At 46.8% G+C, this 71,729-nt stretch overlaps 3 protein-coding genes and 1 pseudogene across 3 annotated transcripts; 3 read left to right on the top strand and 1 right to left on the bottom strand.

Moving 5' to 3' along the window:
• Positions 1-13,752: 13,752 nt before the first annotated feature.
• On the top strand, positions 13,753-45,838 carry LOC121837198. Its single transcript, XM_042292752.1, has 2 exons — positions 13,753-14,258; positions 45,825-45,838. The coding sequence occupies exons 1-2, from the start codon at positions 13,778-13,780 to the stop codon at positions 45,836-45,838; spliced, it is 495 nt and encodes a 164-aa protein (XP_042148686.1). The 5' UTR covers positions 13,753-13,777.
• Positions 45,839-45,962: 124 nt separating this feature from the next.
• On the top strand, positions 45,963-46,951 carry LOC121837199 (annotated as a pseudogene).
• Positions 46,952-51,610: 4,659 nt separating this feature from the next.
• LOC120847722 lies at positions 51,611-53,959 on the top strand. The gene is made up of 3 exons (XM_040219588.3): positions 51,611-51,857; positions 52,540-52,727; positions 53,554-53,959. The coding sequence occupies exons 1-3, from the start codon at positions 51,656-51,658 to the stop codon at positions 53,911-53,913; spliced, it is 750 nt and encodes a 249-aa protein (XP_040075522.1). The 5' UTR covers positions 51,611-51,655; the 3' UTR covers positions 53,914-53,959.
• Positions 53,960-54,110: 151 nt separating this feature from the next.
• LOC115317695 (protein ANTAGONIST OF LIKE HETEROCHROMATIN PROTEIN 1) lies at positions 54,111-55,930 on the bottom strand. The gene is made up of 2 exons (XM_040219589.3): positions 55,745-55,930; positions 54,111-55,198 (listed from the first exon to the last, which is right to left on the bottom strand). Exons 1-2 carry the CDS (start codon positions 55,872-55,874, stop codon positions 54,342-54,344), a joined length of 987 nt encoding a protein of 328 aa, XP_040075523.1. The 5' UTR covers positions 55,875-55,930; the 3' UTR covers positions 54,111-54,341.
• Between the last annotated feature and the right edge of the window lie 15,799 nt (positions 55,931-71,729).

Genomic DNA, 71,729 nt, shown 5'->3' on the forward strand with positions numbered 1-71,729 from the left:
TTCGACAAAAATGCCCTGAGGCTTAGGAGTACAATTGACTGGATGTTCATGGGGCCGATTTCGGGCATTCCACCGCCTGAGTTCCCCTCAAAGTACCGAGTAAACAAAGAAGGAGGACGACGTCTGCATGGTTAGCGCGGTGTAGACAGCCGCAGGGCCCGGCGTGGCCTTTCCTCGGCTAACGCCAAACGCCACCCATGCCCTTGATGATAATCGCCGGGCACCCTCCGAAAACAGCAAAGCCTACAATAGTAGAAACTGCGCGGAGCAACGGCGGAGGATTAGTCCGATGAGATGGAAAGCACAAAATAGGTTGTTTATTTTTCCTTTTACTCTTCTCGGAAATTTGGGGTAAACAATTATACCCTTCCTTTGACGAGTGTCCTTATCAGCAGTTGGTTGGGTCGAGGACACATGATCAACACTAAATCTTAACCCATAACTTTTTTTTGAGGGTGGACGTGCGGCGTATCCTTCGCCACTTTTACTTGCTTCTGTATTAGACAGTTTATAGACTGGAAGAGTACACCAATATGAAGGGTAAACTTTTGGACAAATTTGAATGTAACGTAAGCTGAAGGGGCGCCGTTTCCAACGCAGATATGCGAGAAGATTGTATTTCACATGGTCACTTCAACGTCAAGCGAGTGCCTGTTTAGCGCAGCTGTGACTATTGTGAACAAGAAAATGAGCCCATTTCCTGCCGGAGGATATCAACGAACTTCTCTGCGTCCACGAGAGGAAAAATAAGCTCTAAGTCTCCTGGGATTGTTCTTAAGAAAACACATCAAATTTAAAATTTCAAAATATGCTTTGCGTCGTTTATACATTGTAAAAAGAATCAGCAAAGGCAAGAAGTGTAAATTTGTCCTCGCGAATATGTCATGCTTAGAAATCAACGAAACCGATTTATCGATTGCTGAATCGATTAAATGGGGCCGATTAATTGGCACCCTTTAATCGAAAAAGTTTGTTCACCACCCAGCCCAACTTTTGAGACCTCTGTTTTTGCGTGGCGCCTTATTTTAAAAGTACGCAACTTCGGAATATTTTCTTGTCACACAAAACATGCACCAAGTAATTAGTACGGAAGCCGATGCGGTAGCAAAAGTACTGAGCAATACGTATTGCTCATGTCTTTATGGGTGAAAGTTTGCATGCTGATTGTGTACACAATCAGCATGCAAACTTTCACCCATAAAGACATGAGTATTCCCAGAGACCAGCGACTTATTTGGACTATTCTTTGTTTTTTTTTGCGTTTAGCTATACCGCGTACGCTACATTTAAGTAGAGAAATCAAATATCTCCTACATTTGAATTACCTAAATAGCCCTCACTGGCTCGAAACAATCAACGTCAGTAGAACTGCCCATGCACCTTTCTGTCCCCTCCTCTTTAACGACCAAAACCATTTCGATGCACCCGAAAAAAAAAAAAATATTGAAATGGTATAATTAAAACGTTTTGATTCTGCATTGCTATTTTATACTAATTCAAATAATCAGTTCTTTTAACTGTATAGTTCTAGGATTTTAATTTCAGATTACTATACACATTTTATTTGCATTCATATTAGGCTAAATACGCGAATAAATAATGCATATAAAATAAATTAATAATTGATCAAATGTTCTTTATCGATCCACATGCCCAAACAAAATGCGGAACGACGATGAGCCTAATTTTTGTTGGGCATGTTCATGAACTTTTTATTGTTTTGCAGACTAAATGGCTACTATTGCGTCATTTTACCAGATAATGATATCTAGACACCGACGTTGCGTATTTCGTTTTGTTTATTTTCTGTCCATGTATTTAGCATGTCTTTTACAGCGGAGCTGTTAAGGGCTAGTTTCCCCATTTTCGTGTCCGGTACCAAACTAATGTCGACACAAAACTGTACAACACTTTGGACAGCTACAGCCATCTATGAGCGACGGCGAGTTGGTGGGAATTCATCGTAGGAAACGGCTCGCAAAACACATGAGGACGAAAAAAAAATTGGGTTGTGTGTCTGTTTATACAACCTAGAACTTGGTCTGCCTCAACGGGCGACTAGTCTCCCAGCTGTAGATGAGCAATTTAGCCAGCGCAGTGGAACCGCTAGCCTGGGGTCTTTAACGTGCACTACGCAGTAGTGATACGCGACCGCACGCCGTTACGATGCCCATCCAGATCGAAACGGGCCGGAGTGGGGATTGAAGGACTAAGACGAAACACACGGGACAGTCGTACAGCTTCGCTGGTCTTCCTTCTTCACCAAAGTGAAATGCCTGAACGTTTTTTTCTTCTTCCTTTTTTTTTCGAGATACGGTTCCCTTAATAAATTCGTTCTCGACGATGCATCTGCCCAAGACGTTGCCTTTGTCTTTTAGAACCACCCCTTTCGGCCCTAGAACGTAATTCTTGTTATAAAACCTCGTTAGGGTTCCTCAGGTCAAGGAATAACAGACCAAAAAAAAAAACCATACAAATTAAATTCTTGTTCAAAAAAAAAAAAGGACGGAATATTGGTGTTTTAAGGACCATATGGGACCTGAAACGTGACGGGAATGTCAGAAAGATGTCACAATAACGTGATTTGATGAGCAAGACAGAAGGCCTGTTTATCTCCCCATTGCCGTTCTGTTTCATAGCTCTATAAAGACTGCATGTGATCACTATTGTAGGTGGGCTATCACAAGTACGGACAGTAACCACTGCCAGTCTATACCCTCTGAAACACAAAACATGTGTTTAACCAGCTGAATATAAACTAAATACCATATGAAACCATCATGATTACTGTAATCAAGGAAACCAAGCAAAAAAAAAAATTACTAAATAGGTACTCATACTGTAATTCTAGTTTAAATCATATTGAGTAACAAGAAAGCATAAGATAATCACACCTGATTCACGTGTGCTGGCACCCCCAAAGTGTAGCTGGAATGGAGTCGTACGTTACCAAATGCATTATTCACGAGAACAGCGTCGATTTTCGGCAGATCATTTTGGTGCACCCATTCCGTCCTAAGGCCTCTGAGTACTTCGCAACACAAGGTCGCGGCTGAGTGTGCATTGTGCTTATACTTCCAGAATGCCATCATACTCAAAGAGAGGCGTGACACGCATTTCTGAATTTTGATTCATCGACTTCTGTAAGGAGTTCGCCTGGGTTAAAAATAACAATGAACGCCGGCTGGAAAAACAGTATAATATATGGGACTTCTGCTGGAAGGGGTTGGAATACGGCGCGTCAGGAAGATATACAAGCCGGGAAATAGTCGACCAAGAGATCATTCTTGAGTGTTAGTACCCTTCGACGGGAGGAGCCGTTACATATCTATTTCTTAGTGATGGAACACTTTTTGCCATTCACATGATAGATTCTTGAGTTCAGATTTCAGATCATGCTAGGGTCACTGACAACTTAAGAAGCACGGCATCTTACTGTCCCTCCGAAACCAATCAGATTGCTGCATTAGGTCATAAGAACACCAAGAAACGAATCAGGGAGAAAGAATGGTGAGCATAATAAGCCATGCCCCGCGTTTTTTATAAGCTCTCAGTTATATGTAATATCGAATGAAAAGTAACCTTCAGGATATCTGTATACATATATTCTGAACGAATAGAGGAGAAACTGATTATTTCATATGTTGTATAAAAGTTAGGGAAAGGGAAAGCGAAAGATAGCTGGCGAAAACTATCTCCCCTCTTCTCTCACAATATTACTACGGCTGCACTTGTCAATCTTTCCTCATTCCCTGTTTATTTACGGTGCAGCCTGTCCTTATAGAGAGGAGGGGCTCCCTAGACATCTTGGAAGGACGGGCTTTTTTCTAAATTTGCAAGCTGAAATGAAGTGCCACGTCACTACCGCAACTCGGAACTAACATGGGCCTTGAATCAGCCACGGCTGTCGTCTACGCAGTGAATATATATATATATATATATATATATATAGTTTCTTTAATAGGGTTTCTGGCACTCAATAAATGGCCAAAACCAGACGTAGTTGCTGGCTCTTTGAAAGCGCAAGTTATAAAATAAAGCAGCCTCGACTGAGCGAAACCAGAGTGAGGTTCCCAGAAATAAACAGAGATATACATAGGTCCCGGATGCGGACCTGTCGATGATTCCTGCCTCTACGTTATTAAAAGGAACGGGACCACTATTATTTTATGACATAGAGCAGGAGCAATCCTTCTATACTTATTACGCGTGGTTCTCATAAAGACATCAAAATAAAGACAACAAAACAAGATTTGCAGAGCTTTTTTTTTTTATTTCCACAGTCCTGTAATGCATAAAATACAGTATTGAAGGAACGATGACATACGTTTGTTTAGATGACACTATACAATCGTTTCAAAAAGAAAAAAAAACCACCTAGATTTGCATCAATTTTCTTGCTAAATATAGCGGGGAAACTGGCGGCTCATAGTTCGCGTGACACTCATTTATCCCGCAAATCGAACGCGGAAACTGAATTGGACTATAGCTGACGTGACGCGAGGTTTCTCGATAAACTTGTCGTGGAGACTAAATTAGTCTAAACGCCGGGTAATGCGACGTTATGACAGATGATGTCAATTTCCCCGATAAATTTAGCGGGAAATTGAGGTACGAACGATTGGAGAAGATCTTGGGATTGGGGGAAGGGTTTCGTTAAAAAGCAGTTCTTGCGCCAATATAACTTAATGAAAAAACTGTAGATGAGCTCTCGTGCAATTTCACATGTCTGTAGAGTTTAATATTATTAAAGAACTGAAGACTCCAGGAATGCGCCACATAAAGTTCGAATATGAGAACCCTCAGGGAATGTGTCATGAAGATACGGAGCTTCACAATACACCAATAGGGAGCGACACACTGTTTTGAAACACAGGAGGAGGTATCCACACAGAATTGTAGCATAAAATATTGTAGGACTTTAAAATCTTTAAAAGTTGAAGCTGACTTTATAACGATCACAGCCTCTGTCCCAGCACGTCGTGGAAGCCAGAGCTGCCGTTAGCGCAGCCTTCGTTGATGCTATGGACATGCAGCATCTGGCGCATTCTTATGAACGCTTTGAGACTTCAGATATTTTCCAAAATTTTTCGATTCGGTACTGGTTCAGGTATTCCATTTGATTGTTTTATGCTCTTCCGCGGTCAAAGATAAGACTTAAATGTTTTAAAATTATTTTTTTAATTGTCTTCTGCGCTCTGTGATGTATATGCTTCAGCAAGAGACGCTTGGCAGCATTGTACGACCAGCAGCGAACGTCCTGGTTGGAAAGTAGGTCCGCCTCACCTCGGCGCGCAGTTTGAAGTTAAGCCGGGATCCCACTTGTTAAGGTATATTGGCGGCTATATGTTTTGGTGGCGCCCTCGCACTGTTCCCTCTCCTGACATGATTACCTTGCGAACAACTACTGGGTGTCCCAAGGAGCGGCCAGGCTCTTTAAATCGACCGCTAAATTCGGTTTCTCAACCTATCGCGCTACGACTTTGTGCAGCGTTGCCCACAGAGGGTGCATTTCTTTTTGTAAAATTTTCAAGGAGCGAACTTACCCGAGGAAAAAGTAAAGAAAGAAAAAGGCTTAGCTCCTATGGAAACGCAGCGAAGCCACCGGTCTTCGAACAATACGGCGCCGTTTCGCACGGCGCCGTATTGTTCGTATGAACGTTGCCCCATGCTTCTAGAACAGGTGTCGGCAACCAGCAGCCCGAGAAACAATATTATGCCGCCCCCGGCCCGCTACCAAAAAAGCCCCCCCCCCCTCCCCCCCCAAACACAAAAACGCACGCACACAGACGCACGAATACACGCGATTTCTCTCCCTGACTAATGGCGCAAAAAAAATAAGTTCGGTTACAAAACTGGTCTCATAAACTTTGAAACGGCACACATAGACGTCAGTGTCCCATATCGCGTTCATTATATTATCCGCTAACGACTGCTGTGCACCCAGTTGTTGAATTTGGAAATAATAATTGAGGTCGTCATAACTATAATATAAATTTCGTTCGGAATCAGGATTGTACCAAAGCCAATTTTAAAGTGTTTATGAAATTATATTTAATTTCTTGTTCCTTCGCTTCAATCCTCAACTAAAAAGTTAAATGAGAAAGCACGTGTCCTGACGTGCTCGGGCACCGGATGCGAAGAATCCAAGCTTTCGCCGTGCTTTTTAAGCACACCATGAAACTTGTCATTCGCAAGTGACGATAAGTGCCGTCACGGCACTCATTGACCTAGAACGTGAGTTCAGATATTTATCGACGGCTTGATTGTTGACGAGCTCATAAATTCGATTGACGCAGAGCTCGTGTCCAGTGCAGGAGCTGGACCTGCCTGCAGTCTTGTACACGTGACTAAAGAAAAATAATCGATTACAATTACTATTACTCTTGGCTAAAAAGTATTCGGTTACATTACTTGATTACTCGAAAGCAAAAGTAATTGGACATTACTTTAAGAGGTACCCGTTACTTTTCCAATTACTTTATTGTGTGAAGACTTGCATCTTTAGCGCTCATAATAATGAACTACTTCCAACCTATATTTCACACTTTTACAAGTATTGAAGAAGAAAAAAACGGGTTCCCTCTTCGTGGTCATTGCAGCTTCTTGGAATCTGGTTCCAAATAAAATGTGTTTTCTTTTCTTGCTTTATATGTTTCTTGTACTGGCAACCAAGAGGCCCTTACTCTCTTTCGCACACACACGCGCTTCTCGCGATATTATTCACATCTGGATGAACTCGCATGTTATACTAAAGAGCAGCAGCTCCTGGATTTGTAACGGATAATGCTTCGTATCCTTTAGGGGAAGAGATCGCCCCGACCACTTCTCAACTCGAAACCTTGCTTGTCACAAAGACCACGTAGGGGAAATACAGGCTCTTGACATGTATTTGAACTGGCTTTGTTATATTTGGCATCCGCTTTAGATATTCTTGGGATCTGGTTCTTCTACGGGCTGCGAGTAGGTACCGTAAGCAGATTTTTTTTTTCTTCTGTGTGTGTTTGCGTGAAGGTGCTAGTTTGAACGAAGGACTTACAAAGCTACATTCTGCTCCCTCAAACTTCGCCCTGATTGGCCTTTGTCACGCACTGGGGCTTTCCTGGGGGTTCCCACTCCCAGTCCCCCCCCCCCCCCCCCCCCCCCAGCTCGAAAACAAAAAAGCGGACATTCTCCAGAAACTGTACATACAAGAGGGGTTGTTCTCGTTTCCTACAGCTCCGCAAAAACCTTTTTTTTCCCTTCGTTAAAATACACAAATTTTATTTTTGTCATTTCAGAAAAAAAAGGTGTGTGTTTGTGTGTGTGTGTGGGGGGGGGGGGGGGGGGGGGGTCCCGTGGAAAATTAGTAACGGTTAGAAGTAATTTGTATTACTTCAAAAAATAATAAGATTATTCTTGTAATTAATGCCTAATAAAAGTAATCAACTGGTTACAAAATTACTCCAAAAAGTAATCGACTACAAGTAATTTGATTACTTGTAATGCGTATGGTACAAGTCTGCCTGCTTGGACACCGCGGATGCATTACAGTGAAAAGCCGGAGAGCTTTTGAAGGAAAGGAGGTACAAAATAGTCCGCTATATTTCATATTTTGGCAATGAAGAGCAGGGTTTTGACTTTCTACCGTTTTTCTTTTGAACAACTAAACAATTTCGATTAATAAAATGACGGTCTAAAACCATTTATCCAAACCTAAAACTAATTTCATAGTCACGTTAAGCTTTAAGTTATGTCAAACACTGAGGCTTTCTATGGGGATGTCCAATACTACACAAAATTTTGATGGAATAAACGCTAGATTTTTTAGGTATTTCTATTTTAGCTTTGTTGAGTTTGGCGAAGGGTCCGCGGTTGCAGGTCGTTTTTGTGGACGGTAGTCTTTGAAGGGCTTCCTTCCGGATCTTGATTGCGTGTGAAACTTGGCATTACTTGCATCACTTCAAAAAACTGAACGTAAGATTACAGACGAAAGGAAATCTCGTAGCAGGATGCTTTCAGTTGTGAAAGTTTTCGAGATGATACAAGTGTTTTTCTAGCACCGGAAATTTATATCAACAAGAAATATCAATATTTTGTAATTTGGAATATACTGTAAACGACTTATTTTTCGCGTTTTCAATGTTTCCCGATTTAGGTTGTGGGAGCAAGTCTCCCACCACGGCCAGAGGCCGCTGCCGAATGCCCAAACTGGACAACGGCCGAGGCGCGCAATAGCGCATGTATAGAAAAGCACAAAAGCCTATAAAAGAAGGCACACGCCCACAGAGAGGGTGGACGGACCGTGGCCACGGAGGCGTGCAGTTCGAACGCTCCGGCAATGTTTTACGTTGATACTAACAATCCATTCCTGTTACTTTAATAAATGTAGTTTCTCGTTTTGGAAACCCCGGCTTCGTGTTGTTCCTCCCGGATGGGCATGCAGCAAGGCAACCCCACCACATGGCGCCCAACGTGCTTTTGCTGCCCTTCTGTCGGAACGACACGGGGCTGGGTTTCTTCTCTCGGTAAGTTTTTTCAACCGCGGTGTTTCTTTTCCAAGTAGTGCTGGTATTAGCGACAGCGTGAGTATACCGCCTGTTGCCGCCAACGAGGTAGAGGGGCTTAGAGTGATAAACCGGAAGTTCGGAAGTGGCACCCCCCCGGTTGCCGCCATATTTTACGCAAATGTGACCACTCGTCACGTGACCTCCCAAGAGCCGTGACGTCACAGGTAAGATGGCAGCGCCCAGAGCTGGCGGATGCGAGTTTGTTCGGTGCGCGGTAGCCGTGATGTGCAGCTGCTTTCCGACGACTTCGGGCTTCTTCGTGCTCGCTGACGCAGGTATAATGTGAAAATATGAAGGAATGAGACTTTATACCGTTTTTGCTCAAGATCGCTCTGGATCATCTGGATATTAACGCCTGTGAGACAGCATCGCCGTACCGGTGCTCGGATTCCGGGATGTGTCCGAGGACCGATAGAACTTTGAGTGCTTTTAACATGAAATTTTCGCATTCTCTTAGCTTTGTTTGAACGTTGAAATATCTGAGAATCTACGCGAAATGTATACGTCGCGTTAGGGCCTAAGGGAAGTTGGTTCAGCCCTCCGTCACCGAACAACCATAGCAACTTTTAGCGAGGAAGCTCCTGAGATTCTTTTGTGCTAATCCACGATTCTACATTCGATCGCTTTTCTTCCTCTTTTTTTGTGTGTGTGTGAGTGCGAAGTGCACCCTTATTTTCAGCTACGAGGATGGCGTTTTACTGAGTATGGGGAAGAATAAATCGTTGCAGGCACCTGCTTCAAAGCTATTCGACTTGCTATAAGAACAACTGTTTTGGTGCATGCATAGATTAACTGCGCATTTTTTCTGTTTTGTAGGATTTATTGCAGCTATACTCTTTTCCATCAAGAGTGCATTGTATTAGTCGGTCAATTATTTAATTGTTCTAATTACCTGGGTAAGATGATTCATATTTGTGTTCATCCCTTGCCTGGAGAGCAGTCTTGTTGAAAAATGTTGACTACCATTCCTTTCGGTCTCTTCAATAGACTCTTTTTAAAAGTGTGGGCTGTCTATACTTCGCATCACCGTTACTTGGAAAAGGCCAACCGCCACAGCCCCCTCGAGCCAATCAGAGAGACGGAGCGAAGGTGTGTGACAAATCTGTGCAGACAAGCACTCTGGTGATATGCTGTCATGTGCCTCTCTCCAATGTGTGTATTGACTCACCGAGACGGTAGCCTTTGCCGTCTGCCAAATTCTGATGAAACAAATTACAGTAGCTACTATTGTAATTACACCAAGCTTTCAGACTTTGGGCATTTGTTCGACAAGAATGTTATGTCCGCCATCCCTGTGAATTCGGCTCAGCACGTATTGGACTCGAATGCTGCATTAGCGTTCGACGTGAACTGGGGCCCATTCGTGTGCTTTACGCCGAAAAAAATGGTGACAGTTGTGTTGCTTGATAAGGTTCTGCAAAGGGTCTATTGTGTCATACATATAGGAAGTGTCATGCTATATAACAATGCATCAACACATACTATTAAACTATATGCTCAGAGGTGTGTTTGTTTCTCCATTTAACAAGTTACAGCAGTGCGCTTTAATGCTATTATCATGTGTGTAGTTTTAAGTATCCTCTCTGCAATGCCTAAGAAGGCCCCTGGAAGGAATAAATTAATAAATAAAATTTTTACATCTCTGGAGTTGGTTTTCGGATGCACCACATGTTCAGGAAAGGTTGAACGAGTGCAGCCCCTTGCAAGAAGTCTGCCAGTCTGGTATGACCCCTTAATTAATATTGAAGGGTCAGAGATGCGAGTGTCCTCGTAAGGTCCAGAGCGTGCAGTGGACACAATTCTCGGTGTGTAGACTCTCAAGGCATGAAGGCAAGCGGAAATATGTTTATCTGGTTAGTGTATCAAATATGTTTATTTCCACTTGATTACATAATTATTGATTCTTAGGAAATGGTTCCATAACGAGTTCTTTCTGCGACAGTCTCGTGTCAGGCGTTCAGTCGTAGTACCTGTGGACCTTGTTGTCGGATGACGCTCCTGGCACGTCAGTGTTCAGTTTGGTCGAGTGGCAACTTTGACCGACTGATGCTGTCTTGTAATCATACGTCATGTGCGGCCACCGACGTCTGATGCACTGAAGCTGCAGGGCTGGCTTCTAATCCGAAAATTTTCCTGGTAGTTTTCGGCATCAATGCAGCAAGCTCGGGCATGTATTGCTTACGTGGCTGTGCCTTTTGCTGTACCGTTGACTGGCAACAATTTTTGTTTGCTATCCAAGTCTGGTGATGCTTGCAGTTCACTTTTGAGAGCAACCAACCATTCTATTCCTTCAAGTCACTCAGGGGCATTCTCCCTCAAAGTTGGAAATTGTGTGCTTCGTGGAGTGGACACAGAAAATTGATGTCAGCAAATTTTTAGGTATTGTCCTTGGACGACAACCAACACCAAATCCACTGTCACTGCATCGCCGCTCACCTGCTTTGTCGTGCTTACCTCTTGTTGAGGTGATGGACATGAGGAGCTTCGGGGTAATCAGGGATTCAGAATCTTCGATTCAGCACCTTCGGCATCAGGGACAAAGGTCGCCGAAGGTAATCCTTAATCTCCCGTGGTCGCTCCTCGAGACGTAATCGAGGGTCGTTTGGCACGAACCATCGCAGACCAATTCATTGGTACGGGCTGCTTTGGTAGACATGGTCGGCTTCATGCAGTGGAAGCAAAGCGGTTTTCGGTCACACATTCGCATCACCTACGTTTTCCTCGGTGTACTTTGTTGAGCACAAACCTACACACGATGTCGGGAATGCTTCGGCATTAGAGTGTCTCATTGAATTGGCATTGAATACTAAGAGGCAGCCGGTGGCGGTCGTCGTGCCATTGTGGCGTAAGTTGCCCTTGGTTTGTCAGATGCCGCTTCGCTCGCAGAAGTCTCGGTTGAAATACCTGTCAAACTTGTTCCGAAACAATCTCGGCAATCAAAATAAAAGCCAGGCAACTGATGGCAGGAAGTAGCTTCCTGATCTCCTCCCAGACAACGTCGTGGATGATGTCGTGGATGCCTGGGAGGCTGGCGTCGAAGTAGTAGCTGGACAACTCGAGTGTCGAGACGCCGGGAAGTTGTTCATAGTGGCAGGCTCGGGCATGCAGTGCACATTCCATGTTGGAAGCCTCGGTGATATGAACTCTTCGACTGTTGTTGGGGGTTGCGGACAAGGCTGCCGAAAGTGTTGTCCCTCCCGTGAGGGGCATGGGATTCTTAGGTTCTTGTCTTCTGTAGCATCAAGGTCGGCGTGGGCGTGGGCGCTCGATCAAGCGCAAAACATCCTCCACGAGTGCGGTGGCGCTCTCGTTGGGGCAGTGTCCTGGACAGAATCAAGAATGCGGCTCTCTCTCGTTGATGTTGGCTGACAAATGCGCGCTTCAGCTCGATCTTGCAAACTTCCCATGACGTTAAGGAGGATCCATGGTTCTCAGACCAGCGCCGGCAGTTTCTTCCACGAGAAGTATAGGTTCTGCAGGAGCTGGTTGTCTGTCCACCCAATGTGGCGGGCGACACTGTCATATTGTTCAATCCAGTCCTTGACGTCTTCATACAGCTTGCGTGAAAAAGCGTCGGAGTGTGATTTGCGACGGGCATGCAAAAATGGTGGGAGGGGACACGGTTTGCTGCTACAGGTTTGTCATTGTTGGCTTAGTCAGCTTCGGATTTTCTGACAGGAGACCGAATTCCGGTGGTTTTTCCTGGTAGCAGCAACTGGCTCGGATTTCAGGTGCTTCGTGGTGTATTTCCGAGGTTACTTTTTGTGGTATTCGGTCGTCTTGCGGTTGTTCTGCCAGGATCGGGTCAGGACTTTGCTCACGGCTCGACGGGGGTGTAAGACGCAGGATAGTCCGCCAGCCGTGTCCCATTATCGAGTAACTCGGCTGAAGAGCCGCCGGGTTCACACAGAGTGAAGGGCTATGGGTGCCCAGCACCTCCACCAGAACATACGATTACTGCTGAGCATGACCTGAAGTGTCCCAGAATAGTGAATATTGATAGAAGCTAGGACTGGAACAAGGATCCGTGACAGTATAACAAAACTCGCAGAAGAGAATCTATCCTGACCACTGAAGAAGCTGCATTGCTTTAGTGGCATTCTGTCCGAATAAATCCTCCCCTTCGGGGTTTGGCGACTGCTGTGGACGAACTGAACTGAAATGGATGTGGGACCACTTTTCTGGTAATGAGCCACTGCCGACTGTTGCCACAAAGCGGCGTGAGCTGGGTACGTAACACGCTCGATGCAATGTCCGGACAGCTTGCAATTCGCGTAACGAGTGTGGATGAAACGTTTGTGTTGACGAAACGTGCTACAGACCAGCGGGATCAATACCAACTGCAACACCTGTGCTCCGTGAAAGTGCACGTCTACGCCGGAACAATTTCGGAAGCAGCACAGCATCACCTAAAGCATGGCACAGGAACTACCAGCTTGAAGGCAGCTCTTCGGTGCGCCGCACACCTGTGCTCCGTGAAAGTGCACTTCTACGCCGGAACAATTTGTAAGCAGCACAGCATCATTCAGCACGGCACGGGAACTACCAGCTTCAAGGCAGCCTTCCGGTGCGCCGCACAACCGAAGTAAGCCCTCGGTCATTTGATCGAAGCTGCACCACGATTGCACACCGCCAAGCACTACTCACGCAATTTCCGTCGCTAAACTGTGTATCCAAATATATTGCACACGCTTCACTGAAAACCTCGAAGATTCCGATGGTCTACGAGAGCACAGAAACGTCGCCTTAAATTTTATCCTAGCGGTATCCGAATCAATCCGAGGTCCGAGCAACGTAGGTCAGATTGTCTCTTCCGTGGCAGTATCCCGGTCGGTCACCAGCGAAATGCACACCGTTCCTCCGTATTTTCACGTTATACCTACGTCAAACACCACGTTGAACTCTGAACTCGCTTTCGACCGGCCTCATATGACGGCTTCCGCGTCTGAAATCAACTCGCCGAGACGAACGACAACCAACAAAGTATCCGACAAGCTCCGGCCCAGCTGGGGCCAGCCGCTGCATGGGCGCTGCCATCTTTCCTGTGACGTCACGTATTTGGTTTGGTCATGTGACGTGTGGTCAAATTTGCGTACAATGGCAGCCTCCTTATGGGGGTCACTTTCGAGTGCAGACCGGAACCCCGGTTTATCGCTCTAAGCCCCTCTACCTCGTTGGTTGCCGCACACGTTTTCTTGTCTGCTTGGCGTTTCTGTTTTTTTCCCGCCATGTCTCCCACACTACGGTCCGAGACGAAGGATGGCGAAAAGCCTGGAGCAAGCGTGGATCCCGGAGCAGGCACGGCGGATGCGCAGGCCGAATTGCTACTGAAGGTGGCAGCTATGTGTGATGCGGTTACACAGCGTCTCGCCGTGCAGCAGTCAGGTGAGCCGGAGCTGCGTCCCCAGCTGACGGTGCCGGTGTACACTGGCTACAACGACGTCAAGTCAGTCGCCGACTTTCTGGGTGAGCTCGACGTCTACAAAGCCGCCTCAGGCGCCTCGGAATCCCTCGTGATAAGCAGAATACTCCCACTCGCTCTAAAGTCTAGTGCTGCGTGCTGGTTAAGGCTGCAACCTACGTTCACCAGCCTAGCGGAGTTCGAGCGGCAATTCCGAGCAGAGTTCCTGCCACCTGGTTACGAGTTACAAATCTTGAAAGAACTCGAGTCCCGAACGCAACATCCGAACGAAAGCCTGGTTCAGTATGTTCGCGCATTGCAGGAACTCACACGAAGGGCACAACCTAATGCCTTCGAGTCGGAGATTATAGCTCGGGTCCTCAGACAATGTCACCCAAAGTACCACGTGTACCTACACGGCCGCACCTTTGAGACCATTGAAGAGCTAGCCCGGCATGCCCGCAGCACAGAGGAGATCTTCCTCGCTCAGAAGAGCTATCTCCCACCGCCTTTGGCCGCAAACTCTCTCGAACCCGCATGTGCTAGGCAGGGCCCCGAGGCAATCCCGGCGCTAAGACCTCCACGGGACTGGCACAGAGTGCCCAATCAAAGCAGCCGGAGGCGCTCCAGTTTTGGTTCAATGCGGGGCCACTGGAGGACGTCCGAAGAGCGCCCTGGTGCCGGCGACTCAAGCAGGTATTCGGACCAATGCCACAACTGTGGACAGCGCGGCCACTTCCAAAGAGAGTGCCCAAATACAAACCCGAGGCAGAACGAAACAAATGGAGGAAGGGCTGGAAGTGAGCGGAGGGATTGTGGAAATCCGGTCAACCCTCGCGCGCCTATGGGCCGTGAAAATCCGGAAGGTCACGTGGGATCCCAATCGGGAAACTATTACGGCCGGCGGCAATGAGCCCCACTGCAGAGCCGCCGATGGCCGCTATCACAGCCGGGACCACGCACGCAGCGTCACTTGTTCCATCGGTATGTCGAATTCAGCCTAACAGCGAAATGATCGAGCCACGCATGACGATCACTTTGCTCGGTTTTCCTTTTGCCGCGCTTTTGGATACCGGGGCTGCTATCTCGCTTATAGGGGACGCTGCCTATGAACTATGCAAAAATAAAAAAATAACCTTTCGTTTGGCAGACACACGTCTGCAGTTAGCCTCCGGGTCAACAATATCGGCGGACGGAGCCGTAAGGCTTAAAATTTCATTCAATGAGAAGAGACGGCGTCAGCGCTTTCTGTATCTTCCGGGGCTCGCCGTACCCGTGATCTTGGGTCGAGATTTTATCGCAGGCGTAAGCATGACGCTCGACTTCCCTGGTGGCGGCTATCGTCTGGGAAACCAGGCGGACCTGACTCCGTTCACCAGACGAGAGAACTGCATCGCTGGCCCAACCCTCCCAGCCCACTTCACAACGCCTGCAGCTGCCCTACCATCCGAAATCTCGGATACCCTCCAGAAGTGTCCGGGCACTGACCTCCAGAAGGGACAGCTGGAGGACGTCCTGCGGCCGTTCTCTCCGATGTTCACGGAGCGACCAGGAAAGACAGACATCTTGCTGCATCGGATTGAAACCGGTAACGCACCGCCTCGAAGGTGCAATCCACGCCCCATCAGCGTGCACAAAAGAGAGCTCCTGGACGTGGCCCTTCAGGAGATGCTGGACACCGGCGCAGTACGTGAGTCAAAGAGCCCTTGGGCATTTCCTGTCGTCCTCGCTCCGAAAAAAGATGGAACTGCCAGACTCTGCGTAGATTACAGACGGCTGAACGAAGTGTCTGTACGGGACAGCTACCCTTTTCCCAGCATTTCCTCTATAATGTACGCGCTCGGCAACGCGACGGTGTTCACCACATTGGATTGCAGCCGCGGATTCCTTCAGATCGAGGTGCATCCGTTAGACGTGCAGAAAACCGCTTTCATTTGCCACAGAGGGCTGTACGAGTTCACCCGCTTGCCTTTTGGCTTGTCCAACTCGCCAGCGAGCTTTCAACGTCTGATGGACGTTGTGCTCGGAAACGCAAAGTACGAATTCGCGATGGCATACATGGATGACGTTGTTGTTTTCTCGCGTACATTCGAGGAGCATCTTGAACACTTGACTATCGTGCTTGAGCGGATGCGGAACGCGGGCCTAACAATCAATCCGAGGAAAGTTCAACTGGCCGAGCCCAAAATTAACCTCCTCGGATTTGTTGTCGATAGCGGCACGCTCCGTCCCGACGAAGAAAAACTGCGCGCACTAACTGAGTACCCGCGCCCCCATGACGTGAAAAGTTTACAGCGATATCTCGGAATGATTGCATTCTATAGGGATTTCATTCCTTACTGCTCCGAGATTTCTCAGCCGCTTAATCACCTCCTTCGAAAAGGCGTCAAATGGTGTTGGAGCGAACAACAACAAAGCGCATTCGCAGCGCTATCAAAGGCAGTGACAGAGAACGCGTGTCTGCATCTTCCCGACCTAAACCAACCATTCGTTTTGCAGACAGATGCAAGCGATTGTGGCGTCGGAGCTGTTTTACTGCAGGAACATCATGGCATACTTCGCCCGGTTGCTTTCGCAAGTCAGACCCTCAATTCCGCACAGCGTAACTACAGCGTTGCAGAAAGGGAATGCTTAGCCATAGTGTATGCGTTAAAGCGATTTGACATGTATTTGGATGGCGCAACATTCCAAATTCAATGTGATCATTTAGCGTTGTCATGGCTGAAAAGACTTCAGAACCCCGCTGGTCGCCTCGCTCGTTGGGCACTTACGCTGCAACAATACGATTACACTATTGTATACAGGCCGGGTGCTACAAACCAAATCGCTGATGCACTTTCCCGCGCCCCCCTTCCTGAGAACCACGTGCAGGAATCCCCAGGGCTGGTCGCAGTCGTTAATACAACACAGGGACCACCTGACTCACGGTGGGGTACATTGGTCTCAAGAGAGGATCTTCTCAAGGCCCAGCACGACGATGGGTTGTGCCAACAAGTGACTGCCTAACTGGCAGCGTCCGGTCCAGTGGACCGCCCAAGTGACACGGAGTTCGACTCCTACTTGATGAGCGAGGACGGCCTCCTGCTGCGCTACATCCCCCAGGCCGACGACGATCCGGACGGTTCAGCATTCCGGACCGTGATACCCCGCAAGCTACGTAAGCTTTTCATCCGATACATGCACAGCTCTGCCCTAGCCGGACACAGCAGTGGGAGCAAGACTTACGATAAGTTGTCCCAGATTGCGACGTGGCCCGGCATGCGGCAAGATGTACTGAGGTATGCGCGTAGTTGCCCGTCATGCCAGAAAGCGAAGCCACGTGGTGGTCAACCCCCTGGTCTCATGCAACCGATCGCAAGCCAGAGCCCTTGGCAGATCTGTTGCTGTGACGTCATGGGTCCATTTCCACGTAGTCCACGCGGAAACCAGTACTTGTTCGTAGTAGCAGACCATTTCACCAAATGGGTGGAGCTGTTCCCTTTACGAAAGTTGGATTCGCAGAAAATATGGGACTGCCTACTTCAAGTTTTCGCTCGTTTTGGTTTCCCGGCAAGCCTAATTTCGGATAATGCGTCGTATTTTACGAGCAAAGTGTTCGTCGAGGCGTGCGCGGTTCTGGGAATTGAACATAAACGGACTTCGCCGTATCATCCCCAGGCAAATATAACCGAAAGGGTGAATCGAAACCTTAAGATGATGCTTGTTGCTCATACGGAGCGCCACAAAGACTGGGATGCGAAGCTCCCAGAAATGGCCTTCGCCACTCGCACCACGGTTAACCGGTCAACCGGGCTCACCCCTGCCCAGCTCAATTTTGGCAGAGAGCTTGCTTTCCCTCTCACTAACACTCTCCGTTCGACAGAGCCCAGGGCACAGGACCGCAACTACACAAAGTTCGCAGACGACCTGCGAAAGCGTTTCACCATTAACCTCAAGGAAGCCCGGGAGAACCTTGACGTTGCCAGACTGCAACAATCCGACCAGTACAACCAGGGACGCCGAGACCTGCAGTTTGAGGTGGGAGACTTGGTGCTCAGGCGCACTCACCCCCTGAGTGACGCGGCGAAAGGCTTCACAGCCTCACTGGCCAACAGGTGGGATGGTCCATTTCGTGTAGGCAAAAAGCTTTCCCCGCTTACATACACGCTAATTCACCATTTCAGTGGTGAGTCCACTGGACCAACTCATGTCACCGACCTTAAACAATTCCACATCCCGGAAGATGGTTTTTCGCAGGATCAGACCGATGCCGACGACGGCCCGTCCCCGGACCCCCCCTCGCCGCCACACAGGCGGTACAACCTGCGACGTCGGTGACGGCTGAGAGAAGTTGTAAAGCGGTGGACAAGATTATTCTTTTTTTTTTCCTTCTTTTTTTGGGTTTCGAGCGTTGTACCTCGATCGTATATCATCCCACGGGTCTGATCGCCTTTCTGAGGGGGGAGAGGGGGAAATATTGCGCGATTGTGCCCACCCCAGATCCTTTATCCTTTTTTTTATGCCTCATAGAGCCAGGGGTTAACATGAGAGTAACCCATGGCAATTGCTCGCTCTGATTCACGAAGGTGGATCATGGGCGACGCCACTACCAATCCCGGTCATCTGCTCGCCAGGGTCCCAGGACACGTGGCGGTACCAGTCACGGCAGCAACCAGCGAGGCCCACCCCGTGGAACTGCGGCCAGTGGGCAAGAAGGCACCGAAAGCTGCAGCCGCCGGCGATTCCGGAAACGGCCACCAAAGGACAAGCGCGACCTGGAGCGCGCCCTAACGCCGATACAGCGCCGCCGTCCACACCCTCGACGACGACCCCTCCCAAGGACGACCACGACAACACTGGCATCGACATGCCAGACGCTTAAGGGGGGGGGGGGAAGTGTGGGAGCAAGTCTCCCACCACGGCCAGAGGCCGCTGCCGAATGCCCAAACTGGACAACGGCCGAGGCGCGCAATAGCGCACGTATAGAAAAGCACAAAAGCCTATAAAAGAAGGCACACGCCCACAGAGAGGGTGGACGGACCGTGGCCACGGAGGCGTGCAGTTCGAACGCTCCGGCAATGTTTTACGTTGATACTAACAATCCATTCCTGTTACTTTAATAAATGTAGTTTCTCGTTTTGGAAACCCCGGCTTCGTGTTGTTCCTCCCGGATGGGCATGCAGCAAGGCAACCCCACCACAAGGTCAAAGCTGAGGTTTTGAAATAATCCTCGGGTTCTAATTTTCGCGACGTGGTGGGATCTTAATATAGATCCCAATGTGTTTATACTTTACCGGAATGGTTCGTCCGACCTATCTCTCGCGAATTCTAGGCGATCCATTAAATCCGCAAAAATTAGGTCCTCGCGAAAATTAAGTCGTTCACAATATATAGAAGAAATGATCGACGTTTCACAAGAAAAATCTCTGAGATAATACGCGATTTGAACAGGGAGTTTGAGGTAAGATGAATTGAATAACATCCCAATTTACAAGCGGCAACCGTATATTCAAGGAATTATTTATAGTAGATACGGACATGTCTTAGATATACCTCACTGATAACTATACAGACAAAAGGTTGGAGCAGGCTTTTAAGATTTACGACTGTGCTAAGTTTTGTGCCGATTTCCCTAAATTCAAGAGTTTAAATTTCTTAAAGCACGCAGCAGCCTTGATCGTTTTGTACAGTGCAGCACGTATGTCAGCGAAGACACTTTTCTTATTGCCTTATGGCGTTCGAGATATTTTTTCGAAATTTGCTGCACATTGTTCCCTCGACTACTTCACGCTGTAATCAACTTTACCGTTGGCCATTAACAATTGGAACGTATACTTTACAATGAAATCGTTACCATGATTATTTCACCCGAATCTGGGGCAGAAGGAGGCAACTGTTTTACAGTTACAGTCTTGGGTTAAATAATCATGGTAAACTTCCACCAGCTCGCCTACGCACTGACAGTAATTTTTTTAATTATTGCCATAACTGACGAACATAGATTTGCAGCCTCTGTAACCATTTTCATTCATTCATTACCCGACTAATTCCTTCCTTTAATATGCTAAAATTATCTGCAAAAAAGTTGGATTTAAAAAACGAAAAACTAAAAACCAATGTACCGTTTTCTGGTGTAATGCCCGCAAGAGCCTTCAAAGATAAAAAATCATGATGATGATGAAAGTATGTTTTCCAGTGGTGCAATTTTCTTCCTAAAAGAATAGTATAAAGAAGAGATCAACGCACAGGCGTCTTCTTAACTATCTAGCTGGAGCACATACAGTGTTTGCAAATTGTTAAAGTTGATAAGCATCAAACAAAAATGTTCAAGGCAAAACGTTTTTCTGTTTTTTTCTTTTATTCGGTTTCATTTTCGGCGCGTCCGTTTTAGCGACATTGTAGCGGCTACAAGTTTCTGAACGGAGGTTCTTTACGTGTTTCTTTGACGGATAATGAGCTCTCATCATCTAAATTTGTTTCCCAATTTGTTTCCCAAAAGCGCTAGTCTGAATCGGAAAAGCAAATGGCACTGTCGCCCGAGCGGTGGTATGCGAAGTGAGCATCACGTGCGCGGAGCGTCTAATTTGAAAACTATAAATGACCCAGTAAAACGACACATCGTGCGAATATAACGTTCATAGCTTGTCAAAAGCAACAAATAGACACACCTCTCGCGGTGCGGGCAGTGCCGCCTTTAGGGTGCACTCTCAGCTGTGCAATCTCCACCGTACATGTGCGACGACGACCTCAAAAGGACTAAAGACTGTGAAGTGAATCCTGCATCCGCGAATGACAGATGAGCATATTCCGCAAGTTTGAGGACTCTCAGTCAGTAGTTTTGATCTGAATGTTCGCAGGCTGGTAATAATATTAAATACCTAAATTTTTACTGAGAGAGGGGCGCGAACAAACACATTACATGCGCCACATTCAACAACATTTTTGCACATAACTCCAACGACAGGTTTTTTTGGTTTTTTTCGTAGGCTGATCGCTTTGCCTCTGTCATTAACATCCCTACCGAGAAAGCACCCCCCGTTGGAGGAACAGCAAATGACAGCCGTAAGGAAAGACGCTGACTAGGCCGGCCGTAACGAAGCATGGATGTCCCGCTCACCCGCCATCCCATCGTGTCTCAGCGAAACGTAGCCAAGGATATCCGGCGGGCAAGTGTTCCGATATGCGTCTTAGGAGCGTCGAAACGCAAGAAGGAACACGTCTACCAAAGGGCGAAATGGAGAACGGACAGGAAGCGCACGATGGCTAGGAAGCCGAGAGCACATCGTCATTGTTTGAGGCCGGGGGGAGGGGGGGGGGGGGGGGGTCAGCTCGTGGGTCCGTTGGGGCGTAAACAAACGCACGAGAAGGCGCACACGAACTTGCACGCCATATAAGCTACTGCGGATACCATCTTCTCATAACCGGGACTCCGCTGGAAAAGCCTCCTCTGAGGCACGGCCCGTGAGCTCCTGCGTCGAATTAGCGTATGTGAGCGGCGACTGCACGCGGGGGCTTTGATGCTTCATTCACGTTGACAAGGCGGTGGGAGTTTCGCGCTCACAGAACTGATGAGCCACCCGCCATTCATCGCGCAGACAGCTTTCTGCGCGACGGCATATGCGTCAGCGCAACCATGTGATCAAAAATATGCGTACGACAGGCCCAATGAGCACGTAACGTCCACCGTTTTTTTTTTAAGCTTAGAGGAAGACGGAATGTAGGCGCGATTCCAGGGAAGATGGGAGAGCCCGGGAAAGTTTCGAAACTTTCGACCGGGGTGCGTCCGAGCGTATGCGGCTGGCATCTGTAGAGAATGGAACTGCGTTCCGCTCGCTCCTGCATCCAATTAGCGGGCATCTGCATATCAAATGAAGATCGGTGCGTATAGTAGCGGTGAACTAAAAAATAGAATACAGCATAGTTTCCTTCGAGGTAACGTATCCAAACCTGTGACGGAAACATCGGCCTTTGTGTGCTCGTAACGAAAAGGTCGAAATTAACACTTGCCTAGAATTGAAAAAAAAAAAAAAAAAACTTTCATGAATTCAATGAGCGCTTTCGTGACGGTTGGGTAGCGGTCGGATTGCTAGCTCTCTACACATCGATTGGATTGAAGCTACTATATAAATGGCTTGCTCAGCAGGCTCAAAGAAAACCTTGGGTGTAAGTTCCCGCATGATGCAAGAAAATCCCGCGTTTGATTTACTTTACCGGAATGTTTGCCTAGAACTCACTGTTAAAAATAAAAATAACTTTGATGTGAGCGAATATAGTGCACAAAACGGCACGATGTGCGTAATATAATAGAGTTTTAGCAGACCGTTTTCGTCATCTCGCACAGCTTTACGCAAAGCGGAGTCGGCGTTGCACATGCGCTGTGCGCTCTAGGATTTGAGCGTGAAGCGTCAGCTCCGCTTTTCTCGCTGTTTTAGGAAGCGTGTTCCACTCTCAGTAACGTTTCAGTAGACGGTGCTTTTCCGGAAGGGCAATCAAAATGGGAGCTCGCTACTTGGAAGCAAACATGTACAAGTTACACAAAAAAAGTAATTAAGTTGAATTACTGAGTGTTCGCCTCAAAAGTAATTTGAGTAGAGTAAAAGTTACTCAAATGGAAAGCAATTAAGTAAATTACTAACCACCATACAAAAGCAGGGAATTACTTCTGAATTTAGTTTTATATTTTTATAGTAACAAGAAAGTACGTGAATGTTTTGGTCCGTTAGCGAATTTCTGCTAGCCAAATATAAACCGGATTGTGTTTTCTCATACATGCTTTAATAGCTGGTTCTGCTTCAGTGTCGTAAATTGTTTTGTACATTTTGTTTTCTGGTCAGTGGTGTACTGCGGATGTATCATTTCTACTTTGAGGTTTAGCACTCCCTGAGCTTGATTTTCCAGACAGTGTTTGTTTGTTTACAGTGTTGTATCTAACAAGTAATTAAAGTAAAGTACAAAGTCAATTAGAGGTTATGTACATTAAGTATAGTAAGTACACCGGGTGCAATGTACGTGAAGTAAAATACTATAAATACAACGTAGGTTTCAAGTAAAGCACAAATACTCTTTAATACAATCTTTCATGATGCCCCTCATACCTTATTTTTTTTTACTATATTTTGACTGGTATGCAATGCTCCAGGGGTAATGGAGGAGCTTCCGTTTTTTTTCGGATATGGCGGCAAATATTGGATAGAGTCAAGTCACACAAGAGCAGTTGCTTTACTCGCGCTGAGTAACTATTAAACACAACACACTTAAGGCACTTATTTGTATCGGTCTTATAGGCGCCGTTACTTCACTCAGAGAAATTACCAGATGACGTCTCGAAAGACCACAGCGCGTTTTCAGACGACGATACGCGATTTGTTTTATTCCAAATTGGGGAAACATACATTGAAGTCGGGAATTTTCCTTTTTTCAAAAAAATACCAGAAACAATACTTAGTGAAGTACAAGGACATGCTCAGAAAAAGTACTTCAAGTAAAGTAAAAGTTTTCTAATCCTACTTAAAATTAAGTTCCATGTTCTTGAAGCACTTCCATCCATTTTTTTTCTTTTTTTGTAAAAACGTCGGCGGATTTAATAAGCTTCTCGAACGATCTTAGAACCCTGGAAGATTTGCATATACTGACTTTTGGGAGGAAAGGCTACTCAAAGAGGTAACCTCTGCGTTGCCCTTTAGCGTGCGATCCTTAAAGTACAGCACACACTACGGGGGCACCAGATGAGATTCAGAGCGTATGCTGCATTTTGTTGGCTCGTTAGAGTGAGGTTGCAGTGTGTACAACTGCTGTGGTGGGCGAGAATTCCTATGTTGCGGAGAGGCGGAGGCAAACCTTTTTCTGAAATATGTCAAGTCTCTTTGAGCTTCGGGACACAAGGAAATGCCAGTCTTCGGCACTTATCCCGCATTTACTGGGTCTCCCTTGCGACGTGTCAGTCCGCTCCCCGCGCCTCGTAGCAGGGTTGTTGCAGTCGGGGGCTCGTGAAAAGTTTAGAGGGTTTCGGACCTTCCAAACAACTCACTCCCCTGCGTACGCCAGGTGCTTCAGCCTCCAAACGACTCACACCCCTGCCTACACCACATGCTTCACCCTCTTCGTAATTATCAACTGATCTTCCAACATATTATTTATTTTTGTGCAGGAATGTTTGTTGACAAGCAAACCTCCAAAATCAAAAGTATTTTGTAATTTGAGTAGAATTTACCGGAAAAAATAATTAAAGTAAACTACCACCTACTGCAATAAAAATGTAATTGAAAGTTACAAAGCTACTCAGAAAAGAAGTTAAACTAGGGTAACTTGAGTAGAGTAATTGAATACGCGCAAGTTTGCTTTAAGGTTTAGTGCTGCCTGAGCTTGATTTTGCAGACAGTGTTTTCTTGTTTACAGTGCTGCATAAAGTATGTCTAAAAAGTACTGAAGTAAAGTACAAAGTCAATTAGAGGTTATGTACTTCAAGAATAAAGTGCACCGGGTGCAATAGACTTGAAGTGAAATACTATAAACACATCATGCGTTTAAAGTAGACTAAAAATATGTTTTAACACAGTATTTTTGACGCCCTTTCATACTATAGTTTTCTTACTTTATTTTATCTGGTATGCATTGCTCCAGGGGTAATCGGAGGAGGATCCATTTTTTTTCGGAGATGGCGGCAAATATTGGATAATGTCAAGTCGCCACGGAGTGTTTCTTTTATTCTCGCTAACTATTTAACACAATACACTTCTAACGCACTTATTTTTATCTGCTTTATAGCCGCCATTACTTCACTCAGAAAAATTACCAGATGACGTCTCGAAAGACGATAGTGCGTTTTCACATGACGATATACCATTTTTTGTTTCCAAATTTGGGGAATGCACTTTAAAGTCGGGAATTTCACTTTTTTTTGGAATGTACCAAAAAATATTTGAGTAAACTACGAGTACATGCTCAGAGAATGTACTTCAAGTAAAGTAAAGGTTTTCTAATCCTACTTGAATTAGTGCTTTAAGTACCATTGTCTTAAAATACTTCCCAAATCAGATTTTTTTTTTTGTAAGTACTTTTGGGAAAATATTAAGCTTCTCGAATTATCTTCGAATCCTGGGAAGATCTGCATATGCTGAGTTTTGGGAGAAAAGGCAACGCAAAGGCGTTACCTTTGCGTTGCCCTTTAGCACACGATCCTTCAAATACAGCACAAACTACGGGAGCACCAGATGGGCTTCAGTGCGGGTGCTGCATTTTGTTGACTCCTTTGGGTGAGGCTGCAGTGTGTACACCTCCTGGAGTGGCCGAGAGTCCCTACGTTGGCGAGAAGCGGGGACAAACTCTTTCTTTAAATGCGTTAAGTCTCCTTGAGCTTCGGGACACAAAGAAATGCCAGTCTTCGGCGCTAATCACGCATTTACTGAGCCTCACTTGCGCCGTGTCTGTCCACTTATGCGCCTCGTAGCATGGTTGTTGCAATGGGGTGCTCGTAAAAATTTCTGGATGGTTTCAAACCCTCCAAATTACTCCCCCCCCCTCCACTCCCCACCACACACACACAAACCCTTCCTACGCCACATGCTCTCCCTCTTTGCAAAAATCAGCTGATCTTCTAACATCTTACCTGTATTTGTGCAGGAATGTTTGTTGACCTACACACCTACCATTAATATTAAAAAGGTAATTAGTAATTTGAGTAGAAGTTACTCGGAAAAAGTAATTAAAGTGAACTACTAATTACCGAAGTACAAAATGTAATTGAAAGTTACTAAACTACTCAGAAAAGTAAACTACAGTAACACGATAGAGCAGTTGAATTACGCACAAGTCTGTCTGTTATAATTCAACGTGGAGCACAGCGAACGTAGCGTAGCGCAGAAAGTGGGTCTTTCGTTGGCCGGCGAGCAGAAACTCACTATTTGCGACTAATCAGTGTCTGTGTGCGCTGCGCTACGCCACTTTTCCTAGGCTCGACGCCGGGGTATAACAGAGCTTTTTAAGAGTGGAACGCGATGGTGTTATCGGGCCCCGTTGACATCACCTCCACATTCGCCGTGCAAACATTCATTGCGTGAGCTAGTCAGTAGCATGTCTAGCTCGCAATCGAAGAGTGGCGGGTTCGAATCTCGCCTTAACTTATTCAAATTTTTCTTTAAGGCAAATGAATCGCTTTATAAAGGGAAATCATTGAGACATGCTCCGACCTTAAAATCGCATTGCCCCGATGTCGTGTTTTAATCACTTTCATTCCATGCGTGACGTCACGTTTCACGTGAGCGCTCTGGGTTGTTTGAAATTCCCGCACGAGGTAATGTGGCTGTGACGTCATGACCCTATCGACCAATCAGGATTTTCGCGTCACGCCACCGACGCCGGCTTTTCTGCGACACGAGCTCCGTAATGCTTTTGTGTTAAAAGATATCTCGATGGCATTGCTATCTTGGAAGTCGGTTAACAGGTGTCGCGGAGATTTGCCATCCGCAACTACCCCCTTAAAGTATTTTTAAATCAACTCATGCTTTTTTTCGTATCATTAAAAAAGAAAAGCATGTTCTACAAATTCTGCGAATTTTCGATTAAAAAAATTAAGATGACACAGAAATTGTAAAATATTGAGGTCAACCATGAACACTCAAATTGGTACGAAAACCTTTCGTAAAAAAAAAAAAAAAAAAAAAAAATTATGCCGTGAAAATTGTTTCCGGGTAGTGTTGACTTCGTAAATTGTGTTTCAATAAAAATAAATCTCGACAAGCCTGTACTTGTTTAGAATCTCTTTGAGCAGGTTTTAAAACGTCTGAGTGACCCCTCTTCAATCGACAAGGGTTATATAATCTTAAATGATGCAGAAACCCTTAACCCCTAATAATAGTAAAAGAAAGAAAAAAAAACAAGAACAAAACGAATGCTTTGTACAACTAGGGAACGAGGAAAGGCTCACGGTCAGGTGCGTTTTACGTCCTTTACCGTCCCCACATCGAAGTCATTCTGAAACGGCAATAAACTAGGTTACAGGGGCCACCAAGAAACCTTCTCCGGATCCTGAAACCCTAGACTCGTCAATCCCAAAGTTTAGGCCAAAATTTACGGAGCGCGCCGTTAAACGTTCGCGACGATGACGCAGCGCCGCTTTTGTCGCAGAAGTACAATCGGGACGCTCCCCGAACTTTCGGGCTCAACATTGTATATGACCAGTCCAGAGCCCCTAAAGCCGGGTCACACTGCTCATACGTCATACAAAAAACAGTCTTCCAACACCAGTCACGGTAATGTCCGTGGTTCGAGTGCCGCTCACCAAGTTTCCTCCTTGAACTCATAGCGACGCGGCATTCGAAGGGCGTATGCCGCAGTGACTTGCGTTCGAATCTGTATGCACACTGTCTTTTGTGTGGTGTATGATCAGTGTGACCCCGGCTTAAGTGTTAATTGTCGAAAATACTTTTAGAGCGCAGTTTTTAGCCGCCGGTATCCGAGTTGAACGGAGTCGGCGCCGGCGGAACCGCGCTAAATTTAGCGAGAAAATCGACGTCACGTGAGCTCAACACCAATTCTATCCCCCCTAAATTCAGCAGGGAAAATCCCGTTACATGACTTGGTGTCACGTAACCTATGAACAAATTCAGTTTCTCCGCTCGATTTATCTGGAAAATTTACGTCACGTGACCTCAAGAGCAATTCAATACCCCGCTAAATGTAGCGGGATAATTGACGTCACGTGACCTCAACACCAATTCCGTTTGCCCTCTAAGTTTAGAGGGGAAATTGACGTCACATGACTTGGTATCACGTCACCAATGAACACATTTAGTTTCTCCGCTAGATTAAGCGGAAAAATTGACGTCACGTGACTTCAACAGCAATTCAATCCCCCGCTAAATGTAGCGGGAAAATTGTTACGTGACCTCAATACCAATTCAGTTTCTTCGCTAAATTTAGTGAGGAAAATGATGTCGCATCACTTGGTGTCACGTCACGTAGGGGCGGAGCACTGGTTCAGAAAAGCTTGCATCCGGATTGCGAAAGGATGCGTGAAAGAAATTCCGAAACGCAGAGTACGAAGGGCACTAATCTTACGCATATGCTTCTCTGTTATAATAGCGCTCTGTTTTATATGGATAAAGTAAACGAACATGGTATTCAGTTTCATAAACATTCTTGTCACATTTCGTAACATGTCAACTGTTCGGAGAAGTTGGAGGGCGCGCAGGCAACACTGGTATAAGGTCGTCTCGCCTTAGCGCATGACATTCTTGGCGGACTGATACGTATTACGGAGCAAATATACCACGTGGTCTCTAACAGGCTTGTGATTGGAGCCGACAGCCTCTAGCATTGGGCTTTTAGTCCATCGTAGGATGAGGGGGAGTATAATCTGGCTTCTGCCCATTTATAGGTACTGTTTATAAGGAGCTTGTTTCTCTAAATGAGCCGGGTCTATATAAATATAAGCCGAGAAAAACACGAACACTTGCTATTTACATAATTTTTGAATCTACAGCGAGGGTCAAAGGAATCGTTGACTGTTTGAGAGGACCGCATAAATTGGTTTCTGAACGTATCGAGCTAAGATTTGATGCAGGGGTGGCCGAAGAACATGCATTAGGTTGGCCATATTTCACTAAACAAACTTACTCAAGGAAATCTATTAAAAAACATCCTCAAGTCCCTGCTTGCTAACGAAAGGCGTCTGATTGGCGCAATAGACGACAGATGGCGGCATGTGAGATCGCAGGCGGCTAGGTGGTGTAACTTTTAAAGAGTGCTGAAGTTAAACCCAGAAACGCGTTTGCAATTGAAAGGCGGTCGCCTCCTGAGCCGATTGATTTCAATTGCGCATGCGCTGCGTTGTCAAGTGGCGAGGAGGAAAGCGGGCAGAAGGGCAGAGACGCTCGCAGACGATCGACGCGTTTGTCACCTCCTCGGAGCCCGCATTGCAAACGCGGCCCATAAATCACGTGACCCCCATCGATCAGTTGGAAACTCTCGGAAGGCTCTTTATAGACCTTTTCTGCGTACTCTCGTCCCCAGCCACCTAATAGGCGTATCCGGTATGGACGACGAAAAAATACTAAAACGTTTCAACGAGTAACTAGCAAAAAAAATAAGGGGGAGGCAAAACGATAATGTGTGAAGGTTACGCCTATTTCCTAAGTGTCTTCTACTGGCGTGGCGACGGAAAAACAATGAGGATTCTTGGGCGAGTTGGTACTGAAACTTGGAGAACATAATAGCGCTTCACGACAGGGACGAAGGGTAGGAACGAGACAACACAATAATAGCGCATTGTGTTGTCTTGTTCCTACCCTTCGTCCCTGTCGTGAAACGCTATTATGTTCTCCAAGGCAAAACAATGTTTTCGCCCATACTGGAAGTGGCGACAATTCAAGATGGCGGCGCCCTTGAAGAAAGGGTCAATAGGCGGCCACAACGGGCACATCCCTCGATCTTTGGAATAGCAGATGACGTTTCTGAACCAGAAGCGACACGCTCTTTTTCAGTGAGAATGGAGAGTGCATGATGATTTTGTTTCTTGATTTATTATTTATTCCATACAGCCTGCATTTGTCAGCTGGCGCGGCAATAACATGCCTTTTGTTAGCAGACGGTCACAGTAGGTGGGAATTTTAAGTTTTTGATTTCTAACGTTTTTCTCAAGTTAGATTGTTCAGCGAAATTCCTATAACCTAATGCAAGTTCTTAGGCCACCTTTTTACAAAATCTTAGCTCCTCAATACGTTTAAACATTTATTTATGAGGTTCCTTCAAACATACAACAACCCCTTTGACTCACGTTGTGTATACGAACAAGTATTTTTACGTTATTAAGGCCACCAAGAAGAAACGAAGGAAATGTGAAATGAGTTATGCATTTATTTTGCTCTTTTATTTTAAAAAGCGGTTCTCGATTCGTTAAAAAAAAAAGAACCGTCAACACACACTCAGGGTGTTTGTTTTTATTTCGAACGCATTAAACAAAGAGAGAGATCCCCATTACATGGATGCCATCTTCATTGCCTGCCTGTTGGACTCGGTGGATATTGGATGGTTGATCATACCTAATCATACCTACCCCTTGGCTAATTGCTGAAGGCGTGCGTCTATTATACATTTTACCCCGAATGATCGCCACTTTTTAATCAAAAAATTAATCGATTAGTCGGTCTCGTTCCTTTTCATGCATATTAGTTTTTAATAAGTCCAAAGTACATCTTTTGCACTTGCTGACTATGTGATAAACGGCGCAATGAACGATTTCGGATTTAAAATCAACCTTCATGTGTAGTTGAGAGCAGCGAGAGCACAGCCACACTCGCATTTTATTACTACAGCCGCAGAGGCAAGAAGGTTCGTTTATATTCTCCGGTAATAGCGAACTCCTTCTGTTGTTCACAATAGCCTCCCTTGCTCTAGACTGACACTCGCACGGCATTGAAGTAACTGGGACACGTATAACTTTCTCCACTTGTTTGAAGTGACAAATCAGGCTCCTAAAATTGACTTTTTCAGAACTTCCCCCGATGTTTCTCTTGATATACTCGTTCATATCTGCATGACCGAGGAAAGCGATAAATATTTACTTTCTTCTTTCTTTGCAACAATTGAATCGAACGGGTGAGAAAAATTAAACGCGATTAAAGAATTATTCAAACAATTGGTAGGTTAACCGATCAAGTGCCCAGTCCTCCAATACCTTAAAAGTAATAAAAAAATTGTTATATGTTTTATCGGTCATGCTTCAATTTCAGTTTTGAAGGCAGCCATTATTAGTACCTAAATGAATATCTACACAAAATGCGAAACGACAACGAACTTTGATACACTTATTGATTGGTTTTACCTTTTTGTCGTCCAAATATTCCAAAATGACATGCAGAACAGTGCCAAGCTTACACTTAAAAAATATACAAAAAACATTATGGTATTAAGTCTCTGAGTTTATTTTTCCTCCGAACATGAAGATAGCCGATCGCAGCGAACAATAAAAATATTCCAGTAAAGGACGAAGCCCAGGATACGATTAAACAAGAAAAATCGGGCTGCTGCCCGTTATAAAGGTACCCTTTTAAACGAGTTTCGTCAATTTGTTCAATAAGAGTTTTTTTCTTTTTTTTTTACATTTTCTTAGCGTAAGTTATGAAACATGTTTTTATTTTCGCCTATTTGCTCTTTCATTGCATGCATGCATGCATGCAATATTGCTTGCTTTATTGTTTGTATGCATGCGTGAATACATGCATGCATGCATGCACACATGAACGGACGGACGGACCGACGGGCGGGCAGGCGGGCGGGTGGACTGGCGGGAGGGCGGGCGGGCGGATGCCAACGCGCAATCCTTTGGCATCCAAACTTTGATCTATTCCTCCATCCATCTATCCATCCATCCATGCAGCAAATAGGCGAAATAAAAACATGTTTAATAACTTATGTTAACAAAATGTACAAAAAAAAAAAAGAAACTCGTATTAAACAAATTGACGAAACTTCCGTTCAGGGAAAACGCCTGGCAAACATTCACGCACTACATGAAAAGAGAACAGAATAAAAGCAAACTAAAGACTAGAGACTACTAGAAAACTGTACAAAACTAATTACACGTAGGAAGCTGAAAACAAATTAAAATGGAACGAGAACGTAAACGCGGGCTGCCGTCATTTTGGCAGTACTGAAATTTTAATTTGGGCAGCAACGAAGTGACTAAGTGGCGCTCGTTATCCAAACACCACTTAGGCACTCCACATTACTCTCCAGAAGTTAGCACTTAGATTTCAAAAAAAGCTTACGTTTTTTTTTTGTCTTTTGTATAATCTGAAATTATTATTGAAATTATTAATTTTTAACCAACAATTCGGAAATGACGAAAGCGACATGTTTGGAGCAATCGCTTCCAGACCGAAATTGGCGACTTGTCGCCGACTCGCCCGGTGGCTGAACCAATCAGCGGCGCTTCGGAAGTGACACGAGTGCGCGTCGCGTTTGTTTACATCCCGCAAGCCGAACTCCTGCGGGAAAAGCAACCAATAGGTCCGTTCCACGCCTCGGATCGCGGTAGCGGCCGTGGGTACATAGCCACGGAGGTCTCTGCGGCGGGTCTGGTCGGCACTAATGAAGAATACCCTATGCATCATAAACCCAACACTCCGACTCAACCAGTGCCCGAAAAAGAACTCGGCGTGGCAGCAAATTCGTGTCACTTCTTGACAGGTATCTATCGACGCGTAGCTCGAGAGAGAGAGCGCATCGATCTCGCGATAGTGTATTTTTTGTACAGTACCAAAAGGCCCAGCTCAACAGGAGGAGTCATTTTCATATAGCAAGGACGACGCATATGTGACTGTGAGACAGCAAAAATTAAAAAAAAAAATAGCGAAACGCGATCCGAAGCTCTGGCTCGACGGTGGCTTCCGAGAGGCGGCTTCCGAGAGGCGACTCGCCGGTAGCGACTCGCCGATCGCCGGCATGCAGTGTGAACGTCGGTGGTCGCTTGTCGCATGTAGCTGGCCGCTTTCCCGACTGTCGCTAGTCGCCAGTGTGAACGTGCCTTAACTCTTCAGCAGGGGTCACACTGCTTATGCCCGTGCCCCACTAGAGCGACAGACAGAAACAAAAGACAGCGACAAGCCTTAAACCCATGCACCATGCTCGCGATGGTACCATGGCAGGCGTTTAGGAGTTCGGTGCTCCTGAAGTCAGCATGAGTGATTGCAAGCCTGCCGAAGATACCCTCGCGTACATGATGCTCGTGTTTGAGCATAGCCTCCTTTATTCTACAAAGCCTCTCAAATCGCGAAAGACTCTGGTTTGCGGCTTGTCGCTGTCGTTTGTTTCTGTATGTCGCTCTAGTGTGACACGGGCATTATACATTATACAAAAGACAGTCTGCATTGAGATTCAAAGCGCGAGTCGCCGCGAGACCCGTGCTTCGAATGCAGCATGGCAATGAGTTCAAGGAGAAACTTGGCACGCGGCACTCGAACCACGGATGTTGCGGGGACTCATGTTTGCAGACTGTATTTAGCATGATGTATGAGCGGTGTCGTTCCAATTCGGCTGAAGCCTCAACTCGGCTATTGCCTTAATTCGGCTAGAAATTTCAATTCGGCTGCACGTTCCAGTTCGGCTACATCCTGAATTCGGCTAGAAGCTTATATTCGGCTAGAAGTTTCAATTTGGCTGGACGCTTCAGTTTGGCTAAATCTTCAGTTCGGCTACAAGTTTCCATTCGGCTGCATGCTCCAATTCAGCTAGATACTTGTTTCCATTGGGCTGGACGTTCCAAGTTGATAAAGCTAGACATCTAATCATAAGGTGCCCCCAATTTTATAGAGAGACGTTAACTATATCTGCATCTTGCCTTAAAGAGGTACTGAACCGAAATTTGGATTTTGCAAAGTAAGGCTGCAGAAGTGTTGAACGCGACGCTACGAACCCCAAAACATTACTTGTGCATCGATATCTCAAACGGATGGCCGCACTTTTGGAAAAGAAGGGCGCGATCAAGCGAGTTCTTTGACGTAACTGTCCGCGGGAGAATTTGAGAATGAGGAGAAGCGGCCTCGCGTCTCTCCTCCTCGCTTCAGTTCACCGGTTTGACGCAACACCTCCTAGAAGACAAGGCCGTAGCGCTCTTCTCGTGACGTCGCAAAGGAAGGCCATCGGGGGCGCGCGTCGAAGCGAAGGCAACGCGCGTAGATCGACCGCCGTAACGCGTTTTTAGTCACATACGCGTGTCATATTAGCTAAAATGAAAGCTGCACGTAGCAACGGGTATAAAAAACATTTTATTACACGAGCAAAATATTACACCTCTAAATAATCGGTACGAAATGGCACGAGGTATGCGTATAAGACGTCTATAGAAAAATGTGATTGTTTTAAGTCGAAAACATTGAGTCATGCAATTATTGTTGTAGGAATGCATATTTTATACAGAAATACTTCGACAAAATGTCGAGACACGCAGTGATTTGGAAACAGCAAAACAGAACAGTTAAAAATCAGGTAGACGTAGTCAACGCGGACAAGGCAAAACAAGTGTTTCTCACGATCATGTAAGCGACGTTATCGCGTGCAGTCACTGAATTCTTGCATCATACCCCGGCCACATGGCAAAATTAATGTAATTTCGATCGAATGACATTATGGGGTCGACAAATCCGCTTGCGGCGCTCGTATAATCACTCAAGACCGCGAGCTGATTAAATCCTATATGACTGAATAAAAATATAGTAACTATTCCGTGTGGCAGGGGTACTAAACGTACTACTTAGTCTACTAATTTACCTCTCGAGCTGTCTTAGAACAAAACATTACTTATTTTGTATATAATAATACTATTACCTTAATAGTTAAGAGTCTAGTATAAACGCGGTAAAGGCAATACAATAACCTTAGTATAAATAAACACAGAACCACAAACAACGCACTTTCAATAATCACACAAACTTGTTTTTCACCTTCCAGTGAAAACAAGATTACGTGCATATTTACAAATGTCGACGCAACTGCATACGAATAACGACAAAGAACAAAATTGCAATCTATCATGCGATTAAAAAAACGATTGCAGCATTTTACTTGCGTCCTACATGACCAAGAAAGCCCGTAAATAATTAGATTGTGAAAACCAGCTCAACTTACAGAAAAGGGTGAGGAGAGAAAGGAGAAAAGGCATCCGATCGCTGGACTACCAACTATTTATGAACCCTCGGCTTCGTCTTCTACTGATCTGGTGGCTGTCCTTTTTACGTCTTCTTTTTCCTTTTTCTTGATCTTCCTCTATCTTCATGGGCATTTTCGTCTCGCAGGAACTTCTTTTCACTTGTTTGTAGGGCAATGGATGGTGAACTAACGCAGTTGTCTTTTTGTTGATCTATGGCTAAGGCCTCAAGTAGTTCTCGGGCGAACCGATCTTTTCTGTAAGTTCAGCTGGTTTTCACAATCTAAGTATGTACAACCAACTAGCTCAGCTCCTTCCCATTGCCCGTAAATAAGTTGTTTCTCACCTGTCGATCGCCCACAATATCCGTGACGAACACATTTGAACACGAACTCCAAGCCTCTCTCTGTCGAGAGAGGTCTATCGATTAATCGACCAGAGTCTTCGTTGGCTAGTTGTCACACGTCACTCAAACCGTAGCAGGACTTGTTTCACGAATCCACGTAAATGCCGTAGTATCCAAGCGAACACAAAACAAAAAACTACCCGAGACTACGGTGATGACAGAAATACGACGGGAAACAAGTCTCAAAAGTACCACACACGAGAGCAGCGGCGACGCAAGGCTTAACGTTGTCGACCCATCTCTTGCTGGTGTGCGCTCCCTGCGACAATGACTGGATTTCTTTTCGGTTTCCTTCCCTTCTGAGATGTCTCGGCGTTCCTTTGTAGACAGTCAGCAGCTCACACACAACGTAAATTTACGAGAATCGAAGCCATGTAGCATCGGCAGCATCGCAGCCGGTTCTTTCAAAAAGTGTGGGGTCCTGCGGAACTGCACGTAGTCCCGCGGTTACGGGGATATTCATAAATATAAATTTGGTACTCTCAACCTTGGAAGCGCGTTGTATATTACGTTTATATTATATATATAATAAATTGTACAAGACTGCGCCTTTAAAACGTATATTAATGTCAGATAAACGCGCATGAACGAACACCACCGCGCCGCTTGTGAAGGATAATTTTTTTCACGTCGATAGCATATTCTCACGTAGTTGCGCCATGGACTTCCTTCCTCCGCCATTGTGACGTAACCTCTCAGAGCGCTATGGCCTTGTCTTCTAGGAGGTGTTGCTTGACGGGACGTAGCGAGGAGGAGAGAGAATGGGAATCGTGACGTGCCTTGTCTCGTCGGCCTCGTCGGCCGGGTTCAATCGCGCACTTCTTTTCCAAAAAATACGGCGATCCGTTAGATATATCGCCGTACAAATGATATTTTTTGGTTTTGAAGCTTCCCGCCTATCCGCTCGGCCTTGTTTAGTGAGCTCGAAATTTCGGTTCAGTATCCTTTTAACATTGCAACCTGCGAGCTCAGATCAATAAGATCAAGCAGCTACGAAGGCTTTGGGCACAGAAACATTTGTGTTTGTGTTGTTTCTTCTGTAGAGCTGCTGTGGCAAACACCAGGTCCCTGCTTCAAATTAATTTATTCACTTGCCCAAAGAATGGATCACAGCAGTTCAAAGATTGCTTCTTCCAGTGCTGGTCACTGTTCACGTGAAAGGGACAGGACGCCTTGGCAGCTCCTACGTCGAACTGAGTTTAAGAAAAAAAGAAGATACCTGCATCAGTTTTGAGACAAAACACTGTGGTAGGGGTTCAATCCAATGATTTGCATCTTCAGGAGGCTAAGAGCAATGTAACAGTACACCTGTAATTTTTTTGAAGCTCACAAATTTGCCTCAAAATTGGCTGAACACACCAGTAGATATGACTAACCTCGTAACCGAAACCTTACGTCCGCGAAAAATTCTTTGGCGACATTTAATTTTCAAATTCGGTCTTCATAGCATTTTAAAGTGAAGGTTTCTACTGGCAGCACTAAAAACATGCTAAGATGGAGGTTTGGGCGCGCTGGTGTTGCACACTTCTCCACAGCGCGAAAAATTCGCAACCAGGCACCGGCACACACAAAAGAAAAGACATTCATGCAGCACTCACTTGCAAATCAGACTTGTATTTTTTCTTCTTTACCTCTACCTGTCGTTTTATATACTAAGACGTTTTTTTCTGTTACTATTGGTTTCATCTGGATCTAAGATAATCTAATTGTTTTTTATGATAAATTTTGACAAGGTTTAGTGACACAGTTTTCTTCTAACCTTGATATCTTTTCAGCTTCAATAATTTCCCTAATTAGTTGATTATTATTTTTACTTATTACGGGGCAGTTTTTGTTTTAGTCCTGCTTGACATCTGCAATCTTGGCAATGTATGCCTAAGTGTCCGGTAGTGATTCTGTTTATGTTGCAGTTGTGTTCCCGTAGTCAATGTGACATCAGTATATGTGACGTCGGGGATGGGGAGGGGTTGTGTTTTGGCAGTAGAACTTGTTTCCAACTGATTCGAAGAATTTCGATGGCGACAAATGAAGTCTGCGGAACCCCAACATTTGCTGGGCAGCACGAAACAAATATGTTCCATTCTGTCATCTGATGTGGAACTTTCTAGATTTCACCTTTCACCCTGCACAGCCATGCCACGCAGCACGTTCCCGTGGCACCTGAGGCTGTGAGTAGCAAGTCTGCCAGGGAGCCTTTAAAAAGGTGGGTGGAAAACAAAGTTTTTCAGCGACCAAATCAAGGAGATTGATAGCTTAATGTACCAACACGTAGATAAGTAACCCTGGTTTGCAAGTTTTGACGTGGGAGAGTCGGTATGAACTAGAGTGCACTGCGGGTTGTAGAGCATCTAGAGTCACACCGCCACATTCAGCTCAAGGAACCTCGTCTAGGCACAGGCAAGTCCTTCTGTGATCATTAAAACTACAAATTAATGAATACACTTGTGTCTGGTTACTATTTCTGTTTCTTTTCACTTTCTCAGAATCGAGAAAATCAGCAAGCAATTTTAATATTTGAATTATTTTGAAAAACTGAATATTTAATCAAAGCAAGCTCTGAGAAACATCAAATTTTCGACAAAGGTAAGCTCCAGAAAACACCCTCCAAATTCCACAAAGGATTAATTCTGGAAACACAGAATGCCGCTTATAGTGACTCTGCTGCATGCCATGCTAGGGGTAGCCAGGCAGGCTCTGGTGCAGCTTAGTTATGACCTTTCTTGGAAAGGGAAGTTTTAGAATTGCATATGAGGCGATACTTGCCCATGTCTAGAGGTTTCCTTGGCAAGCAAATGGAAGCACCCATGCTCACAAGTACGGTAACTGCCCAGGTCACCTTGGAAGGTCTTCAGCACAAGGTCGGCGCCACAGTTTGTCGTAGATATGATGTGCTGCAATGTTTGATGACACTATCTGCAGCGAAACAAAACCTATTTTCCTGTGAAACAGTATCCATAGCTGCAATATTCGTACCAGCACACTGCGTGAGTAGCTAACCTCATTGTGCACTTCTTTCTACAGTAGAAGCACAGTTTAGCCTGAGGGCGTCAGCATATTTCGGTTCCACGTATAAAAGGTCACTCGTACAGATTTATGTCGAACAAACATATTGTTTGTTCGACATTTCTGCTGCAGCAGAAAATATTTGGTCACCAAATATTTTCTGCCACGTGCTCCCGAGCTTCATCCAGTTCGTCACTGAAGGCTTTGTTCATGTTCGAAGCAAGATATTTGCTCTAAAAGCACTTCGAAATTACAAACAAACCCACACTGACACTCGGCAGTTTAGCTACACGCACAGTTTAGCCTGAAGGCGTCAGCAGTTATCGGTTCCACGTATAAAAACTCACTCGTACAGATTTACGTCGAACAAACATATTTCACTACGTCGGTGGCTGTGGCAGAAAATACTAAGAAAGGCAAGATAAATCTATGTTTGCATGCTTCAAATGGTCAGAAATGGAAGGAAAGTGCCGTAGACATTTTCCTCCCATTTCTCCTCCTGCGAACAGCAAGGTCGAGGGAGCCCTGCAGTGGTGCAACCGGCGGCTTGTACGCTGTGCTTGAACGTGATTAATTTACGATCTTTGGATACAATCATTTCAGTTATGTTGCGATAATATCGATACATAAAAAAAAAAAAAACTGTCAAACTCCGATAAAAAAAATTGTACCGGCTTATTCATGGCTTTGTTAGCTTTAGTTGCTCCGATTACAGAATAAAGGGTTTGTTCACCAAATAGACGACGCGCTCCCGGGCTTCATCCAGTTCGTCACTGAAGGCTTCGTTCGTGTTTGAAGCAAGATCCTTGCTCAAAAAACACTTCGAAATTACAAAAAAAAATTCACACCGACTCTCGGCAACCCTCATCTAATTGAACCGCAGCGCAGTTTTCGCCCAAAGGAGCCGCAAGTAACGACTCTTGAGAACAAAATAATTATCTATAAAAGCTGGACACCTTGTATGGTTCCGGCATTAGAGCACAAGATATTTGACGTCTTTCGGGGAGCGCTACAAAAGCTTAGTATTCCAAAAAGAGCTTAAACGTAAAACAAAAAAAAAACAAAAAAAATTCAGTTTTTCTTGTATCTGCCTGAACTGGGCGGAGCCCACCCGAACGACTCGACGTATGCAAGATCCAAAGCATGTGTCGGCAACTGCTGTGTACGGCACGCTGAAGCAGCCATCTTTCCGAACGTTCGCACGCTGACTCACATCGTTTTGACGCACATATGTGTTGCGTTTAATGTTTTGATGGCAGCCTTTCAACTCGAAGAACAAAGCGTCAAGTGCTGGTTGACACTAACACTGTTCAAAGCTGCTTTATGCGAAGTGTAAACGAGTATGCCCATGACATGCTAGAAAAGACAGCCTGGCGCCTAGGCACTGCGGCCGCGCATGTCCAATCAAAGCTCGCAGGATGCTGTATATAGACTGCGCGACACTGTTAACCATTAGAGAAACAAGACAAAGAAATAAATGCACCTTGCTCCTACGACAAAACTCGGATGACAAAGAGTATAGCAAGACTTGTGAAGCTTGTAACTGGGTTCATGAGCTTTTAATCACTCCCGTGACACACACCTGCACACAATGTGTCATCCGACTTTCCCTGTTGGATCAAGGTACATTAAATCCCTTTCTGCTGCCAAATAGAAGGGAAGGCGCGACAACACTATCCTTCTGTCTTACCCTAACATGAGCTAACTGGTAATGGTACAATCACAAGTGAGTCGCTTTCACTGGTGTCCCTCCTGCTCGAGCTCTCGTACAGCCAAACCGCGATTAAACGCAGGGCGCTCGCTCGCACTTCTAGCCACTTCGGCTAGCCACGCTAGGGCGTGACAAAGCACGTCGGCCGCCGGGCATGACTGGCGAGTTCAAGCGCCACGTGAGTCACATGAATATTCCGCAAAAGCTGCGTGACTAATCCCCCTGTCAAACGGGCTGGTTTAGTGTCACTACAAGCGAGTGCACTTCGCCTTTAGTGTCATTTTTGTAGTGTGCCTCACGGCTCCTTCCTGAGGAACACACTCGGCTTCGAGTGAGTTTGATGAACTTACTTCGCTCGATCGAGTGCGTGGCATCAATAGGAGTGTTTCAACAGTAAAACATAACAGCACAGACACCAAAAGGGTGGCGTAAGTTTTATTTTATAAAGAAAAAGAAATTTGTGAAAGAGAGGACATGTAGAAGAGTGGCATTGCAAAAAATAGTGGGGTGGACTTGTAGTTTAGGCTGATCTGAACCAAGATTAGCGCAGCGCGAATTGATAAAAGACGAAGTCAGTCATTCAACGGCTATCTTGGTTAGCAGAGAATGATGGATCGTACTTTTGTTTCAGCATGTAACTATTTGAGACAACAGGATAATTATGATTTAATTAGGCAGTTTCAAGGCCTCCTCGTAGACTTCCATGGAACGAAGGGGAACGCCAAAGTTGGATATGCTTCGTTCTTTATCTTGGCTTGCGATGATCGATCAAAATCATCCAATTGGCGTAAAAATCGTTCATTAATGTAACGTTGTTTTAGAGCACAGCTCCTAGGGACCAGTTTCTGAGTTGAGCTGCGTCGGCGTAACCGCGCGCTACATTAAGGGTTGTTTCCCAAAATAACGTCACACGTGACGTCACGTGTGACGTCACGAGGGTAAAATTTTCCCGCTACATTTTGCGGTTAAAGCATTTGCTAAGTTTGGTGGAAAATTTTTCTGCTAAATTTAGAGGGAAAATTTTACCCGTGTGACGTCACGTGACGTCACATGAGCTTTTAATCACTCCCGTGACACACACGTGCACACAATGTGTCATTCGACTCTACTATACCCCGTTTCACCTTATGTTGTACCGCAGCGAAGGCTAGAAGCGCGAGATCATAGCATAGCCAGCTTCCCTTAATGCACGAGAGCTTGAGCCGCCGAGACGTGCCCTAGAGCAAGGAGCTCGCATTTGTAGCCTTTTCTGCGGTACATCATAAGGTGAAATAGAGTATAGTTGGATCAAGGTACATTAAATTTTTTCCGCTCCCAAATGGAAGGGCTGACGTGCCGCGGAACCGTAGCACGTCAGCCGAATCCACGTCGCCTATTGGGAAAGAGCCTATACCTCACCAGCACCGCGATCATAACCAATAAATAGCCGGCGAATGTTTCCTAAACGTTTTATTAAATAATATTCAGATCCAAATTTTGTAGCATATTAGAGATGTGAAGAAAATTGCCAAATTTAATAATGCTGAGAGCCAAGCGCCATCTATTGTGTGGTAAACGAAGCAAGCGCAGTAGGGCCGACAGCGTCGCTCAGTTACTTGGTCGCGACGACCAACGAACGTTTATTTTTCTACGCGTTCTTCTCGCGCGTGCCGACTTCAAGCGGCAAGAAAAAAGTAAAAAGTATTTGAAACAGACCACGACGAACAAAAACGCTGGATCTACAAACACCCGAGAAAAGCTACAACGGCCACGAATCCACCGACTCCGACCAAGCGAGCTCGGCAGAATATAGGCCTAGCAGGCACTCCGACTCGGCGCAGCGTTGCTTCAGTGGTACTTGGCCAAGACCGTCTGCCCACGACCGGCTGGCGTGCTGAATGGAATATGCCCGCGCGGCCCTTGTGGACCCTTTCCGTATTATAGTTTGATCGCTGAACACAATTTTAGATTAAGAGGTGAGGTCAATCTCTTCTCCTTGTCATCTCCTTGTTTTCCGACGCAGTGGTGACGAACACTGTCGTCGAAAAGGGACTCTTGTCGACTCTATCTTCTTGTTTTGTGTGATATAGAGCTCAAATAAACGCCGTATGGGTTACCTTCGTAACACGGTATGAAAACTTTGTTACAGACTTGTACGTAGTTCAACTATTCTACATAAGTTACTTTAGTTTAACTACTTTTCTGAGTAGTTTAGTAACTTTCAATTACATTTTTATTTCGGTAATTAGTAGTTTAGTTTAATCAAATTTCTCAATAGCAAATTACTTTAGAATTTCAGTGGTTGTTTTGGCCATCAAGAAATATTCCTGCGCAAAAGAGATGATACGTTGAAAAGTCAGCCGATATCTGCAAAGAGGGGGAAGCATGTGGCGTTGGAAAGGGGGGGGGGGGGAATGGGTTGGAGAGTCCAAAACTTCCCAAACCCTTCCCAAGCCCCCCCCCCCCCCTCTGCAACAACCCTGCTACGAAGCGCAGGGAGCAAACAGGCACGACGTAAGAGAGGCCGAGTAACTGCGGGATCAGCGTCGAAGACTAGCGTTTCTTTGTGTCCCGAAGCTCAAGGAGACTTGACCCATTTGAAGAAAGGGCTTGCTTCCCGCTTCTCCCCAATGTAGAAACTCTCGCCCACTACAGAAGGTGCACACACTGCATCCTCACTGAAAGGAGGCAAGGAAATGCAGCACCAGCTCTGAAGCTCATCTGGCGCTCCCGTAGTTTGTACTGTACTCAAAGAATCACATGCTAAAGGGCAACGCAAATAATAATATTATTAATCTTTATTTCCATTTAACAGAATGGTGGAGCAGAAGGGAAAAAGCTTCAACAAGAAGTTTGACTAGCCCTCAGCAAAGGCAACGCAAAAAGGGGACCTTTTTGCGTCGCCTTTCCTCCCAAAACATAGAATATACAGATCTTCAAATATTTGAAGATTGTCCGAGAAATTTTAGTAATTCCCCCGTTTTTATATAAAAAAAATGATAAACAAGGAGTGTTGTGAAGTGCTCTAAGTACATGGTACTTAAAGTACTACTGTTTAGAAAACTTGTACGTTACTTGAGGAAGATTCTCTGGGCATGTACTTGTACTTTCCTAGGAAAGTAAAACTCCCGACTTTAATGTACATTCCCAGAGTTTGAAAACAAAACAATGGCGTATCGTTTGTGTGAAAACGCGCTCTTTCAAGACGTGATCTGATCATTTCTCTGAGTGAAATAATGGCGGCTATAAGACCGACACAAATAAGTGGCTTATAAGTTGATTGTGTCAAATAGCTCGTCAGCGAAAGTAAAACACCTACTTTGTGGCGACTTGACTTTACGCAATATTTGCTGCCATTTCCGTAAAAAAACGGATGCACCTCCGATTACCTTTGGAGCAATGCGTAAAAGTTAAACAAAAAATCACTGTATAGGGAATGAAAGAGCGCCATGAACGATTCTGTTAAAACTACTGGCACTTTACCTTGAAATATATCGTATTTACAGTACGTTACTTCAAGTACATTGCACCCGGTGTACTTACTACTTTACTTGAAGTACACAACCTCTAATTTACTTTGTACTTTACTTCAAGTACTTTTTAGGTGTACTTTAAGCAACACTGTAAACAAGCAAACAATGTCTAAAAATGAAGCTCAGGCAGTGCTAAACCTCAAAGTAGAAGTTACACATTTGCAGTACATCATTCACCAAACAAACAAGGAAGTACAAAAGAATTAGGCATGCAGAAGCAGAACAAGTTGTTAAAGCATTTCTTTGAAAATAACAATCCGATCCATATTTGGCTAGCACAATTTCGCTAACCGATCAAAGCCTATGTACTTTCTTTTTAGTATAAAAACATATAAAAGTAACTTCAAAGTAACTTCAAAAGTAATTTGCAACTTTTTTGCGGTAATTAGTAATTTTCTCAATTACTTTTTATTCGAGTAATTTCTACTCTACTCAAATTAATTTTTAGGTCAATGCTCAGTAACTTAACTTAATTGCTTTTTTGAGTAACTTGTACATGTCTGGTTTGTTATTAGTATGCCATTTTTATTCTGACACAACTTCACGTCACTGTCAAGCTATAACAGTTCGTGGGAGCTACGTGCAATGCCGGTCCAACCTTCATTTGCCGAGTGTCACGCTAGTATCGAGTTACAATCGTAAAAGATCGGTCCCGAAGCGCTTACCAACAGCGCGAATACAGCACTTCCATCAAACGCACGCGTCCGCTCCGAGTGTGAACAGGTATTTACGTGGCTCTTGCTGACAATGTCGTAGTTCAAACGTATCTTTTTTAACGTCGGCTCGCTCCTGCATCTCCGAGGCCGTGAAAAACGCCGCGGCCATTTGTTTCCATCTACGTCGCTTTGCAAACGACTGACACGGGCCGCCTTTTATCAACAATGACAGTTGGGTTGACCTCTGGAGTCTTCACCGGAAGACTCGCCGCACTTTCCAACAGGCATACCGGCGTATGGGACTAGTCCGATGCTGTCGCTGTACCGCAACATATCTCATTCATTTTCGCTGAGCTGCCATGTGTCTATGGCTATCGCGGCGATGACAGGCGTCGATTCAGAAAATACGTCGGTGACATCAGCGCCATCAGCGCACTAAGGCCTACCGGCGCACCCCCAACGGGCCGCCGCTAACGCTCTCATTCTCCTACTGCCGAGAGAACTTCTGGTTCCTGTGCCAGAGTACGTTATGACCGTCCAAATTACGCCGCAACTTGTTTTGCGCTCAGTTGGAGAGAAAGTAAAAGTCGATATTTCATTAAATTTTTGTGTAGAAGTTAAAGGAGCTGTGCAACGATTTAACATTGAAAGAATTGGCATTTTCTGCTTTTGATATTGTTCACTGTGTCACAAATGGCAGAAAACACACCTCCTTTCATAGAAATGTTGCGATTCCGCCACGTAATCGCGAGGCAAAACTTAGAATATTTCCCGACCTGCAGCCACGAGCGGCGGCCATGAGAAACAAGCGGCGTGACGTCACTTGGGTAGTTATAAAAAAAATAGCAAGTTGTGCGAATACCCGCTCGATAAAAGGTAACTCTTCTATAAATCTTGTAGTTCGAACATATATATAAATGCGTTAAAACCCTGGTATCATCGCCAAAGCTTTTATTATACGGAGTTTTAGTGGCACCATCTATCCTAGGTCCATAAAACCGCGAATACAGCGCCGGACGGGCAAGGACGGGTATGGCCGGACCCGGATGAGACTTTCCTCCTTTCACCGTATATTTCGCGGGCGCCCGCCAGCACGTGGTCATGCGGTCGCGAGCGGATGAGTTCTCGCTGCTCGCTGATGGCTCTAAAGACAGAACTTTTCCGGAACCCCGCGCCTACTGAAGTGACGTCACTGCGCACGTGACCCGGAAGACGATGTACGAGTTGAGAGGCGGCAAAAACCTGGATCTTTTTCATTTTTTAAAATAAAAACTAGGGCATCCAGGCAAAATCTGTTTTCTGTAGTTCACTGCAGAAGTGTCAGGCATCAACTTCCACAATTATTTAAGCAAAGCCCTGATATTGTTGCACAGCTCCTTTAATAAACCGAGACAAAAACAGGTGCCTGTTCGGCATTCAGTGACCGTTGAAGGTTTAATGTAAAAACCTATCAGGCAAAAGTTAAAAGGTCATTTCATGGTCCCTTTAAAAAGGACCGAGATGAAACGCCGTTCGTTGTGGTATTCAGTGATGCAGGGGTAGAACATCGGGCTCTTAATCAAGAGGCTGTGGGCTCGATTCTCTATAGGAGAGGTGTAGTGATAAGTGATTTTGCCACCAGGTGGCGCAACGTGTGTTCTGTCTAGTATGCTTTGATGGTGGGTTTATCGGGTTGTCTTATCTTGTGTTATGTGTGTTTATGCATCTATGATGTCACGTGATATAGGTTAATAAAAGAGCCGCCGTCCGTCAACGACGTCAGAGAACTACGGAACACCCACCAGGCAACATGTCTTTGTCTCATTCTTCGTAAGCGCCGAGCGCGCGGGGCCGCGGCTTTCTACCCGGCCACATCATGTGAGTGCTGTTAGCGTCCTCTCCTTTCGTACCGCCGTGTAGAAGAGATTACTACAAATTTTGGCGACGAGGTGGTTAAAGGTTAACCGTAGTTCTCTCCGCGTCTCAGTTCACTGGCCGTAAAAGCCGACGCGATTTTTTTTTCTTCCATTCATTTCGTTCAACTTGGAACGCGTTCGATGGCTGGTCAGAGTGGGCCCTGACAGCTGCATCGTTTCCTAGAACCTTCTATAACTTATCATAGATAATGGATAATGGAACACAGCCTCCTGTAGCTGCCGGCATGTCAGTGCTCGCGCCGGTTCCATCACCGCCCGACTTCTTGCCAGTTCCGGGCAAGCCCGAGCGTGCATGGCCCGCGTGGAAACCTGCTTTCTTGATGTTCCTTGAGGCGTCCGGCTTGGACAGTGTTGCGCCTCGTCGAAAAAAGACGATCTTGTTTTCCATGCTTGGGGCTGAGGGCCAGAGAATTGTTGATGCTTTTCAGCTCGATACGACTCCCGCTTCCGAGGAAGGCGATGTTTTTTAGGTCTTTTTGAGCGCTATCGAGAAGCACTTTTAGTTTTTTGGGTGTATCGCGCTGGAACGCCAAAAGCTTCGCGCTCGCGTCCAACGCCCGGGAGAAACCGTCTCGGAGTACTTGACCGCTCTGCGACGCCAAGGGTCTTTTTGTTCTTATGGGGACGCTTTGGAAGAGAGGCTTGCTGGTTTTTGGAGGGGTTGGACTCTAAGCGGGTCCAAGACCGCATCCTTCGAGAGTGTGCGGGGACGGGGGTACCCACTTTAACCCATGTCGTTCAGCTCGCGCTACAGTACGAGCAACTTGAGCGCACCACAGAAAGTTTCCACCTGCGAGCTCCCAGTGCTAGCGGTGCGGCGCCGGCAACCGTCGAGCGCGTCTTTCGGCACGTGCCCATTGGAACGCCCGACGTCCAAGATGGAGGTCCATGGCCGGCTCCTTCCCGAAGTCGGTGGCAAGATGGCCGGTCCGGCGTCACTTCCAGTCACGTGCCCCGGACTTTACAACACCACACACCCCAGCGTCTGCGCTACCCTCCTCCTTCAAGGCAGGGAGATGAAGGAGCCGGTGTTCCCTGCAACTTCTGTGGTCGACGCGGCCACAACCGCAACGAGTGTCCAGCGTCTGGTGTGGCATGTTTTTTTGTGTGGAAAGACGGGCCACTTTGCGGTGGTTTGTCGGAGTCGCCGCCCACCGTCGGCGGCCTTCGTCAGTGACCCGCGGCGAACGTCGTTCCCGAGCCGTGTCCAGGGCTCCGGCCGTTACTTCGCTGCCCGACCGTTTTCACGGAATGTGTCGTCAAGAGGTAACAATCCTGTGAACATTGTTGGGCCATCCCTGGTGCCGGAGATGCTGCCGAGCGTCCCCGTTGAGTCGGCCGAGCAAGCAGGAAGAGGTGTTTATCGTCGGGATGCCTTCATGGCCGACATTAAGGTAAATACAATCCTTCTTCGTCTCCTTGTCGACACTGGCTCTTTTGTGTCCATTCTGAATGAACGAGACTTTAATGAAGTACAACGGAGTTCCGACATTCGACTATGTCCGCCCTCAAAAACTCTTGTTCACTACATGCAAAAAACACTATCCCTGTGCTTGGATGCTTCACCGCTCAAGTTGTTTTTAAAGATCGTTATGCACCGTTGGAGTTTTTTGTCACCCGGACTGAACGATCGATACTTGGCGTCGACGCCGTCCGAGCGTTGCGCATGAGATTATCAGGAGATGAAAATGATTATGTTTGTTCGCATGTTGATGCAGCTCAGGGAGGAGGAGTTCCACGGCAGTATGTGAAGTCGGCGGTTCCCCTGCAGCGACGGCCGTTCACCATCACGTACTGCCAAAACCGCCAACCGGCCGGATCCAGAGATGCAAGGTCTCGGTCATCTTCTCTTTTTGTACCTTCGGGTGCCAACGTGTCTACATCGTCATCGGTCTCGGAAGAGACCACTCCGAAAGTTCCCGCGGACTTTGACCACGATTTGTCGACAGCCGCGATTCCGCGACGCCATCCTGAGAGCCATGGGCTCCATCAACCGCATCTTCCTGAAAACACAAGTCCTGAGAATACAAGTCATAAAATCACAGCACAACTGCTACACCATGAAAATACAAATGCATCTCAAGTTTCAAGTCCTTTCCTTCCAGATCAGTCCAAGTTGTTCAAAAACTTCGAAGAATTTGAACATCTCTTTAGTCCAGGTTTGGGTTTGGTCAAGAATTCCACCCATACTATCAAGCAGCGTTGCAACGTGCCACCGGTACAGTCCAAGCTGCGCCGTCTTCCGATGATCCTGAGGGATGCTGTCTCGGAAGAGATTTTCAGACTGGAGGGAGAAGGTGCGATCGAGAGAGTGGATGCCTCCGAGTGGGTTTCACCTATCGTCGTTGTTCGGCGGACTGACGGACGTATCCGGATGTGTGTCGACCTCCGTGCGCCAAATCAAGCGGTGGTCATCGATTCCTTCCCGCTACCCCACATCGATGAACTACTGGGTTCCTTGCGTGGTGCCAATTGCTTCTCCAAGCTGGACCTGGCGTCCGCTTACCACCAAGTTCGTCTCGACCCGGTGAGTCGTGATCTCACTGCTTTTATCACGCATGAGGGACTGTTCAGATTCAAGCGCGCTTGTTTCGGGTTGGCTTCGGCACCCGCAGCGTTTCAAAACATCATGTCAAAAATACTGAAGGATTGCAAAGGAGTTCAGTTTTACCTTGATGATATAATAGAAAAAGGAAGAAGACGTGTTCGAAATAGGAAGCCCGATTTGCTCGCTCCGCGTAAGCAAACCCTTTTCCTGCTTTTACTGTCATTCCTGCGTTCTTTCATATTTGCAATTTTATATTAAAACGTCCCCCTGGCCGAGAATGCGGCACCGCACCAAGCTGTGACCCACAAACAACGGCCACCGGCTACATGGTCCCGATTACCACCCTCGCAGCCATCAGGACCCTGCGATCAAATGAATCCTTCGAATCAAAAAACCTCAACCATTGAGATGGCCACTCAGATTCCACCACCCAAGAGAGTGCGTACAGAAGAGATATCCAATGCAGATGAGGACAAATTATCCGTTAACAAAATGGACGACGAAGACGACTCTACACCGTTCATCAAAGTGTCGTATCAGAAGAACAGGCCATCTGGAATTGCGGTCATCTTTAAGCCGACATCACCTGAATCGTCATTTTGGAAGGTGAACCCAAATTCAATTGCAAAAGACATCGTTGCAGTAACGCAAGAAAAGGTGTTGTCACACAAGATCAACAAGGATGGAAGCCTCTCTGTGAACGTGGCATCACTTGGATCCGCAAACAAACTACTGACGCTGCAATCCCTAGGAAACATCAAGGTCTTTGCAACCGTGCCACAGACATACTCAAGAAATTTAGGAAAAATTAAGAATGTGCCTCTTGAGTATCCAGACATTGCACTCCTCGAGTACTTTCTTGACGCCGGGGTAACGTCCGTGCAACGACAAGTTGCATACCTTCGCAAGGAGGATGGGACTGTCGAACCACGACCATCTGGAAGCGTTATCCTTGTGTTTCGTCCCGACCGCCCAATGCCCCAGCGCGTGTTCCTTGGCTTCACTAGTCACCCCGTTGAAGAGTACTTTGGACCACCGGTTCAGTGCTTCAAATGCCAAGGATACGGCCATGTTGCCAAATATTGCCGAGGCCCACAACGTTGCAAAATCTGCGCTGGACCGCATCACTACAAGAACTGCACTTCTAAACAAGAACCAAAGTGTGCCAATTGCGACGGCAAGCACTCAGCATCCTTCTCCGGCTGCCCACGGAAGCATGCAGCAACAGCAGCAGCTCGCACAAGCATAATGAACGGCCGAGCTCTCAGGCGCCGTGCGCCTTCACCTAACCCTGAGGTCGTCCGACTCCCGACGTTGTCTCCGACTCAACAAGAAAAAAACAGAGAAACCTACATACGCCGGTGCAGTAAATCGTCGTCCCAAAGCACGTGTGGCACATATGACTACAGAGACACGTAGCAACAGTGTCGCACAACAAAAGAAGAATGCCGCCGAGACATCGACTATGGATGCGCCACGTGCAACACCGAACGTTCGATCCTCAGCGAACCATCGTCCATCGGCTTCTTCGGAATCTGTGCCTACGCCACGATTTACGTCCCGTCAGCAAGGTGACATAAGTCAAGTATTGCTACCAATGTTCTTCGCAGCACTAAAGGCCATTCTGAAAATATCACCAGACGCTAACGATCTGCCAGAAGTAAGGGCGTTTCTCGCAATGGAATACCTGCTAAAGGCTTCAAATGATTCTTAAAAAAATTGAAAATAACATCGGGTGCAATTGAAGATAATTATAAAAAGGCCACTATTTTCCAATGGAACGCAAGAGGATTAAGGTCCCGATTGTCCAATTTTAGACAGCTGGCTTTCAAGTACAAGTACCCTATTATTGTTATTTGTGAGTCCAGGTTGCCTTGCAACATGCGTTTATCAGGATACGAAAAGTTTGACTCCTTACGTACTAATGGGGAAAGTCGCGTGACTCTCTTCATTCGCAGAGAACTTACGTACGTGGCACATATTATTCCATCCCACCCGGACAATGAGTATGTTTGTGCTACAATTTCTGACGAAAAATGTACGTGCTCATTCACCATTATAGGAGCATATATACCTCCAAAGTACAAGTTCGACAGAGCACGCTTAGAGAACATTCTGAACATAGTCCCATCGCCACATATAATTACAGGCGGTTTTAACGCACACTACTATATATGGGGCAGCCATCGCACAAATCCTCGGGGTAGGTGCCTTGCTGACATAGCACATACACACCATTTATCCCTATTAAATGATGGAAGTCCCACATACCTCCGGGGTGCAGAGAGTAGCAGTTGCCTGGATTTGACATTTGTCTCATTTACTCTGGCGTCTCAAGCTATTTGGTTCACAGATATTGAAACTCGGGGCAGTGACCATATACCCACATACACAATTATACAAGGATTCATCACAGGCAACAAGAGTCATGTTGTCAAACGAGTTGATTGGTGGGAGTTTGAGCAGTCAATGAGAGGTAAATGCAATACGCTGACTGACCTTTCTGAGTTCGAAAAAGCTGTCATTGACTCTGCAAACTTATCAACCCATAGCCATAGCCTTCCACTTAAGCGAACAACTATTGACGCAGAGTACGAATGTCTTCGGGCCATCCGGCGACAGGCGGAGAGGCGTGCTCGACGAACTTAAGAAAAAGACGATATTCGCGCGGCAAGAAATCTGCAGAAAAAAATAAGCCGCCATTTTGACAAGCTCGGTCAACGTAAATACAGGGGATTTTGTGAAAATATTGATCCCCGCAAGCCACTCTCCGCGATTTGGAAAATAGCTTGAGGCCTTAAGTCTCCTCCTCAACAATATCACCCATTCCGAGCACTTGCGTTGTCGGCGGCATGTTCACAAAAGGATCTTGCAAACGAGTTTTGTGCATCTCTCACGTCGAGTGTTTCCATGCCGAAAAGTCGTCCTGTCTCTACCTCTGCAGCACCATCAGATGTTGATGGCTGCATGGACGATGCCTTCACTCGTGGCGAACTAGATGCCGCTCTTGTATTTATAAAACCAAACTCATGTCCCGGTCCAAATGGGATAAAATATGCTTTCTTAACACATATGGGGACTGATGCTCGCAATTGGCTGCTGGAATATTTTAACAAATTATGGACAAATGGAGAAGTACCTAATGGTGTACTCACACGACGGAGATTTGCTCGCGAAATACCCGCGGCGAAGCGTACACGTCATCAGAATTTGAGGTCACGTGTTCTACGTGACGCGCTGCCTGCCTCCGCGGCGCTGCCGCGATCGCCCCGGAGAGGCTGTCAGCGAGTGACAGAAGCCCCGTTGGCCCCGTCGTACGGAGTGCGGAGAAAGATGGCGACCAACGGTCAAGTTGCCGACATCGCGCTCTCCGAGGAGGCATTTTTTACGTTATTTTTGATGGTTGAAGAGAACGAATGCTTGTGGAAAATCGACCATGAGGGGTATAAGAACGTCCACAACAAAGACCGTATTTGGAAGGAAATATGCAGACGGCTGCAGGAAAGGTTTCCGAACCTGAATGCCCTGAAACCAGGTACGTAGAATAGAACCACGTGCAAACGCTCGTTCTCGCACGAACATCGCGGCTGTCGCTCTTTGAATATGCATTAGTTTTAATTAAAATGTATCGGCCGTGTACAGCGGCAATATTCTATTGCTTCAATACAGCTCGCTCATCCGTAACAGCCCGCTATTGCTCGAGCCGTCAGTGCGCGTTTCTTTTTGTAGTATTTCTCAAAAGTTTGGAGCAAACCCCTCTAGTCTCCGGAACGGCTCGCCTCCGTACGAGGATCCTGTCACCGTCGGCGTTTGTTATCGAGGTGCGAGTGACGCAGGACTAGCGTTCCCGCAGCCGTACTACGAGAGCGAGCCCTCGTAGTACGGCTTCGAAGACTCTACTCCTGCGTCGCTCGCAGGTGTCCACGCTCGCGTGGGCTACCAACTTCTGACCAAGTCCTTTAGATCTTCGAATCGGTGTAAAGGACCAAAGCTTACAACGTGGGTATATGTTACTAATACACACGCTGATTACTTTGGAAGTCACCCACTCATGTTGACAGTGCGACCGTTTCGGCATGAATGAACTTAAATTATAATCAACTATCAGTCCCATCTTGAGAGCATGCATCTGGTGCAGCGGAGTCCAGTTTTTTTAAATGATTTCTGAGACATTACCGTTTCTAGCTTACTGTACTAGTTTGTTTTTCTCCTTTCAGATGAAATAAAAAGACAGTTCAACAACAAAAGACGTCAGTACCAGGACGAAAAAAAAAAGAAGACCTTCGTCAGAAGTGGTCAAGCTGCTCCCACCTACGTTGGAAAATGGAAGTTTTTTAGCGCGCTCTCTTTTCTTGAGCAAAAGTGTCCGCCACCACCCCAAGGACACGTACTGGGAGTAGAAGAGGTACAATCCAACTTTCATATGAATAATTTTTAATGCTATATGTACTCCGGATTCCGGTCAACTCGTTAAAATCCTGTTCGTTGAAGGGCCCTTTGGTTGACTCCTTTAAAACTCAAATTTAGTATGTCTCCATTAATGTTATGAAAATTCGCCGGACAGAACATTTTATAGTGGGGCTCTTAGGCAGATATACTTATTGACATTCAGTCTGTTTGCGTTTTCCAACTTCCCACAAATGTGCAGATTGAAACACAAACAGCTGGTGCTTGGTTTTTGACCAATCACCCAGAGGCAAAACGCCCCGAAGTTTAAGATGTACCGACCGAGGGTCTAACATGTCGAAACAGGAGTCGCTTGCAGCCCTAATCTGGTGCATTGCCCCTGGGCACGTGCTTCCCCAGCTCGCGCATGCATGGGACGCTTCTTGAAAAAGGTTCATTGTCACTTCCCTAGAGACGGTTTCTATGTGATTGTGTGATTGTGCCTATATTAATGCACAATAAATTGCAATACGTGAAATTGAATTCGTAGAATGGAAACGAGTGCTGATTTCAATTTGTGTGGTGCTGGGAATCAGTAAAACTGTGTTCACTTCTAGCTTTCAAACGGTGGTTTCAAGTTTTACCTAGCATACAAAGCATCAGAAGCAATCAAATACCAACAATTGCAAAGTCGTTTCGTCAGTGGACGTAAAAAAAACTCATAACAAACTTGGTGACCAGCATCGACGATGTGCTGTACTACATCTTCACACGTATTGTCGGTTGCCTTGGAGATGTGCTTATGGGTAGCGGTAATTGCATTTTTTTTTTTTGTGTGTGTTCAGGAGCTTCGTGAGGAAGACCTGGCGTTTTCTGTGGTTGACGGGGAGGCTCCAGTCGACAGTCCGTCTGAGCCGGACAACTTGGAGGACGACCCGCAGCCAGAGCCACAGCGCGAGCCACAGCTGCCGAAAAAGAAAAAGCCGAAGAAGGGCAGCGACGACAGCTGTGAGGGCAGGCTGGCCGCCCTCAACAACATTGCTGCCGCCTTGACAGTACCCACGGAGGATGACGAGTGCGCCATTTTCGGCAGACTCATCGCTAGCCGCCTCAGGCGTCAGCCAGCTGAAAGACAAAGCTGGTTTCAAGTTTTGATGCTTGAGTACGCTACCACTCTGGAGAACACAGAGATGCCACCCAAGTAAATGCTGTTGTTAATGTAAAAAAATATTTCATTGTATAAAATTTGTTCCTTCCAAATAATGTTGAATCTGCTAAAATATGAAATTACCTATGCCATCACAAATTGTCGGCTGCACAGTTAAACACACCAAAACACTGTAAAACATCCATTATTGTGTTGCTCTTCTAACCCGAGGGAACAACCAAACTTTGAATGTATGAAAAAGAAATCTCTTTTTTGTTTATTGCTGAATTGAATTGTAGCATTGTCAAGCGACCTACATATGTCGGTCTCAGGTGAACGGTAGACCGGTGACCCGAACTAGGATAACCCAAGCTCCCCCCCCCCCCCCCAAGATACCCAAACCAAATCTATTTCCTAGAGTTGGGGTAACAGAAACAACTTTTTTTTTCAATTTTAGTCTGCTTCTGGGCCTCACCTCCCAGAATTCTATGGCAAAGCTCCTACAGTGGAAAAATAATTAGTCAACTCGTTCCGGATGAATGCTGCAGTTGCACCATACCGGGCACCACATGCCCCTAGAGGCAGCAACTTGCTTGTTGTTTTCGGTTTGTCAGAAGTGGCCGGCAGTGGGGGGCTCGAACCACGCTTGAGGAGGTTGTGCAGAATGCACGTCGCCTTGATCAGGTCTCTCACATGGTCAGGCTCGGCGTAGATGGTAGTATGATACACACGAAACCTGTTGGCCAGCTGGCCGAAGCTGTTTTCTACCACCCTCCGAGATCTTGAGAGGCGTTCATTGAAGGTGGCCTCTTCGTCCGTTAGGTTGCTTTTTGAATGCGGCTTCATAAGGTGCTCAGCCAGTGGAAAGGCATCGTCTCCTACAATCACCGCCGGCAGCTGAAGCGGCGAGTTCGGCAGAGCCACTGTTCTCGGCAGGTGTGCATTGCCTCTAGCCACCTGTTTGCCCAGGGGAGTCCTTGCCCAAACTCCACCATCGCTTGCGGAGCCATAAGAACTGGCGTCAACGTAGATGAAGTTGTATCTTGCATCCGTGAGTGCGAACAGCACAAGACTAAATGTCTTTTTATAATTGTAGTAGAGACTACCAGACCTCGCAGGTTTAACGATCTGGACATGTTTGCCATCAATGGCAGCGACGCAATTGGGGAACTGCCAGATCATCTTGAAGTCTTCGGCCTTGGCCAACCACTCTTCCTCGGTGGCAGGTGTGTGGACTAGGTGGCCCAGGGTGGTGCATATTGCTGCGCACGTCTCCCACAGTATTGCGTGCACGGTACCGTGGCCAAGTCTGAACTGGTAAGCCAGGCTTTTCTGGCTCTCTCCTGGAAAGTAAGTGCACATATGTTTAGACTTGAAACATCGGAGAGGGGGGGGGGGGGGATAAAATTTAAAATTTTGCCATCCAGCTGCTCTAGTCAAATTCCAGATACAAAGTAATCGATAAATAAAATAGATGACAACCAACAACTGTGAATTGGGTCAAATCATTTAGCATCGATAAAATGAGCTATACAAATTTTGATATGCTGATATGCCAGCCCCCAAAGTTATCGACGCGTAGCGAGGACATTTTATATCGCTACAGTTTCGATTCAGGTAGTATGCACATGCTCGACCGTGTTGCGAAAGCACATTTCACGCACTGCTGCACTCGGCTTTATTTGAGGGTTGAAATCCTTTCCCCTGCTACTCTACTCTTCGATTAAGGCTTTGTTTCAAGCGACGCGCTTCCCAACTGGGTACACACACACTTCACTATCATTATGATTGGAAGTTCATAAAGCAGCGTCAAAAGAAATTCTTCATTAAAACGCGACGCAAATGTGCTCGTTCTGCATGGATGTCGTAATGAAGAAAGCTGAACCCACCTGTGGCTAAGAATCTCAATGTGAGTTCCAGTCTGGTGTCGGGCTTGATCGACTCCCTCATGTTGGTATCTTCTTTTTGAATTAATGGCCTTACGAGGCCCAGAAGCTCTTCGAACGTGCCCTCATCCATCCGCAAGAGCTCTCGGTACGCCTTGGGATCAGTTAGGCGAAGGTCGGGCAGTAGCGTGTTCTGAATAGCCCTTTCCTTTCGCAAGAGCTATTCTCTTGCCCAGGGTCTCGGTTGTTTTGCGGGCGCGTGATCACAGTCTAGACTTTCATCGATTAGCAGGGCCATGCCGATCAACTTACGCTTCGAGGCGGCCATGTTTGAATACTCACGAACCGGCGACCGGAGCAAAGCGAACGGCAATACCCTCGCTTGAACGTAGGGGGCGCGACGGTCTTTCTCTTCGCTGCGGCTGACGGGCTCACCCCGTCGTGCGAATGCTCGCCCGGATATTCCCGATCTTCCCGCGCCGCCTCCTCACCCTCGTGACTTTTCCTCCTCGCTTTTCTGTGACGTATCCGGTTTTCTCCCAAGAGAAATCTCCGTCGTGTGAGTACACTATAACACATGGAAACGGGCAAGAATTGTTCCATTACTGAAGCCTGGCAAGTCTCCCTTACTTCTATCATCATACCGTCCTGTTGCTCTGGCAAGTTGTCTTGGCAAGTTGATGGAGAAAATGATTAATCGTCGTTTAGAATGGTATCTGGAAAAACGAAGAGCTTATTCAAAAAATATGCATGGTTTTCGTCGAGGAAGAAGCTCCGTGGATCCTGTCCTTGATCTCGTCACCTACGTCGAAGAGGAAAGATCTCAAGGGAGAATCACAATAGCGGCATTTCTCGACATCAAAGGAGCGTTTGACCGTGTCACTCATAATGCCATCTTTCAAGCGCTACAGGAGGTTGGCATCGGAGGCCGTCTCTACAAGTGGATCGAAAGTTATCTCTCAGATCGCACCATTTATATGACCACGCAAGATGGAGACACGTCAAACCATTTCATCTCTCGGGGTGTACCCCAGGGAGGCGTGTTAAGTCCAACCCTATTTAATTTCACGCTTATCAGGCTCGTGCAGTCGTTGCCACCAAATGTAAATGTATCCTTATACGCAGAAGATATCTGTATATGGGCTTCTGGCTCCACTCGCGTACAAGCTAAAGCCAGAGTACAATTAGCTTTAAAGAAAGTTCACAGATACCTTTGCGTCCGTGGCCTTGAAATCTCCGCTGCCAAATCTGCTGCCATTGCATTCACTCGAAGGAACATGGACCGTTATCCACTTCGCATTTTTAAGTACACAATTTCATACGTCAAAAGTCACATATTTCTTGGCGTATATATTGATAAATGACTAACTTGGACCCCGCATATTAATTACCTAAAACGGAAGCTGGTGAGTTTCATTGACCTCTCCCGCTTCATTAGTGGCACAACGTGGGGAGCGTCAGTGCGGGCGTTGCTACGTCTCTATCAGGCTTTATTTACTGGATTGCTTAGGTACAGTCTTCCAGTTATCAACGGCATGTGCCGTACAAACTTAGGCACACTTCGAAGCCTTCAGGCACGCGCTCTTCGAGCCTGCCTTGGGCTTCCAGCATGTGCGTCAACAATTGGAACTATAGCAGAAGCACGCGTCATTCCTATAAGCATCCTGCTCATGCAGGAAACTCTAAGGCTTCATTTAAGACACTTAACTCAGCATGAAGATCACTCTCTCGCCACCATAGAATCTGCACGTCCAAACTCGAGCTACTCCAAGGCGCTGTCCCAGGTACGGCGATACTTGCCGGGAGATCTTACACAAGCCACAGTTTGCACGACGCCTCCATGGAGATTTCCGGAACCAGATGTCAAACTTGATATTCCTGGTATTAAGAAAAAATCAAATATGCCAATGGTCGTGATTTTACAGGTTACTATGTCCCATATTTACGGTAAGCATCTCTCAAGAACACATGTCTACACCGACGGCTCATGTACCTCTGATAGTTCTACTTGCTGTGTAGTCATTCCAAGTCACTGTAGAACCGTGCGATTCAAGCTAAGCCACGTAACTTCATCTACGATGTCAGAGCTAGTGACAATTCAACAAGCACTTCAAATCATCTTGACACAATTGTCCCACTCGTGGACAATATTTTCTGACTCCAAACCGGCCCTCCAAGCAATATCAGCATTTTTGCGACGCGGTCAAAATGACCAAGTGGTTTTCGAAATAATGACCCTTCTTATGCAGTGTTTGGATCTAGGACACACTGTCCAGTTTCAATGGATACCAGGCCATTGTCGTTTACCTGGAAACGAGGCTGCAGACGCAGGTGCGAAGTCAGCCCATTCTCTAGATGCAACTATTACGATTCCGTATTGTCGGAATGACATTAAATGCCTTATCAATCGTCACGCCGCCAGCACAAGGAGAAATCTATGGCATGATGTCTCCTACCACTATGCTCCCCTCTACGCGTTGGACTCAAATCTTACCTTTCAAGTTCCACGTGATCTTCCCCGGAGGACAGAGGCAGTCATACATCGCCTCCGGCTCGGTGTCGCTTATACACAGTCCTTCCTTCACCGCATCGGGCAAGCCAGAACATCGGACTGTCCAACGTGTGAATGTGATGAAACCATTGCTCACCTATTGTGCGACTGCAAAATCTACGACGCGGAAAGAGAACACCTCAAGAGTACGTTGGTGCAACTAGACAGCCGACCGTTTTCTGCCATGAAAGTGCTCGGAACCTGGGGCAGCCCTCAGAATGCAGCGAGGGCCACAAAAGCTTTTCTGCGTTTCCTAAAGGAAACGCGGCTGAGCTTCTGCCTCTAAAGGACACACGTACTGTATTTGTAATGTGATCTATAGTTTGTGCTCTCGCGTCACTATTTCTTTTTTTTTTTTCTTTCTTTGACATGTTTATTGTTCTATGTCCTCCTATCCTTTCCTTCCTCTTTTAACTCCCCACTACCCCCTCCCTAAAACAGAGTAGCCAACCAGGACTCCAACCTAGGTTAACCTCTCTGTTCTTCTTTTTCCGACTCTCTCTCTCCCTCTCTCTGATGATATAATAGTCTACGGTGCTATGCAGGCAGAACACGACGAGAATCTGCGTCGGGTCCTCTCTTGTATCTCCCGAGCCGGGATGAAGCTAAATCGTAAAGGTGTTTTTCGAGTTACAGAACTTTCGTTTCTGGGACACCATCTTTTCGCGGAAGGACCAGCACCCCTTTCCGCTAAGGTAGATGCAGTCCTGAATTTTGAAACCCCTACCGAACCAGCTAAGGTGAAAGCATTTCTGGGACTTGTTGAATATTACAGTAAATTTATCCCTCATTGCTCGACTGTCGTAGAGCCCATGCGTCGTCTTCTCCGTAAAGGAGTTCGCTTTCACTGGTCCCCGGAAGCCGAGGCCAGTTTCCAAAATGTAAAGGCTTCCATAAAAAGTGCTCCGATTTTGTCGATGTTTGATCCAACACTTCCTATCGTTTTGGCTACGGATGCATCTAACTATGGTCTTGGGGCTGTGTTACAATAGCAGTACGGAAGTCAGCTGCGTCCTGTCGCTTTCGCTTCGCGCTCGTTGACTGATGCCGAGCGGAGGTATTCAGCAGGTGAAAAGGACGCGCTGGCCGGTTTGTGGGCCTGTGAGAGGTGGCACGTGTATCTATGGGGTAGGTCCTTTGTGATACGAACAGACCAACAAGCTCTAGTCGGCCTGCTTTCTAGCAAGGGGCCTGGGATCCGCCCTTTGAGGATCACCCGGTGCACAGCCAGGCTGCTTAATTATAATTTCACTATTGAATATCAGAAGTAATCTGCAAACCTGGTTGCCGATGTTTTTTCACGGCTACCCGTTAACGAAAGGGAGAATGGTATGGAATTTACCGAGGAGGTCGTTTCTCTTATCACAGTCCCCATGTCCAAACTCGCATTTCAACAGGCTACGGCTAATGACACTATCCTTCCATCTGTAATCCGGTACACTACCACGTCCTGGCCGGAGGGTAGTGACATCCACACCGACTTGCGACCGTTCTTTCAAGTGCGTGGGCAACTTGCACTGTATGAAGGTATCTTGTATCGTGGAGAAAGGCTCGTGCCGCCATCAACACTCCGTGACAACATCATGCATCTCGCACACGAGACACACCAAGGAATATCACGAACAAGCGTCATACGTGAACACTATTGGTGGCCTCGCATGATCCAGGAGCTCAAAACAGAAGTGGAAAATTCTACGGTGTGTCATTCGACTGATAAACCTGTAAAGGCCACCACACCCGCTCCGTTGCAGCCCATAAAGTTCCCCGACCAGCCGTGGGAAAAACTTGCTGTCGATATCGTAGGCCCTATCGACAGGGCGCCACAGAGTCAACGGTTTTTCATCGTCTTGATAGATTATCATTCGAAGTGGCCTGAGGTGCAGTCTGCCGCGGCAGTAACGTCTTCAACTGTCATTTCCTTTTTGAGAAATGTGTTTGCTCATGAAGGACTCCCCTGTGAGCTTGTTACAGACAACGGGGTACAGTTCATGTCCAAAGAATTTCAAGACTTCCTTCGTGAAAATGGCATCAAACATTTGAAAACGTCCTTGTATCATCCACAATGTAACGGTCAGGTGGAGAGGTTTAACCGTGTTCTCAAGACGTGCCTTCAGGCAGCTATAGTTCAAGGCCGTCCTCATATGGACGCCGTTCGAGACCATCTCGAAGCGTACCGCCGTACGGTACATCCTGCGACGGGGTTTGCCCCTTCACGTTTATTGCATGGCCGGATCCACCGGTCTAAACTAAACCTCCAAGGGATGCCTACAAGGCAGGTTCCTGATTCCGTTTTACAACGACGTGCTCTTCTTCCCGAGAGGGTTCAAAGTTATCAAGAAAACATGAAGTCATATTGGGATCACCGGAAGGCTGCCAAACGGCCACAGTTTTCCGCCGGTGAAGCCGCGTGCGTGTTCAAACCCACACTTCGTGGCAAACATCAGTCAAGGTATACACAGCCGAAAAGGGTTTAAGCCCAGCTGGGTTCAGCCACGTAGAGGCTCGATGATGGAAGGACCTGGAACGCCAGTAAATTGACGAAGGCGTCTGCACGGCCTCTTGAGGGAGATTCCGACATCTACTCAGACGAGGAAGATTTTCGTCAACCTTCCAATAATATTCCTTCACTTCCACTTCCAAATGTCCTCGCACCATGTATAGATCAAAATGATTGTATTCCACACAGTACACCTGAAAGTCATACAGTTCCTGATCCGGGGCCACTGCTCGTCCCCGGTGCTCCTCACCCTGGGCCTCCTCAATCTCCACTGTCTGGCGAGTCTGGTCCGACGCCTGGGCAACCTGGATGTTCCTGGTGGCCCGACACCGAGCCTCCGGCTGCGCTCGGAGATTTCGTGCAGCCTGCTTCCCCAGAGGAACCAAGTCCTGGCGAACCAAGTGGGGTTCCCCAACAAGTGGAGGTACCCTATGACCCAGTGGTTGTGCACTGCGACCCTTCAAGCCGTGATTTTTTTTTCGTATCCCAGCCGTCAGTGACTTTGGCAAACCGATTGGCTACTAGTACTCCCCTACGACCACTACGAAAGAAACGTCTCCCAGCAAAAGTTGAAATACTATGTCATGTCTTTCATTTCTTCAGATGACTCAAATATGGAAAGTGAACAGAATTCATTTATCGACATTGTTTAACGCATAGTTGTTGTTTTGGAGACTGTTTGGAGTTTCCGTGTGGAGTGTAGTTTTCAGGTCCAAGAGCTTGTTTTTGGAGATGTCTCTCCATGTGTTTCTTATATTCCTCCAAATGTCTCCAATGAGTCTTTGTTTTGGATCCTTACATAGCACTATGTCACAGCATGTTAATAATGAAAACGCTTTAGGTATACTTGGCCAAGGTAAAAAGATGTCCATGACAAACACCAACTCTTGACAACACCTAACTACCCACTAACAATTACTAATATACACAACACCTGTGTCATAGACATCAAAACAGGAAAACAAAGGCAAACAAACTTCAGTCCAAATCTGTAGCAACTCGAGGCAGGCTATAGGAAATCGGAGACTGTGTTTGTGTCTGATGTAGAAACTGTCTATGGTTTTTGTCATACTGTGGTGACATGGATGAAAAGAGCTACTACTGCTCAGCGACAGCCAGACGATCGGCCGTTTCGTTGCCAGGAACGCCGCTGTGAGCCGATACCCGGTTCCACATGATACCATTTTTTTTAACGGACAAGGGGAGAGAGAAAAAGAAAAAGAAAAGAATGTTTTTTTAAGCGTTGTCTTTATTGTGGTGAACTTCAAATTGTGTTTTGTGCTTTGTTTCCCTCCGTTTCTTTTTAAAAAGTTTAAGGAGGGAAGAGTGTAGTGATCTGTGATAAGTGATTTTGCCACCAGGTGGCGCAACGTGTGTTCTGTCTAGTATGCTTTGATGGTGGGTTTATCGGGTTGTCTTATCTTGTGTTATGTGTGTTTATGCATCTATGATGTCACGTGATATATGTTAATAAAAGATCCGCCGTCCGTCAGCGATTTCAGAGAACTACGGGACACCCACCAGGCAACATGTCTTTGTCTCATTCTTCGTAAGCCCCGAACGCGGGGGGCCGCGGCTTCCTACCCGGCCACATCATGTGAGTGCTGTTAGCGTCCTCTCGTTTTGTACCGCCGTGTAGAAGAGATTACTACAAGGGGCATATAATTTATCTTCTTTCACTAGCTTTATTAAGTAAACCTTATATTTGCATTTATTCTATGTTCCTCTCGTTCGACGTTGTGCTTCTGTGACCGACTGGGTAATCTATGTCAATCTGAAGCAACTTGATCGGTCGTCGCATGGTTTGAACCCTAGATATTGCTATAGCGAAAAAAAGAAAGTAAAGAAGAAGAGGTGCTCCGGACAGGGATCGAGGACGAGAACGTTGGAGAACCCAGGAAATAAACCGTGACATTTTGGTGGCAGCGGTGGGATGCCGACCGAAACCCGACAAAGTCCTTTGCCGGTACAAGGGACGCCTTTCGGTGAGCCACCCTCCCAGGGCCAGCAGCCAGAGGACACCACTTCACAATCGGTGGCCGCACCAACCGACATTCCGACGACAGCGGTGACATTGGAGACGCTGCAAAGGCTGTTGGAACTGCAGACTCAAACAATCATGGCCGCTACGCAGCAATCTTCGGACCTTCTAACCGCAAGTAATGCCGACATCTGCCGTCGAGTAGCTTCTCTGGAGATGCTTCAGAAAACAGCGCAACCAACTGTCTTCGCAGCTGAGCAGACTCCTTTCACGAGCCGCCCGACTACATCTTCTGGTCAACCCCGTCTCAAGTTAAAGACATTTAATGGCGAAACACCCTTGGATCTATACCTACAGCAGGTTGACATAATTTCCAATGCAAACCACTGGACAGGAGACGAGAAGGCACGCGCTGTCATCGCGCAACTAGATGACCCTGCCCTCAGCGTTCTTCATGCGCTCCAGGAACCCGGCTCACTTACGCAGCACTGACAATGAGCTTGCGCGATCGTTTCGGTGGTGAAAATCTAATGCAGAATTACGTTCGCGGCGCAAACAAGCAAGCGAGAGTTTTCCAGAACTCGCTGCAAGTATAGAGCGTTTGACCTACAAATCCTTCCCGGGCGCAACGTCTGATACATTGAATCGTGTCGGCACAGCCGCGTTTGTGGATGTCATAGGCGACCCTGAGGTCTAGAATTTTGTAAGACTAGCAAGACCAGAAACAATACGAGCCACACTCGGACATGCCATGGAGATGAGCGCTGCTCAATGGGCTACCACCCGCATGCAACCAGCAGCACCTCCTGGAGTTACAGTGCACCATTGACAATTCCCCTGGATACGCGCTCTCAGCCTGCGTCTGCTCATTCACGGAATAATACCGATGTGGCCGTCGTGGTCATTTTGCGGCCGAATGCTCAGCTGCTCCTGCTACATCGGGAAACGCTACTCCCGGTCCTTGGGGGCGGAACCGGGTATAACTTTTCAAAGGCCCCTCGTATCAGTTACAGACCAGTTAACGTCGGTTCCCCGCCATCCTGTACTGGTTGAAAAGGTTGGGGTTCTGAACGCACTTTTTGACACTGGAGCAGCTGTGAATGCTATTGATATGTCCTTTTTTTCCTCGGACATTAAAGTGTTTCCTGACTACTCAGTTATACTAAGTGCTCATGGGGAAAGCATACCAACCAGAGGAAAAGTGAAACTAAAAATTACAGTATTTGGTCGCAGATCAGTTGAAGATTTTGTTGTAATTCCAAACTGTGTGTGTCCTTTAATTCTTGGGTACAACTGGTGTGCCAAAACCGGCTTATTTTCTTGGAAACCTTCTACGGCCTGTCAAGAAACTCTGCCATCAGATCAAAGCGCGTGTCATGAGTATGCGCTACTTCGACGCTTTTGGACGTATATTATGACTTCCTGGGCATCTTATGCGTTTTTCTCGCTGCTTCGACTCTTTTCGAGTAACTTCGTACTTCTCTGGGCATCGTCTGCATCTTATGGAGCAAGTGTATTGGAAACTCTGCTACATAATTTTTTTCAATCATCCTCAGTTCAAAAAGAAGAAACGTGGGATATTCATATTGCGGCTACAACAGTGCTACAACCAGAGACAGCCATGTGGATCAAAGTGCGGTCAAATCCACCCCATCTTAACGGTGACATTGTCTGTGAGGCTTCCCGGATTTCAAAACCTGGCTACGAAGTGGCAGTACCTCCAACGCCAACAGAACTTCTAACAGCGGCTATCGATCAACCAGGATCGTCAGAACAACCCTCAAAAGAATGCGCACAAATACCATGGGATCTGTTCCAGTTTGGTCCAACCCTCGCCAATCATCAGATTGAATCCCTCAAAGAACTAATCACAACCTACCGGGCATGTGTGGCACTAACTCCGAACGAACTCGGATGCACACATCTTGCGGAACACAACATTAATACGGGCGATCATGCTCCCATTCACCAGTCCTTACGTCGCCTTGCTCCAGTAGAGCGTGCCGTCATCCGAACACAGGTCGACGATATGCTTAACAGAGGAATCGTCGCACCATCCAACAGCCCATGGCCGTCACCGGTCATCTTGGTACTCAAGAAAGATGGAACTGTACGTTTTTGTGTTGATTACAGGAAGGTCAACAGCATCACAAAACAGGAGGTATATCCCCTACCTCGCCTTGATGATTCACTAGACAGACTACAAGGCGCAAGTTACTTCACAACACTTGATCTCTTGTCAGGATATTGGCAAGTACCTCTGAACCCCGACGATGCCTAAAAATCGGCGTTCATAACTCCTGGCGGGCTTTACCAATTTACGCGATTACCATTCGGCCTTTGCAACGCGCCAGCTACCTTCCAACGCCTTATGGATAGAGTTCTAGGCCACCTCAAGTGGACTATGGCTCTGGTATATCTTGACGACATTATTGTATATGGGACGACGTTTGAAGAACACAATCGAAGACTCGAGCTTTTTCTTGACGCGCTACAACGAGCGAACTTACGAATCAAACCTCAAAAATGCTTTTTTTGGTTTTGAAGAAGTTCTCTATCCCGGTCATGTTATCACCAAGAATGGCATCAAACCCGACCCTGAAAAGCTGGAAGCGGTGTCAACGTATCCAAGACCAAGCCGCCTTTCAGAGGTCAAGAGCTTTCTCGGCTTTGCATCATATTTTCGCCGGTTTATACCCCAATTCGCCAGTCGTGCAACACCCCTGGCACTCCTACTTCGTAAAAACAACCCTTGGCGATGGACAATAAACGAGGAACGTGCCTTCAACGACATTAAGGAAAGCCTTCTTCGGGCACCAATCTTAGCCCATTTTAACATGGAATTCCCATCTTTTCTTCACACCGACGCCAGCGGAACTGGCCTTGGAGCTGTATTACTCCAAGAACACCCCGACAAATCTCAGCGAGTAATTGCTTACGCCAGTCGGCGCCTTACCGATGCCGAACAACACTACCATTCATCGGAGCTCGAATGCCTAGCTCTCATCTGGGCTATTCAACACTTTCGGCCCTACTTGTATGGTCATCGTTTCACAGCCGTTACAGACAACTCTGTGTTACTTTGGCTACAGTCGAAACGAGACCTTACCCCCAAGCTTGCTCGCTGGGCTTTACTACTCCAAGAGTATTAGCTGAATATCTGTCATCGAGGTGGAAAGTATCACACGGACGCCGATTTTCTCTCACGCAATCCGATAGCCCCAGCTGAAGAACTGAACAAAGAAAAGGTTCAGTTTTGCACCCCTGTGTTTAACCTTGCTGAATCTCAAACTTCAGACCCAGAAGTTCAAGATATTATGTCGCGACTGAGATCTCCTTCTAATACAGCGGAACGACGTCTACGCCGCGCCTATCGTGTCTGTCATGGGCTCCTCTGCCACCGCGGGACGCAAGGTTGGTTGCCCTTCGTGCCCACGCAGTTACGTACCGCCGTGCTCCACCTGTGTCACGACAACCTAACCGCTGGACATTTAGGAAGAGACAAAACTACAAAGAAGATCTTGGAGCGCTACTGGTGGCCACGAGTTCGCACAGACGTTGCCGAATACATAGCGTCGTGCATTAAATGTCAGTGACGGAAAATTGCGAACCCCACCATCGACTGTGGCGTCCAGCCTGTACCACTGCCTAAAGCACCCTTTGAAATTCTCGGCATCGACCATCTCGGCTCGTTCCCCCCTACTCCAAGTGGTAACAAGTATGTTCTCGTCGCCATCGATTAGCTAAGTAAATGGCTAAAGTTACGTGCAGTTCCAAGCACGGCGGTCGACCACATCGTGCTATTCTTACGACAAAAAGTTATTCTTCGGCATGGTGTACCTCGCGTCATCATGAGTGATCGCGCCTCATCTTTCATTTCCCGTCGGTTTGCGAGATAAATGGAAACTCATGGTATCCATCACGCTCAAGCAGTGCCATACCATCCACAAACAAATGGTCTTGTTGAACGGGCCAACCGCACCATCAGTGGCATACTCGCGAGCTACGTGAACGAACAACACAACTCGGACGAACTGGTGTCATACGCAGCCTTTGCAATGAACACTGCTGAACAATCAACAACCGAGTTTACCCCTTTCCAAATAGTGTACGGACGGGCACCATTTCTGCCCTGCGAATCCGGTGACAATGCCGTTTGGAAGCTAAGAGCACAGCACTTTACAAGTAGCTCTCGACGCCGCTTCCAAGCCGTGAGAAAGAAAGCTCGCGATTCCATGTTGCGTGCTCAGGTACGCACTCAGGAACGCACTGCTCCATCATTCCCCCCACCTCCTGTTCGTTGTGGGGACTGGGTTTGGGTACGCCGACCCCTTCGAAAGAAAGGCCGAGCTGAAAAGTTCCTCCCACGCTACAGAGGCCCCTGTGAGGTTGTTCGTCAGCTGGGTCCCGTGACATTTCAAGTTTGTGATTGTACTGGCAGTTCCCATCATACCAATGCAACATTCACGGCACATCGTAGCCACCTTAAGCACTACGTCCCACGTTGATCGAGACACACACACCATGCACCTGAACTCGGTCCATGAACTCGATCATTATCGATTCATAGGGGGGAGGGGACGAGTGAAACAGCGAAGAAAAAAAGGAAAGAAGAAGTGGTGCTCCGGGCAGGGATCGAGGACGAGAACGTTGGAGAACCCAGGAAATAAACCGTGACAATATATAACACAGTATGATAAAACGAGCATCTCGCAACGCTTACCATAGGAACCGTCACTGGCATCATTAGGGAGTTTTAGAATAGCGCACGCTAAAGCTTTGCGTACACAAAGAATAGCGTCGTCGCCACTGCGCATGCTCAGAACGCAAATCAGGTTTTGCGCTTTGCGTGCGCAATTTTAGCGTGCGCTATTTCTCAGAAATAGCGTGCGTACGCAAAGAGTCTTTGCGCTTCTCCAAGGAGGATTCCTGATGAGAAGTTGGCTAAAGCCAAGACGAGCACAGTTAATAAAAATGGCGGCTTCCAGGATTATGTCGGCGGCTGCTTTGGCGGCATCGTGAGTGCGACGTCGGCGGCATCCTCGCGACTGCAATTTTCAATACGGGACGACATTGTACTCGGTTTGGCAGCGATCACCGGCAACTTGATGCTTGCGACGCGCGAACATTTCACGGCGTAGGAACGATGTGCGAAGGTCAGTACACGAGACCTCTCTTGCCGAGGCGACGCAAGCGGACACGACCGGTCAACCGCTCGCGTCGTGTTCTCATGTTTAAACGAATTAAAATGCTACTCTGAGCCAAAAAACTCGTTTTCTTTTAAAGTTACATCATTTCGTGTGTGAAATAAAAATTTGACCGTATCTTGGTGGCGTCGCAAGCGCGAGATGCTTGGGCTTTTGCGTCGCGGCGGAGAAACGCTATTCTAAAACTCCCCTGCGTCGCGTGCGCTAATACAAGCGCTAAATTTAGCGCTAGCGTGCGCTAAATTTGCGTACGTTATTCTAAAACTCCCTATTATGTCACAGTGACAAGGTGCAACGCAACATCGCGTCGCTCGTATCTAGCCCGTCGAGAAAAGATTGCGCAATCTGTCAACTGCATTCCTTTGGGAAGCAAAATGGCCTCCCTGTATGTTTAGATTGAATCGGTGCTGTGTGCGGACTCAACGTTCGATGTGCGAGCCTAGTAACTGTGTATCTCTTTGCTGAGTCAGTACTCTGGGCTGCACCCGAAATTATTTCCTCGCGTGCGTTGTTCTCATCAAGAACAGCGTCACACTATCACCGTGCTCCTAAAAAATTGGGTTGTGTGTGTGTTTATACAGCCTAGAACTTGGTCTGCCTCACAGGGGCGACGAGTCTCCCAGCTGTAGATGAGAAATTTAGCCAGTGCGGTACAGCCGCTAGCGTGGGGTCTTTAACGTGCACCACGCAGTAGTGATACACGACCGCACGCCGGTACGATGCTCATCCAGATCGAAACGGGCAGGGGTGGGGCTCGAACCCAGGATCCCTGGGTTCTGTAGCGCGAGCTTTCGCTCCACGTGCTCCGGGCTGGTGTGCGCTAGACCACTCGGCCACCGATCCCCCAAGGTGTATCCACACGACGGACCAAAATGCTGTTTTGGTCCGCGGGCCGCGCATCACGTGATCTTACGTCACCGCTTTTCGAGGTCTGCCGGCGGTCCGCGGCCCGCGCTTGTGAGAAATGCCAAGCGCTTTTCTCGCCCGGACCTTGGCGGCGGACCGCGGCGTTTTTAGTATAATTGAAGTGCTAAGCCTGGCAACAAGCTGACTTTTGTTGTTTGAATTGGAATCCAAATCCAAAGTCGTGTGCTTTGGGCGCCAACTGTTGAAGACGAAAAAGACAAACATTTTGTTGTGTGGCGATGGCGGCATGTTACGACGATGCAACTGTTTACTGCATCGCGCTCGTGGAGCAATTCCCCGCTGTGTGGGACAATAGATGCATGCCCTTTTCGATTCAGTTAAGTCCTCCTCGTCCTCAATAGTCAACGCCAGGGCCACCGCGGCCTAACGTCTCTTCCGTTCAACCTCCATCTTGGCTCCTTACAAATAGCCTCAAAGCAGCTCGTTGCATGCGTTTGGCGGAGCTGTGAGGTCGAGGGTTAGACCGGCCCGTTCGCTCTGTCGTCTGCTCTTTTGGTCCGCCGTGTGGATGCTCATTGCAACCGGGTGGCCCGCGGACAGCGCATCACGTGATCAATCGGTCCGCGGCCCGGTCCGTCGTGTGGATGCACCTTAAATAGCACGGATGCAGCGTTCAATGTGAATTATTTGGTACGCTACAAAAATATCAACCTCTACTTGCGCAAAAGAGAAAACACCTTCGGAATTTCACTAAGAAAACATATTCTGAAAACATGGAACCTTAACTATAGCCACTTTAGTATATTATATTCTAGGGCATCGCCATGGAGGTTCTCGAGCAACTTGGGAACGGCCTTTTTCTCGAAATTAATTCCTGGCATTGCAAACTAGGCGATACCTGCTGTAGTCTACGGGTTACCTTTGCAGGGAGATGGAGGCATCCATGATCATATGTACGGTAATCGCCCATGTCGCACATCATCATGGAAGGTCTTCATGAAGCAGGCAACGTATCTTGTCGATGGAGAGCCACACATATCCTGCATATGCGAGTAAAGTGCCTAAATTTTAATTTATTTACAACTACAACTACTTCTCTCCAAAAGCATCATGGCATGAACGCTTGTCGCTTTTCATAGATGGAGCTCGCTAGCACAGCCTGGCCTTTTTCGTTCAGCCAGGGCCTTGAGACTGTTTTCTAGCGGCCCGCCACACGCCCTCATAGGTGATCTTGTGTCTTATTCGAAATTCGGAAGAAATGCCGACAACCAAGAAGGATAGAATTGTCGGAGGGGGCCATGATATTAGCTACGTAGCCCCCGCAACCCAACCTCCATTATCGCCTGCCCCTTCGCCGTCTACTTCCTCGCCCATCGTCATCCCTTGTGGTTGACGGTTGTTCGTAGGGAAGGACTGGCTGGCACTGGTGGGCTCTACGCCTCTACTCATCCCAATTCCCAAATGGAGACCGCGGGTGCCCGGTGACATCCGTCGTCTACTTCCTTCCTTAAGTACTTTGCTTCGGTTAAAGAACTGTTCTTTGCAGATAGTCTAACGTGTTCAACTGGCTTACCTACGAATTTCAAAGGCAATTCGTCTCGGACGCTCCCGCGCAAAGCTGGTGTCGCGACGTGTGGTGATATCAAACGCAGAGAGTGCCTGAAGAATTTAGAGGTTGCTCAAACGATTTTAAATTATTAGCTCCTGTGGATTTGTTTGGACGCACTTTATGACAAACAAATCAGCGGCAAGCGGCTCATAATCAGATCTTCTACATTGCCAGTCGCGACACATCCCCGATGACTTGCTAGGTGCTTGAATATGGCCAAAACACTTCGAGTGAAACATATTTTTTCAGACTAGGGATGCGGAAGGCTCTGCTTCTTGGGGCGCGATGACCCAGGTCCTCTCTACAGCCGATCGAGCCTTTGGACGGCGCTCGAATGCGTGCTCAGAGTGCCGTCTAATGTTATTAGGTGCCGTCGGGCGGCACTCAGGCACAGCCTGGATTAAAACAGTTCGCTTTTGTTGTTATTATGGTCACCGTGTAGGTCACTCACCGAGGAGAGGTGGAGGTGAGGGGGGGGGGGGGGGGGGGTCCAGTCACCGTTGCGATGAACAACCGAAATTCAGCGGTTCCGCAGCTTGTAGACCCTCGTAAAACCAGGAGAACTGCCCACAAATTCACTTTACTGCGAATTGCATTATGTTGTGGGACTTCCCGGTGAAACGTAAGGACTGCGGGAGAATAATCTCAACGGTCCTTGTAGCCGCGCACACTGCAAAGCCCCATCCTGGCCCCCCTCCGTCGCGCGATGCCACATACTTTCGATTCCTAAAGCTCGCCTGTTCATCGCAGTTCGCCCAGTCTGCCGCTCTCGGCTGCGCTCGCTATGTCCCTTCCGCGCTGATAAAACCCACTAGACAGAACAAGTGCACGGGTGTGGTGGGCTGACGGCACTTTTGCAGAACGTTCAAGTACAGTGTTGTTTAAGTGCCGTCCGACGGCACTTGAACAACCGGTGGTACTCCGCGCTAAGTGCCGTCCGAAAGTCTCGTATAAAACGAATTGTCAAAACGCCATTTCCGAAGCTGTAGCGTGGCTTAGCGGTTAAAATGTCTGCCTCATACGCAAGCGGTCGTGGTTTCTATCCGCAGTAAAGGCTTATTTTTCTTCTTTTTTTTTTTTTTCGAACATTTTGTATTGGTGGGGCATTTGGCGATATTTACGACATTTCTTTTTTACGACTAACACTTAAAAAAAAAGAAGAATACTGTCGACGACAGTGCTAAAAGCGCGAGCTCGTTGCTTTGGATCGTGCGGCACGAGCGGTCCTGCAGCGGGTGCAGTCATGCCTGTCAAGGCTACTCGCTCGCCGCTTGCA

Source organism: Ixodes scapularis, unplaced genomic scaffold, assembly GCF_016920785.2.
Source record: "Ixodes scapularis isolate PalLabHiFi unplaced genomic scaffold, ASM1692078v2 PGA_scaffold3__209_contigs__length_174095766, whole genome shotgun sequence".
Lineage (NCBI taxonomy): Eukaryota > Metazoa > Arthropoda > Arachnida > Ixodida > Ixodidae > Ixodes > Ixodes scapularis.

Coding starts and splice junctions, on each gene's coding strand:
- LOC120847722 (XM_040219588.3), top strand. CDS start 51,656: ATGGCGACCAACGGTCAAGTTGCCGACATCGCGCTCTCCGAGGAGGCA. Junction 51,858..52,539: donor CCTGAATGCCCTGAAACCAG/GTACGTAGAATA, acceptor TTCTCCTTTCAG/ATGAAATAAAAAGACAGTTC. Junction 52,728..53,553: donor ACGTACTGGGAGTAGAAGAG/GTACAATCCAAC, acceptor GTGTGTGTTCAG/GAGCTTCGTGAGGAAGACCT.
- LOC115317695 (XM_040219589.3), bottom strand. CDS start 55,874: ATGGATGAGGGCACGTTCGAAGAGCTTCTGGGCCTCGTAAGGCCATTA. Junction 55,199..55,744: donor ATTGAGATTCTTAGCCACAG/GTGGGTTCAGCT, acceptor CTTACTTTCCAG/GAGAGAGCCAGAAAAGCCTG.
- LOC121837198 (XM_042292752.1), top strand. CDS start 13,778: ATGTCTCCCACACTACGGTCCGAGACGAAGGATGGCGAAAAGCCTGGA.